General features: G+C 42.4%; 3 protein-coding genes across 3 annotated transcripts; all 3 read right to left on the bottom strand.

Moving 5' to 3' along the window:
- Positions 1-19,647: 19,647 nt before the first annotated feature.
- On the bottom strand, positions 19,648-23,565 carry LOC117452242 (olfactory receptor 51L1-like). Its single transcript, XM_034090749.1, has 2 exons — positions 23,300-23,565; positions 19,648-20,254 (listed from the first exon to the last, which is right to left on the bottom strand). The coding sequence occupies exons 1-2, from the start codon at positions 23,563-23,565 to the stop codon at positions 19,648-19,650; spliced, it is 873 nt and encodes a 290-aa protein (XP_033946640.1).
- A 6,949-nt stretch (positions 23,566-30,514) lies between these two features.
- Positions 30,515-50,539, bottom strand: LOC117452260 (zinc finger protein ZFP2-like). Its single transcript, XM_034090769.2, has 2 exons — positions 50,061-50,539; positions 30,515-32,532 (listed from the first exon to the last, which is right to left on the bottom strand). The coding sequence occupies exons 1-2, from the start codon at positions 50,308-50,310 to the stop codon at positions 31,151-31,153; spliced, it is 1,632 nt and encodes a 543-aa protein (XP_033946660.2). The 5' UTR covers positions 50,311-50,539; the 3' UTR covers positions 30,515-31,150.
- Positions 50,540-70,471: 19,932 nt separating this feature from the next.
- On the bottom strand, positions 70,472-71,545 carry LOC139434470 (general transcription factor II-I repeat domain-containing protein 2B-like; the record flags this gene model as incomplete). Its single annotated transcript, XM_071204309.1, has 1 exon — positions 70,472-71,545. A coding segment is annotated over one exon (1,074 nt), but the record flags the coding sequence as incomplete, so codon positions are not given.
- Positions 71,546-72,089: the final 544 nt, after the last annotated feature.

The following is a 72,089-nucleotide window of genomic DNA, read 5'->3' as shown; positions in this document are numbered from 1 at the left end:
GCTGGGGCCAGAACTGGGGCCGGGACCATGACTGCTGGGGCCAGAACTGGGGCTGAAACCATGGCTGCTGGGGCCTGTACTGGGGCTGGAACCATGGCTGCTGGGGGCTGAACTGGTTCTGGAACCATGGCCTTTTGGGCTTGTGCTGCTAACCTGGCCTTGCGACTCCTCTTAGGAGCCATTTGTAGGCTCCGTGGACCTCCAAAAGCCAGACGAGTACCAGCGAATGGCTCCTGGACTGTAGCAAACACTGGGTGAGAAGCAGGGGCTGACGCTAGACGGACCACACCGATGCGTGTGGTATCAAAAAGGGAATCTGGAGACCTGGGTCTATCAGGATCGGGAAAACAAACCGTGAGATAATCCAAAAGCCAGGCCGGTAAGAATTTAACCAAGTCTTGATTCCTCAGCGTAAGGTGGACTGCATCTGCCAGAGCAGCATCTCGCTGCTGAACCCTGACCGCTCCTATCTAGTGATGTTACGTATTGTCCTGAGGCTTCGGAGCGTGTGTCGGGTACTCCCTGAAGCTTTTTGTGAAGCTTGTGTAGAGGCTAAGCCAACGCTTTAAGCCTCTGAGGATCCGCTTGGTGGGTGTAATTGACGCACACAAGTTTGCTGCTGAATAAATGTTAGAAACCAAGTTTCCAGTTTGAAACAGTCCATTTATTTGCTTCTTTTCATGTTCACCACACGATATTACCGTTTACACCATACCGTTCCTTTGCTTGTAATCCCGTGTTTGTGTGTGTGCTCTCCGTGTGTGCTCTCCGTGTGTGTTCTCCGTGTGTGTGTGTGCTCTCCGTGTGTGATCAAAAACTGTATGGCCTTCCGGCGGAACCTCTCACCAACACACATAGGTTCCTACCTTTATACCCACAGTCAATTGGCTCCTACACACCAGCCCCTAATTGATAGTACATGAATCAATTGAAAACAATTAAGGAGCCAAATGTAAAAATCATATTTCAATACATAGAAATGCACATCCTACACTTCCTGTACTAAACATAGTTTAGGTCTTTTCACTTGACCAGCTTGTGCAGAGGGATTCAAATCCTTTCTTTTACGACACAACTCCAACAGAATTGTCTTCAGCCTGATAAACCAGGCCACCGACACTCTGAGCTTTTTCCAGTCTGAGAAGTAAGTCATGAGCTGGTCTGTTGCATCAAGTGATCCATTGACTGATATTAACCGAGGTATCTTTTCTGACTTCTGGGTCAACCAAATCCAATATGACATCACCGCCATAATATGTAGGCCATTCCTCTTCAGATTTGACAAGAAACGTGGGACCCTCAAGCCAACTGCGGCTCTTCAGAAAGTCAGGGATCTTCATTCCTCTGGATGCAGCATCAGCTGGGTTGTCTTTGGTTCCTACATGCTTCCATTGACATGGTCTTGAAACCTCTCTTATGGTTGTGATCCTATTTGCCACAAATGTGTGGAAACGCTTGTCCTCGTTGTTAATGTACTTCAGAACTGAAGTACTGTCTGTCCAAAACACAGACTCATCCAAATGAAGTTGAAGCTCTGATTTTAACATCATATCCACTCTGGCAGCCAGAACAGCAGCTGTTAGTTCCAGTCGTGGAATGGTCACCATTTTTATGGGTGTAACTCTAGCCTTTCCTAATAGGAAAGCAACATGAACATCACCTTTGCAGTTCATTGGCCTGATGTAAGTTACAGTCCCGTAGCCATTTTCACTGGCATCAGCAAAGTGATGTAGTTGAGAGTGTATGGGTTCACCGAAGTCCTTTGGCTTCATACACCTGTCCACTTTGAGTGATGCCAACAGCTTAATGTCCTCCAACCACCGTCTCCACTGGTGTACGATATCTGGTGGAATGGCATCATCCCATCCACAGCTTCTCCTGCAAAGCTCTTGTTGCATTATCTTGGCTGGCAAAGTGACTGGTGCCAAAATACCCAAAGGATCATACACCGAGCTTGTTGTGGATAGCAGGCCACGTCTGGTTAGAGCCTGCTGTTTCACTTCCATCTTGAATTTAAAGGAATCTGAGTCGACGCACCAGAGTAGTCCCAAAGCTCTCTCAAGAGGAAGATTGTCTCTATCCAGATCCAGGTCCTTTAGCTCTTTAGCCTTCTGCTCTTCCGAGATTGTCTCCAAAACTGCCCGACTATTGCTGATCCATTTTTCCAGCACAAAACCTCCTCTTTTACAGAGAGCATTAAGATCTTCAACCATTTGTATTGCTGCCTTCTCTGAGCCCAAACCCATCAAACAGTCGTCCACATAGAAATTTCGCTTAACTGCTTCAAAAGTCTCAGCAGAAAAGTCAGACTTGTTGTCGTCAGCAGTTTTCCTTAGCGCATAGCTAGCGCAACTGGGAGAAGAGACAGCCCCAAACAGATGCACCGTCATTCTGTATTCCTGGATCTCTCTGGTGAAGTCTCCCTCTGGCCACCAGAGAAAACGAAGGAAGTCTCGGTCTTCTTCTGTGACTTTGACCTGGTGAAACATAGCCTGTATGTCGCCCATGAATGCCACAGGTTCCTGCCTGAAACGAGTGAGAACTCCAAGCAGTGAACTGGTGAGATTGGGACCTTGATAAAGTACATTGTTTAATGATGTTCCTTTAAATGTGGCACCACAATCAAACACCACTCGGAGAGAACCTTTTCGTGGATGGTAAACACTGTGGTGTGGGATGTACCATAATTTTCCACTGCCACAGTGCTGCTGTGTTGGTACCTGTTCAGCATAACCCTTTTCAATCACTCCATTCAGAAATCTGGCATATTCCTTATGCAATATTGGGTTACTCACAAATCTTTTCCTCAATCCAAGTAGCCTTTGCTTTGCCACTGCAAAGTTGTTTGGAAGAAGGACGTCAGGTGTCTTAAGGGGCAACTTCAGGCTGTACCTGTTGTCCTGTAGTGTTGCAGATGTATTCATGATTTCCATAAATGTTTGGTCTTCCCTTGACATCTCTTTTTCCTCCGAGGGCTTTTCATTAAAGTCATGATTATACTGACTGCTAAGCATGAGCTCCAATTTGGAAATAGAAATCCTATTCACCACAACAGAAGCTTGCTCCATGTCAACAACGCTGCCATTGCTGCTTCCATGTAAAGGACCATTGATGGCCCATCCCAACACTGTTCTTATAGCGTATGGGCCATTTCCACAACTGTTGACAATTTCCCAAGGTTCCAATATCTTGGGAGCGTTGGTTCCAATCAACATGTCAACATTGGCATTTATGCTGGGGATATGAACTTTTGACAAATGATTCCACCTCTTCACATCTGCGGCTGTAGCAATGTGTTCTTTGGTTACTGGCATTTGCTTCTGTGTGAGGACTTCTGGAAGAGAATAAAAGTTATTTCCCTCAAGACCAGATACCTCCATCCCAAATAAGGAGTAAGCTGGAACGACCTTTTTCTGTCCCATAGTCTTCAAAAGAAAATTAGTTATTTTTCCTGTGATGTTTAATCTGTGCATGAGATCTTCTGAGCAGAATGTGGCTGTGCTTCCAGGATCTAAAAATGCATAGGTCTGTATAATCTCACTTCCCTTTGTGGACTTGACCTGCACTGGAATAATTGAAAGAATGCAGCCATCATTTCCGGCCCCTGTACGTCCACATGTCTGAGGGGGTGCTTGTGATTTAGCGGTTTGTCCCAATTCCACATTAGATGTATTTATGTGGAGCGCAGTAGGATGTTGCTTTTCACAAACCTCACAGATCAAGCGTTGTTTACAGTCCCGGTTTATGTGTCCAATACACAAGCACCCAAAGCAAATTCCTTTCTCCTTTAGAAATTGAATTTTGTCTCTGTGCTTCCTTTTGCTGAACTGCTTACATCTGTCCAAAACGTGAGTGTTGTGATCACAACAATGACACACCAAGCTCTCCTGTGGTTTTGAGTTATTTGTCGTTTTAATTCCGACCTCACTCATTGGGAATACTGTAGCGGCGAAACTACTTCCTTTCATTCTGTTCTTTGATTGTGGCTGAAACATGTTGGAAGATTTTATAGCAACTGATTTATGTCCTGAATCCTCGATGTCTCCAAAGATCGGATCAGAAAGGACTCGTACATGCCTCTCAATGAATTTGACCAAGTCAATGAAATGAGCTCTGTTGTTTGAGGCTTCCATGATGTTATGAGCTTTGTTTCTCCATTGTTCCCTTAGTTTGTATGGCAACTTGAAGACAACCATTTTCATATTGGAGGGCATATCCAACTCCTGCATGTACTGAAGTTCTTCCATCACATTACCACATCCACGCAGAAATAAAGCATAGGCTTGTAGTGCTTTAATGTCTTCTGCCTTTGTTATTGTTGGCCAAGCTAGAGCCTTTCCTATGTAAGCAGCAGCGATCTTGTACTCGTTCCCAAAATGTTCGTGCAAAAGACCCTTTGCCACAATGTAGCCACGTTCTGGAGCCATGTGCTGGCAGCTACGAACCAGTTCCTGTGGCTGTCCTTTTGTGAACTGTTCTAAATAGTACAAGCAGTCGGCTTTGCTGGCTTTGTTTTCCACTCCTTGTTCAAATGCTTTAATGAAAGCCTTGTACTGAAACAGGTCTCCATCAAAGATAGGAATGTCTCTTGCTGGTAGAGACAGTAAACGTTGCTGGTGAACCAGTGCAGCTGTTATTTCATTTTGCTTTTGCATTATCGTGAATAAACCTTCCGGTGGAATTAGATTGATTTGCTGATGGTGATTTTCCTGTTGACTTTCCCATGCTGTTGATTCACCAGTTATCAACCCATATGATGTTCCCAGATGTTGCTTTTGTACATACGCATCTTCCTTAAATGCAAACTGCCTTTCAGCTTGCTTTGGTCCCATGTCCATCTTTGTTGGTTTGCTGGAGGATATTTTCCATGATGTGGAATCATACTCCTTTGCCAGGGGGTTAAGTATGTTTAACGATGCCAGTTTCCTTTGTTCCTTTTCCAGGTATGAGTTCATTCCATTTGTTGGTGCAAGCGAGGAACGTCGTGAATGTGAACCCTGAAAAACTGCTAGCCTAGCAGTAGATACAGCTAGCTCAGTTTCCAAATCAAGCTTTTCCTTTTTCCGCTTTAATTGTAGCTCCTGTTCCTCCAGTGCATGCCTCTCAGTTAAGCCTGCCATGCGAGCAACAATTGCAGCCTTTTCTGCTGCTGCTATAATTTGTGCAGATGAAGTTGTACTTGACTTTGTACTGCTGTCACTTTTGTTTGAACATTTACCAACATTAGAAACACTGTCATCAGGATTGATATCATCATTATTATCACCAGTACCTTTGGTTTCACAAACCCACACCTTGATTTGGACAATAAATTCATCATTGAACATCATTTTGGCTTTAAACCATGTTTCATGTCTTTCTCTTTCATCATGTGGCAATAAACCCATTAAAGTGCCATGCATAGACCTGGCTTCAACACACAATTCAATATAACCATCAAGAGCATTTTGAACCTTAGCATGTTCAGCACTTAACATCAAATCTTTTATATTTATTCTTAATTTGCTAGCTTTATTTAGCTTAGCCTTTCTGCCATTTTGCAACCTCTCAAGTTTTTCCGCAAGTGCTTTGGCAGAGAGTTTAACTACCCGCTTAGTGCTTTGCGCATCACTACAGCTGGCCACGCTATCCAGCTGCTGGCATCGCGTAATCTGACGCGATGTCAGCTGCTGGTATGTCCGCAGAGCGCTCCTCCATATTTGAATGTCTTAAAGTCAAACGGATTGTCACAAATCAATCAGTACAATACAAGCGCTTATTGTTCATTCCCTTTCACAACCAATGCATTGGAATTACGCCCCTTATGTGTGCACAGAACTTAATTCCTATGGCCATTTAAACCGGTTGTAGCGCGCTACACATACCTCCTTAGATGAACGTAGTTCCGTGCCAAGCGGCGAAAAGCTTCCCGGCACCATTCAGCGCGTTGCTTCTGTCGCCTTCCTGTGCAGCAGATGAGCAAACGAGTTGTAGCCGTCCTCCTCTCGGCGTCAGGTGGCTGCTACCAGCTGAGCAGCCGGCGTGTTGTTTTCCTCCTCTCGGCGTCCGGTAGAAGGTGAGCAGCCGCTCTCAGCGTTCCATAAACGCAACGAAAAAATGTCCTCTTGTGTTACTCCAAAAAAGGCAAGTTTTTGACTATTTGTAGAGGCTAAGCCAACGCTTTAAGCCTCTGAGGATCCGCTTGGTGGGTGTAATTGACGCACACAAGTTTGCTGCTGAATAAATGTTAGAAACCAAGTTTCCAGTTTGAAACAGTCCATTTATTTGCTTCTTTTCATGTTCACCACACGATATTACCGTTTACACCATACCGTTCCTTTGCTTGTAATCCCGTGTTTGTGTGTGTGCTCTCCGTGTGTGATCAAAAACTGTATGGCCTTCCGGCGGAACCTCTCACCAACACACATAGGTTCCTACCTTTATACCCACAGTCAATTGGCTCCTACAGCTTGTATCGAGGCTTGTATCGTTTTGGGCCAGCGACGACACCGATGACAAACGAAGCCTCGCTGCCTGTCGATACCATGTGACTGCTTCAGGAAGCGATTCAGATCGGTTGAACCACAACGCTCATAATACCCATGGATGTATAATAACAACCATATTACCCCTCCTGTACCCGGGCCCGCTGGTGACAGGATGGAATTAAAAGAGCTCAGACCCTCACTTATATAGAGGTCGGAACATATCATAAGTATAAATAGATACAAGCATAAATAAATGTAGGAATAAAAACATGAATAAATATATTTCAGTGTTTTCGGTGAAATTCAGCATACGTGTGCTGGAAAGCAGTTGACTCATGACCGCAGGGTTCCTGGTTCAACGACTCGTCAATACGTCTTTTTTGTTGTTTATAAAAGCTACAGTTAAATTAGATAATGTAGTTAATAAATGTAGTCTTTGATATGGTTTAGCATACAAATCCCTCTTTGCAATGTGTACCAGCCTCCTTAGGCTTTTCAATCACAATCATTCAACTGGAATACAAACAATATTGTTAACATGAAAATATTTAATGTTCGTTGTTTAGAGGTATTCTAAGGCTTTACTCATTGGGAACTCGGTATGAGAGAGCACACTGTTGAGATGTCCAATCTGCCTTTTTTACACACTTTGATAGACAGGGGGGTTTGTGTTCAAATGAAGCCCATGATGAAGCCTCATGAGATGAACCCTTTTGCGAACCAATTGGCTGGAAAGCTTCAAAGCTTCATAAGGCTTCATCTCGCCATCACTACTCCTATCCATCGATGAGCGCAGTCAGACAAAGAAAAGGTATAATCCACTAGTTCCTGCTGGGCCCATATCGTTGGTCGGTTTGTAATGTTACGGTGTGTGAAGCAGGTAGGACCCAAATGCAGATTAACGTGAACATTCCTTTATTTCAAGGCTATACTAACAAAGACAGAACAGAACACTCACCGAGGACAAGCCAAATCACAAGACGAACCGACAAAGACAGACAGAAAAACCAGAACTTAAATACACACAAGACTAATCACACAAACAAGACACAGGTGAGGAGGGAGGAGAAAACACAGGGGCCACAGGTGAACACAATCGGGTAATCAGACACACCAGGGAAACTAACGACAGGGAACCACAGACAGATCTAAACAAGACAAAACACCAACACAGACAGATCTTAACAAGTATAGCTGGTTTACGCACAGCCCACTCTTTTTACGCAGCATAGCATAGCATAGCATAGCATAGCATGTCCCGCGGCGACAGGAGAGCAGAGAACGGTAGTGATGGCAAAATGAAGCTTTGAATGAAGCATCGAACCACTTGGACAATTGTGTCGGAAATAGGTTCATTTCTCGAAGCTTCAGTTACAGCGACCTCTCCTGGCGAAGTGCAAGGCTGCAGTGGGTTTAACGTATCTTTGCCTTGAAAAATATTCGATGCACACACACACTAAGACTGAATATCATGTTCTATTTGCAATTAAAGATTGATACTTGTGTGTATTGGGTTATTGAGAAGAGTGCTGGACATGTTTTTGGGAGGAGAGGGCCTTTTATCAGTTATTAAAGTTGAAAAGCAATGATTAAAATACATCCATTCCGGGCTTTGAACCAGCTGCGCGGAGGACATCGCCGCATTCGGGCCGCCGGCTCTACCCACTGGGCTATCTATTCCCTAAAATATTGAAGTTTTTTTATATTACTGATAATTGTCTTTTTGTTCACAACTTCTCCACATTTCGAAGTGTTTCCCGAGCCAGAACGACCTATCTTTCTTCCTGGCTTGCTCTATAATGATACTACAATTCAAATGCAATACCAACAACAACTCAACAGCAACAACGCAAACTACGACAACAACCCACACCTTGCGCATTGTTTAGAGCGGTCATAAAGTGTTGAAACTCAAATTTGAATCCGTTTCAACCTGTCACCTGTCAGAATCGAGACGAGGCAGTGCATTGAATGGACCGCGAACCAGTCAAGTGATTCATTCAGGAAATGAAGCAGTTGCTGCTTCGGACGTCACATCTCACGTGATTTGAAGCAAGCTTCGAAGCACTGCTTCTATGGAATAGGAAGTCCAGGTGTTACGTTCCCTATTACGCTAGGTGAAATAAAGGGAAGAAACACAACCAGATTGGTATAATAAGTGATTTATTTTAAGTAGCAGCGGTAAACAAAATGGAAGGCGTGCAGCCTGAACAAACAAAAGGGCCAAAAGGGCACAGGTTGACAAATAACCAAACAAAGGGAGGACTCTTAAAAAAGAGTCCGTGTACATACAAATAAATAACCCTCACACTAAATAAGGAACTAAACAGAACCTCACTTTAAAAGTGGTACAGACTAACACCGGGAATGTATACAAAACACACAGCTAAACTAAAGGCAACAGTCACAAAACCCTAAGCTACTCTAAACACTATATAAACTACTCCAACCTCTAACTAAGCTACTCTAGGCACTACTAACACCGAATATCACACTACCTGACACATACCACACAAGTTAACCACAGAACTAGAGTAAGTAGCGAGAGGTGTCTGTCCCACAATACAGAGCCTCCAGAGTGGTGATAGTCCGCAGCCTTTGTACTCCTCCCCAGCAGGTTTGCGCCGGCTGTGCGCTGCGATTGGACGACGTCAATCCAATCCCCATCTTCAGAGGCGGACCAGGGGATGGGCAGCTAATGATGTTGGGACAACCACACAGCTCATTTGCATAATCACACACAGGCACACAGCTGCAAACAATCCCAGCAGATTAAGGAGCAGACAAACAGCAACCGTAACACCAGGGTTGAAGCTCCGTTCGAAGCTTCAGTGTCAAACTGCCATCACTAGAGAACGGCAGATCGATCAGCGAAACAGCAGGATTTGTTTTCTTTGTCTTCATTGTAACAATGGCAGCCAGAAAGAAGACTTTTTTTGTCCGTAGAGGAGGCATTGGACATCGTATTTCAGGACTCTCCGTCGGAAGATAGTGATCTCGTCACGCATAAAGGGGACAGTAATGACTCTGATTATGAACCTCCGTCACCGGAAAGGTATGTAATCTCTCTGTTTGTATCTATTACTTATTTATTTGGTGTAAGAGTATTCATCTGTTTTTATCTTTTTGTTATTCATTTGGTGTAAGAGTGTATTCATCTATAGTAATTTCACACACGTGACAATAACACGACGGCATCCATCTTTTGATATAATGTTCTTTCACACACTCAACAACAAACAAAGAAGATGGATGCCGTTTCTTGTTCTTGTTGAAATAAACAAGACATATACATGTTGAATTTAACACGGTATTACATTTCATTTAGCTGACGCTTTTATCCAAAGCGACTTACAATTATTACTTATATTATATATATATATATATATATACACACATGCATACATAATATGTATATAGACAATATACATATATAAATATATGACAGACGGAATATTATTAAATATTGAAAAGATTATATGAACCCCGTCTCACATCATTTACACGGTATACATTTTGAGTGATGTAATGTTATTTCACACACTCAAACGTTATGTTCTGCTGTTCTTGTAGAGAAATTATTTCTGATTTGAGTTACATTTTTGAAAGTACAAGCCAGAGAATTAATATATTTGTTTTTTCCACATTTGTTTTCACAGTGAGGAAGGTGATGATGATATGGCTTCTGGATGCCCGAGTAGTATGGGGAAGATGCCACCAAGGTCAGGAGGTACTGCAGGAAGTGCTCTGATGCTGGCAACAGAAGGGTGAAGACACCTGTGTACTGCAGGAAGTGTCAGGTCCCTCTGTGCTTCACTACCAAAAATAACTGTTACAGGGCATGGCATGACTTACTGGAGTAGTACTGTAACATTCAGGGTTTGTATAAAGTTTTTCTTTTTACCCAAAAATGCTTGTTGTATAGTGTGTTGCTAATTTTTTTAAATAAATCTGCCGGAGTCAAATGTTTCCTAAGTTTCCTAATTTTTATTGTGCAAGTAACATTTTAACATGCATCTCATGCAAAGAGGGAACTTCCAACACACAACATCCAAAATCCATATTAAGGATTACGATGTACTGTCTTTGTCTGACACACACACACACACACACACACACACACACACACACACACACACACACACACACACACACACACACACACACACACACACACACACACACACACACACACACACACACACACACACACACACACACACACACACACACACACACACACACACACACACACACACACACACACACACACACACACACACACACACACACACACACACACAATTATAAAAAATTGTTTTAATGGAATGAATACCTATAGTGATAATTAAATGTTATACAATGATTTTTACAGTCTGGTACCTGAAAAAGGTTAAATGGCACTGATGGAACCAAATGTGCCCAAAGTTTATCCGCTTTGACTTTTTTTTGCTAAATCTCTCTAAAAAGGTAAATTCTCACTTGTTTTGCCTCAATCTTGATACAGGGTACTTATTATATTTTATACTTTGGATTCCTAAAGCTTTTAGGCTACTAACCCATCATTCAAGGGTGGTTTTCACTATAAGTAATGGGTTTTATTTGGGCGGAGACAAATATTTACACTTTTTGACTATGTTCTATCTGGATTTACTCTGACACTGAAACATCTTTATTGATTCTGACACTTCTACATCCAACTCACAGATGTGACCTTGCTTTGATGAGATAAATTATTCATATAACCCTTTTAGAAGTTAAGTTATAGTCCTTTGTTTTGGGCATATCATTTTCGAGCCTGAAACCTGAAAAACAGGCTTGGGGCTTAAGAGGATAAGTATAAACTACCAGGAAAAGTAAATACTCACGTAAACTACCTAAAAATGGTTCAGTAACTGAGTAAATGTACTTAGTTACTATTGTGACGGCCCCAGAGTATGTGGCCTGTGGTGTGCGTGTGTTGCAGGTCCTTTGATGGGGGTGGAGCTGAGGAGACAATCAGCATAACTGGGGACACCTGGCCGGAGCCCAGGTTCTACTTAAGCCCAGCTGCCCGGAGTCACGGGGCCTTCGCCACTCTCTTCAAGACTCCTGTGGAGAGACTCTCGCCGGGATCCTTTCCCCTCGCCCAGTCTCTCATCATTTGTGTTGTTTTTGGTGTTGCCACAATACATGTGCCGTGGTTTTTTGGAAACCCTTGAACGTCTCTCTCTCTCTTTCCGTTGTGGCCTACGAGCCGGTCATAACAGTATCCACCGCCACTTATTTAGGATATAGACAGCTTTTATGAAATTGTTCAGTAGGTGTCATGAAGTGGACCAACCCAGTCTCACGCCATTTCGTGTTCACCAACACGATTTTTAATCTATTGATTCGTGTTCACCAACACGATTTGCCCCTTTTTTTCGTGTTGCACAGCACGATTTTAAAAGCAATGTATTTCTACTGGTAATGTGTTTCGTGCCTGCAGGCTGCAGCACATCTTTTTCTCCGGTCGGGTCGTGGAAGACCGGAAGCTGTGTGGTTCATAAAAACATGTTCTTACTCAATATCAAGCCACAGTTATTGCTTTTATTTTAAATCGTATAATTTCGGACTTTTGTTGCCGTCTGTGAGGAAAATAAATGGGGCAGGATACTGAAATATTTTTTTCCTTCTAATTTGTTATTCTTTTCAAAATAACACACTGTTATTTACTCACCAATAACACTCAATTATCCTTGCTTTTATTTATTGGTTTAATTCCATAATCTCTGGCTTTTTTGGCGTCCGTCAGGAACTGAATTTCAAAATAAATATAACCGGAAACAGACGTAGGCATTTCGAGCGATTACCCAAGATCCTCAGCTATGGTTTTAAGCTCGCTGATTGGATGTGTTAGCCGCAATGCATGCTGGGATTTGGTGTTTATATTATATGAAATCCGGAAAACATTTTAAAAGAATAAAATAATACTTAATTCCGAGTGCTCTTGCTTTTCTCTTTGAAAGTCATCACATAACGGCATTGTAATACACGGTTCGGCTGCATTACATATTACAGATCTGCCGTAGTTCTTTATTTAGAGAGCCCTGATGAGAAGACCTTTGGAAAAACTGGAAGAAATGCCGCCGAAACTGAATACTTGACGTGGATCATAAATATATCAACAATTAAACACCATCTTCAATTTCTCTTCACACAATATGTCTCCTTGCAGTATCAACACTAATTCGGCTGACTTTTACATTTGATCTAATTCATAGATAGGTTATATTTACACCATAACGGTGCACAGCTGATATAAAAGGACTGTTGTTTTTAAAGATATTACTGATTTTCTTTGAATGTAAGAATGTAAATACTGAGTCTGAAATAGTATAGCAATATGCTGTAAAATGATGTGAAAGCACTGAAATGTCCTGTCCATCCACTTTGTTATGTTACAAGCTGGCTCTGCTTGTAACAAAAGGACAACAGTTCCACACAGGAGTTGACCAAAACAATAATTTACTTATCCCAACACCCCCCTCTTCCCACATTACAAATAACAAAAATAAAATGTTGAGTGTACCCAAAAGCCCCGGTGTTCTGCAGTTTGTGTGGGCCTGCTGTACTGTTGCACAGTTTATACTGTAGAAACTAAGTCCAGGACAAGGTGTTTGGAAGTTTTGGAAGATTCAGAGCTAACCACACTGAAGATTATGGAGGTATTGTGCAGTCTTTTCATATTTTTAAGCCTCAATTTGTCCTTCCCCCCCCCCCCCCCTCTAACATCACCAGAAGTCATAATTTAAAGGGTATTTTCTCAAAAAAATGTGACCCCCGGACCCCCCTAGTATTGTTTGGTCACCATTTCCACAGCCCCACCTAAAATATTTTCCACCAGCCGCCACTGCCCAACACACTAGTTTACAACTAACAATTCAACACACAGAGGAGCGCTGCCACAGCTGAGTTTCCATTCCCCATTCTGCAGCCCTCTTAAATACTGGAACCAGGTTCCACAGGTGGGTCCCATCACTCCTGATTACAAGGGAAAACCCAGGTTACAGCACCACATGGTGGACAACCACAGGGTTGTCAAAGTTAACACACAGCTGAGTTTCCATTCCCCATAACATTGAGTTAGGGGACAAGCCCTCAGCTGTGGGGCCCCAGCTATAAAGCTGTGATACTCCCTGGTGACCCGTTTTGCCCATGGAGGTTCGACACAGAAAGGGCAGATTATTTACTGAGGTCCCTGAACACGCTGCCGCGCGCTAACAAACAAGTACAATTTCCCCTTTACCACTACGGTAAAGCGCATTAAACTGAGTCTTTATTCAAGGCGCAGTGTGTTCCCTGACACAGTAATATGCCGGCCATAATGCCCCTGTACCCGCATAGCGCTTTGATAGCACTTCCTGCGGTTTATCTCTCTCATCTGCGCATGCCCACTAGCTACCTCCCTTACAGGAGATACAACCGGGGTAGCGAGTGGGGAATATGTACGGTCAACATTGTATGTGAGTGCAGAGTTGTGAAAAAAAATGACACTCAGACTTGGATACAGATCAACCTTAGGTTTATTCTGCCGGAACCGAAGGTGTCGGATAACAAGGCGTCCTCGTCGTCCTCCCCCTCCGCGAACGCGACCACTCGGTCCCTCGGGAGGGTAAACTCGAATGGCACCTCATCAAGATTGTCCATGTCGACCACCTCGAGGTCCGGATCCTCCACCTGTGGGCCGAGTTTCCTCCGGAAATGCTCGCCACGATGCCGGCGGTATAGATGCGGGATCGTGCGGCAAGCAATACAGGCCGGCGACTGGCCTAGGCCCCCCTCGGCATGGTTCGGCCCCAGGCACTGGAGACACTGGCGGTGCGGGTCAGCCCCCGCAATCAGGCCAGGGCATGTCGGGCAGTTTCGGTGCTCCAGGAGTGGTTCCATTTTCATTACTTTGCATGCACAGCTAGTGAAGGTTCCTTCTTTGAAATCCCAAAGATAAACTGGAAAACTCTTCTTTGTTAGCCAAATGCTCAGTGAATTGAAATGGATCAATCAATCAATGAATCAATGTTTATTTATATAGCCCAATATCACAAATGTTACATTGTAGTGTGTACAGAATATCAGTATGACAATACGACACCCTCTGTCCTTAGACCCTCACATCGTACAAGGAAAAACTTCCGGAGAAAACCCACAGTTTAAAGGGGAACATGGGAGAAACCTCAGGGAGAGCAACAGAGGAGGGATCCCTCTCCCAGGACGGACAGACGTGCAATAGATGCCGTGTGTAAATTGAAAAGATAACCCATTTGCAAGATAGGTAGTCCAAATGTTTGGAAATGCATTTGTGTATAATATAGGGGTGTAACGGTTCACAGAAGTCACGGTTCGGTTCGTACCTCGGTTTGGAGGTAAACAAAAAGTCCCAAATGCATAATTCCAGGTTTGTTGTTATTTATGTTTGAACAGTAGTGCAAGTTTCAGTTTAAAAATAAAGAACTCTGACATTTTGAATAATTAACTGTATTAAACAGTTAAAAACAAACCACAAACAGCACCACACAATCAGATGGCCATAGTATCTATAATGGCTGATGTCAAACAAAAAAGTTTCATCAAGCTGTAAAACTAAAAAGAATGTCTTGAAAATATGACATCATAAATAATAAGAAAGTGTTTCCAGAGCGCAAAGTCGTTGAAAAACATATGCCAAAAGCTTCCGTTATTTATTTTGGTCTCTCGGCTTTCATGTCTCTTGGCTTCTTAAAAACAGCGGGGATCAGCTGTTGAACTGCTGTTGTCTTGTGCCGACTCCGGTGATTGGCAAATCTGGGTGATGCCTTCTGATATGATTTAGCATGTTTGGCGTGTGCATTAGCATACCGCACCACTGTAGAACAACCGCGACACACCGTCCTCGTCCGATCCACCACTCGCACACTTAATCGTTATTGTAGTCCACAGGGAACCCGACATTTTCCCACACAGCTGATTTAAAAGAAGCAGGTGGGTTCTAGCTCCTGTGTGTTATCTAAAATCGCCATACTAACTTTTCTTCTTCTTGTATTTTGTTCGTTTTGTTGTTGTGTTTCTTCTTGTTCTTCATTTGTTGTTTAAGGGCGGCTGGCAAACAGCTTTTAGGCACAATAACGCCCCCTTGATTATATATAGTGTAGTGGATACTGCCATGAATGACAGACTTTTTTCCCACTCTTAAAAAAAAGGCGTATTCGTCGTGTGACTGCGTGTGCCGAACCGTGACGTCCGAACCGTGACGGTACGGGACGAATACGGATACCATTACACCCCTAGTATAATAGGAAGATGAATCCACGAGGATATCCATCCAGGACCTATGATCCAGGACCACAGCCACGACTCAAGATCCAGGGTTCGCGATGCAGGACACAGGACCGCAGGATCATCCATGACTCCGGATCCCAGCGTATATAGACACCAAAAAGAAAGACATTTGGGGAAGCTGGGTTAATGGGAACATGAGAGTACACGGGTATAGACAGAGAGAAGGAAGAAGTAAGATGTCCCCCGACAAACTAAGCCTATATCAGCAAAACTAGGGGCTGAATCTAATCAGCCCTAACTATAAGCTTTATCAAAAAGGAAGGTCTTAAGCGCACTCTTAAAAACGGATAGGGTGTCTGCCGCCCGAACACAAACTGGAAGCTGATGGATATTTGATTGTTAAAGGTTACAATGGAAAAAGTAAGCTGTACTGAGCTGTTATAGAGTGGTACAGGTATGATATATTTTTGGATGCCGACCAGGAAGGTAGAATCGCACAAGTTCGCTAGACTAAAGTACAATGGGATCTTCCATTGGCTTTTTGAGATATTGCAGAGACTACGCAGGTCATTCTGAATCCTCGAGGACGTGCCGGTAAAGAGTGTTGATGTGGTGAGGTGTGTGTGCAGGTCGCTGTCATATTCTGCCACTAAATCCAGCAACTCTATGTAATTCCCCTTGTTTGATGAAGTTACACTCTCATCGTGACCTCGGAACGGCAACTCCTGCTTGCCCAAGTACACCACACAATTTATGAGGTGTTTCAAAATTCCTCGGTTCCTCTTCACCTTTTCATTATGAGCGATGACATCCCGGCATTGTTGCTCATCCAGTTGGAGCTCTATCCTGGTGTCCCCAAATGTTTTAAAGCGAATAGTAGCTCTGAGGTGACCTGAAGCATTCTGATGGCAATGTGCTGATTTGGATAAACTTCCTAAATCAGAATATCCATCTCTGGCCCATGACCCACTGTCCGCTCCAAAAAGCAAGCAATCCCAGCAGTAAAGCTTTGGTTCCCTGGTTGATCCGGTCATCCAGTTGTATCTGGCGTAATTGTCGATATTAAAATGCCTCTCGAACTGTTTAAAAAAAAAAACTAAATTAAGCTGTGGTGTTGGTTGCCCTTTGGTAAATAACTCCAATTTATTTTATATGTAACTCATTCTTGAAAATGACTCGGTTGGTAGTTTTGCAACAATGTCATCACAATCACTGACATGAGCCATCGTGAATGAACGTATGCTAATTAGCTACTTCTGCCTAGCTTGACCCGTGTTATAACAAATACATAAACTTGGCAGCGCAGTGGGCGGAACTTGTCATAAAATCTGCGATAATAAAGCCCACCCATTTCGAGGGAAGATATGATTGGTCAATTGTACTGTCACTTGACATTACTCTCTCATTGGTTTTACTATAGCGGGCCCTCTGTGAATGTACAGCAGGACCACCAATCAGCTCCTGTCTTGTGACTCGCAGAGACGAGCTTCTTTTCATTCTTTCAGTCCAGGCTGCAGCAGGAGGACCGAGCCTGTTATGAAACTGCCGGTAGAGCCATCAGCCATGTTTTGCCAGGAGGCCAGTGCCCTGCTGCAACAAGCTCAGGAGGCCCGCCGTTGTGCTCGGGAGATCTCCCGTACCTTTGGCCGCCGCCGGGGTGGGCGTAGGACATCAACCGCTCAAGCTGTATACCCTAGGCAACCCCCTGAGGACCTGAGGGACTGACTACTTGGAAGACTCTAGGCAGAGCAGGCGAAGACAGGCAGGTTGGCGTGCTGGCAGGGCTCGGGGCCATGGTTCCCGGCAGCCGCAGCCTTCCTCCTGACGCCATGAAGGACCCAGCCTGCCCTCGCATCACCACAGCCCGTCGCATGGTTTGGACAGCTCTGAGCACGGACCACTGGGTGGTCTCAACCATGACCCAGGGTTACCGGCTTCAGTTTGCTCGAACTTCCCCCTATGACAAGATCAGCGGCGGTTTCGTCAGTGACGGACCCGTGGCACACAGAGGCGTTACGGGTGGAGGTTTCCACCCTCCTAGCGAAAGGTGCAGTCAGGGAGGTGTTGCCAGGGGATCGGCGGGCTGAGTTCTATTCCCACTATTTCCTCGTCCACAAAAAGGATGGGAGACTAAGACCAATCCTGGTCCTCACTGGCCTCAACCGGTTTCTCCGGCCCCTGAAGTTAAACATTTGACAATTCCCAGGGTGAGGCAGGCAATCCAGGCAGGCAATAGGTTTTCCACCATAGACCTCAGAGACGCCTACTTTCAGATTCCCATCTGGGAGGGTCACAGGCGGTTCCTACGGTTCTGCAAGGACAAGATCTTCGAATTCTGTGTCCTCCCCTTTGGGATCTCGCTGGCCCCTCGCACCTTCACCAGGTGCATGGACGCGGTCCTTGGGCCTGCGATGAGAAGGCTTCATCCGCTCCCTTTGGGGAGTTGGTTTTGCGTGCTAGCCAGCGGGAGATATTGTCTATGGTTTCCCAACATGTAACCCGGCTGTGAGTGGCCTGTGTGGGGGTGCCACTTGAACCTGTCAGTTGGCCTTGCGTCCAGCAGGCTAGCTTGAGCGGATCCTTAAACCCCTGTGATCACTGGCCTTAGCGTCTTGCGGGGCCAGTGAAGCTCTCGGTAGCGTCTTGCGCCTAAGCTTACAGAGGCCGAAGAGAGCGTCTGGCTGTCCTGCCTGCTCAGGGGTTTTGTAAATACTGTACATTTGTATATATTTCGTTTGTAGCACGGGCTTGGGCCCATAGGGTTGTGTATGTGGTTGGATCACTGGTGATGGTCATCTGCCAGCCAGAGGTGAGCTGTTGAAAAGTGCATTGTATCTGGAGTAGGCCAGCTGTTAGTGAAAATCCCTGAAAGTTGTCTTGTTAATCAAATTAATAAAACTGGGACAACAGAAGCAATTTCCATATGTAATTTCGTGGAAGGTAATATATTTTTGAAAATAAACATTTTGACCCAAGACCACAAGAAAAACTGTCAGTTTGGTTCTAAAAGTGAATGTCAGGTTTCAGGCCCGCTTTTTGTGATATTATATTTGGTTATTTAGTGTTTATTCTACTTCTATCATAGATACATTACAATTGTTAATGCAAACCACTTTCTTTTAAAAACAGAAAATTCACACTAAACCTGCATGGAAAGTGACCAATCTCACTAACATTTCACAAACATATTTCACCAAGGCAAACGTTTTGGACAAAAGACTGCCGATCTTTGTAATTTACTGTACGTATAACATTAAAGTTAAGGCAGGGGGCCAAACATAGAAAGCTTGATAGTTTATTAATTCCCATAATCCTCTGCTGCACTGATAATTAGCTAATGTTAGCATGCTTCAAGGTTAAACTAACATGTTCCAAATGGCCAACAATAGCATTTCATTTAAGTAAAGGTGAAAAAGCAGGGACTCACATGGCTGTAGACTGTTGTTTATTGAATATATTACATCATCATTACATTTTCATTAAAGTAACAAAAGGTGAATGCTTCACAACAAAATATTAAAACACAATAACAACAGTCAGTGGTGTAGCATCACAATGCCTAACATACAGTACACCTGCATTCCTGTCAAATCTACTTGTTATGAGGATATGTTAAAAAAATACATTTTAATATTGACCTTAAATATGCATGAAGAGGCAGCACATAATATGTGTTCTAACTTTAAATCTATTACATTTAACAGAATAGTAATATTTTAACATTTGAGGGAAAATCAAGCCAAGCATATACAATATTGTTGTTGTGCTTTATGTTGATCTCTATCTAATCATGTATCCCTTTAAATGATTATGATAGGAAACACAATCTAACATGGTTAACATATTCCTTTTATATTTCAGCAGCAGGACCCTTCTTCAGAAATCTTAACACGACTCCTTTGATTTAAGGCAGACCCAGGCCATACATTATAGGGTTATTGAGGGGGGGAATGATCAGATACGCTAAAGACAAAATAACTGCGATGCTTGGATTCAGTTGATCAGCCTCAAATCGAGTCAAAGACAGCTCGCAGAAGAGAGAGATGGAGTAGGTCATAAAGGACACGATGTGAGGCAGGCAGGTTTGTAACGCCTTTCCTCTGAATTCAGACGATCTCCTGCTGCAGACCAGCAGAATCCGTAGATATGTGTACAGGACGAAGAACATGGGGATGAAGATGCCGGTTACCGTGGCAAACTGACCAGCTATGTTGTTCGGAGTGGTGTCCACACAGGAGAGCTGCACCACAAGCCAGTTAGAGCAGAACATCCGGTTCAGTTTATTTCCACACAGCGGTAATTTAACAGTAAAATAGAGACCGAAGCCAACAGTAAACACTGGGTATAAAACAGCAATGAGCACAATAACCTGCACCCATTTGAAGGTCATTTTACTGTGGTAGTGTAAGGGCTGACAGATAGCAATGAACCTATCGTAGGCCAAGATGGTGAGGATGGTCAGCTCACAGGAAGCATAGGTGTAAATAACATACATCTGAATAAAGCATAATCAACCCAGTATCACGGCATTTCGTGTTCACCAACACGATTTTTAATCTATTGATTCATGTTCACCATCACGATTTGCCCCTTTTTTTCGTGTTGCGCAGCACGATTTTAAAAGCAATGTATTTCTACTGGTAACGTGTTTCGTGCCTGCAGGCTGCAGCACGTCTTTTTCTCCGGTCGGGTCGTGAAAGACCGGAAGCTGTGTGGTTCATAAAAACATGTTCTTACTCAATATCAAGCCACAGTTATTGCTTTTATTTTAAATCGTATAATTTCGGACTTTTGTTGCCGTCTGTGAGGAAAATAAATGGGGCTCAGAGCCTCAGGATACTGAAATCTGTATTTTTTAAATCTTTTTTTCCTTCTAATTTGTTATTCTTTTCAAAATAACACACTGTTATTTACTCACCAATAACACACAATTATCCTTGCTTTTATTTATTGGTTTAATTCCATAATCTCGGGCTTTTTTGGTGTTCGTCAGGAACTGAATTTCAAAATAAATATAACCGGAAACAGACGTAGGCATTTCGAGCGATTACCCAAGATCCTCAGCTATGGTTTTAAGCTCGCTGATTGGATGTGTTAGCCGCAATGCATGCTGGGATTTGGTGTTTATATTATATGAAATTCGGAAAACATTTAAAAAGAATAAAATAATACTTAATTCCGAGTGCTCTTGCTTTTTTCTTTGAAAGTCATCACATAACGGCATTGTAATACACGGTTCGGCTGCATTACATATTACAGATCTGCCGTAGTTCTTTATTTAGAGAGCCCTGATGAGAAGACCTTTGGAAAAACTGAAGAAATGCCTCCGAAACTGAATACTTGATGTGGATCATAAATATCTCAACAATTAAACAACATCTTCAATTTCTCTTCACACAATACGTCTCCTTGCAGTATCAACACTAATTCGACTGACTTTTACATTTGATCTAATTCATAGATAGGTTATATTTACACCATAACGGTGCACAGCTGATATAAAAGGACTGTAGTTTTTAAAGATATTACTGATTTTCTTTGAATGTAAATACTGAGTCTGAAATAGTATAGCAATATGCTGTAAAATGATGTGAAAGCATGCATAAAACTATACATCTTCAGATGTTGTACATACACACTAATAATACAAAGTTATTATGGCTGTGTGCACCTTGTGTGCACCTCCTAGTGGTTAAAGCACGTTATTGAATTATTGTTTGTATGTGTTATATTTGATTAAAAAAATATTAAGAGTACATACTTTCATAGGGGGAAAGTATAAATATAGAAATATAAAAATCAAGAAGATACTATAAGTGATCTCTACAATAAAACAGTTTAGTGCAGGATGTACAAAGATATTAATAGGAGGAGGTGCAAAACAGAAAAACTGATTAACCTTTATTTAAACATTAAATAACAGATTAAGGTCTTTGGGGATATCTATCTATAGATAAATATTAAGCCTGACAAAGTACTTAACGTCTAATATATTGCTTTCCTGCAATGTTAACTATGTTGAAGCACTTATTTTAACTGATATTATACACACTAATTATACTCTTATGTATGTAGATAGAATAAGAAATGTGCAGAATATGACAGTTTAATGGTGGAGGTACACACATATTGATAGATGTCTTGTAATGCACTGTTGAGGAACCTGTGACCCAAGTTTTTCATTCATTGCATAACTACACCGTGGTTGTGTATGATATGTCAATAAACCTTTGAAAATCTTGAAAGGGATGTGCAAAATAGCCATAATATACAGTCTTTAATGAACTATTAGAGAATAACGAGTAATGAATATACTTTATTACTTGTTTCCATTCATGTCAATTGCAGATACATGTTTAGTCTTCTCAAGCACCAACTATCAAATATCTCTCCTGATTGTTGGCACTTGACAATCACCTTACCTGAATTTTACTCAGGTGTAACTAAAGTCTGATTTAAGGGTTGTTTATATTTCACATCATTAATCAGAATCTGCAAAGTAACTCAAATAAATGCAGTGGAGTAAAAATACCAGGTTAACCTCTGAATTGTAGTGGAGTAGAATTACAAAGTAGCAATGAGCTGTCATGTGGGTATACGGCATTAATATAATGCTGCGCATTATGGACACAAGTGATTTTCACCCATTTATTAATTATATGTTTTACATTTGATAACACCAATGTGTTTAATACTGGCAACTTCTAATTGTGGGAAAACCAAAACGTTCAGTAGAGACGTCCCATAGAACATTTTGCGAAACACAATAGCCAGCATGTGTAGTTCTGGGAGGGTGTTCGATTCCAGTTTTGGATAGTCTGGCGTGGTTTCGTTCCATTTCACACAGCTGTTTGACGCTTTGCGTAACCTTACGGCCCGGGGACTGTAGTCCTAAACGATAGCTGGGGATTATGGGTAGTGTAGTGTCTTCGGCCATCCTAAACTCAGAAATGTTGACAGTCGCAATGATGCTCGAAATGTCCCTTACAGGCCTACGTCTCTTTCCGGTTATTTTTATTTTGAAATTCAGTTCCTGACGGACACCAAAAAAGCCCGAGATTATGGAATTAAACCAATAAATAAAAGCAAGGATAATTGTGTGTTATTGGTGAGTAAATAACAGTGTGTTATTTTGAAAAGAATAACAAATTAGAAGGAAAAAAAGATTTAAAAAATACAGATGTCAGTATCCTGAGGCTCTGAGCCCCATTTATTTTCCTCACAGACGGCAACAAAAGTCCGAAATTATACGATTTAAAATAAAAGCAATAATTGTGGCTTGATATTGAGTAAGAACATGTTTTTATGAACCACACAGCTTCCGGTCTCCCACGACCCGACCGGAGAAAAAGACGTGCTGCAGCCTGCAGGCACGAAACACGTTACCAGTAGAAATACATTGCTTTTAAAATCGTGCTGTGCAACACGAAAAAAAGGGGCAAATCGTGATGGTGAACACGAATCAATAGATTAAAAATCGTGTTGGTGAACACGAATCAATAGATTAAAAATCGTGTTGGTGAACACGAAATGCCGTGAGACTGGGTTGGCATAATGGACGTGAGACCAAATGAGAGTCAGAGACGATGTCCTGCAGGAACCTGGGGAAGAATCCAGCTGAGCCATACAGAGAGTTTACACACAGACAGCTGATGAAAATATACATGGGCTGATGCAGAGACTTCTGCAGGAACACTGCCAGAATAATGACCATGTTAGCAGAGACTATAGATGAACAGACACAAGATGAAGAGCAGGTATCAAAGTCTGCAAACAGAGTCAACTGAAAGTAGGGAGGGTTCAGGCTGCTGTTGCTCTTCATGTCTGCTCCAAAGAGAGGAACAATACAGGAACTGTTAATGAGATGTTGTTAGCTACATTACAGTTTGTTCAACTTTTAAAAGATGTTTGAATGGTAATATACACAGTTATAGATGTTAAGGACTAACGTTTATAATAAATACATTTGTATTGATTTTAAGATATTTTCATAGTTCATACAATCATACGTAGGCCTATTGGGATCATTGGTATTAATGTGGACCGGAGGGAGAGGGTGACGAGCATAAGTTTCACTTTCCTTTTTTATTTCAATTCCAACTTTGGTCATGAAGAATATGTTTCTCTGTTGTCCACGTTCATAAAGCAAAGCAACAGCATCAGAGCACGGTGCAGAGTCTCTAGATGAGTTTACAGCAGTCCCTCGTTCTTATTAAACATCCATGTTGTAGTCCGCTATAGAAAACTGTAGTTTCCATGGTTTCCCCACAGCAGCAGACGCACATTCATGACGTCCGCTGGCGCATCATAAACACGTCGGATAGTGAAAGTGCATTCGGATTCTCTAAAGTACCGCAGTCTCTTCTCCTAAGTCCTTTTGAATTCTCCTGTATATCCCTTAACCCCGTGACATTTCACTCAGAGGTCAAGGAATAGGAGATAGGGTTAGAATCTAGGAGCTGATTTTTGGATTATCGGAACGCAACCCAGGTCTTTCTTCATGCCCCGCCCCTCCGTGCTGTCCCCTCAGAGGAAGTGGGAAAACGGGATAAGACCTCTGGACGCCACGCTGTCTCAATGATCCACACTGTTAATATTTCAATCAGGAGAGACAGTTTTGATGTAAGAGTACATATTTATTGCCAGAAATACACATGAATGTAATGGAGTTTTGGCGATTAGGCCCCTTTGTGCAGGAATATCATTCGGGAAGGGAGAACCGATCCGATGAAATCCCCAAAAGAATGAAATATTATGAAATGAGATGCAGTGGGTTTCTTACCTTACGAGCTAGCTGCGGTGATCTATGGATATAATGAGAATTATACGGGGACAGAGAAGACATGTTATTGACTAGCGCAGGACTAAGAGTGGGATAATGCATGGATGGACACGTCCTGGCTCACACGAGCCGGAGACCCTTCCGGTCAAACATGAAATAAAATGCGTGGATGTCGTATCCTGGCTCACGCGAGCCGGAGACCCTTCCGGTCAGAAGATGGTTGACATGGAACGTGACCTGAAATGAAACATGTGACACACGACATGACCTGCAAGAGTAAACGTGCCTGTGATCTTTATATTGAATGATACACTTAGATTTCAGATAGAAACATGACAATGATATGTGAGCTGATATGCTAATGACACCACCACCAGTTACATGCATATTTACCATGGTTAAGCTTGAGAGATCTTGGTTTGCCGCACAAGCCGATGTCCGGGCGAAGAGGGAGATGTAGGCAATGTAATGCACGTGAGCTGTTGGCTTGAGTACGGTGATGCATGGATATCATAACCCGGCTTATCGGCAAGCCATGTGAGCATGAAGGTGAGAATATGAATGAAGTGCGGGATGCACAGCATAAAATGACATACGCTTAGGTAAATGCTGAAACGTGACCCATGAACAGGTCTAGCTTAATTAGCAGTTTAGTTATGAGTCTGAAAAGAGAACGATGGAGGGACGCTAGTGTTAGATCTGACGAGTATGATAATGAATGTGTAAGCGATACTGGAAATCTGAGCGTGCCGCTATGGCGGATGATCTTGAGCAGGGAAGTGTCGCTACTGTAAGTGAGTGGGCTCGAGCCTGCGACTCGCTTACCCTGCGAGATTTCCCCCAAAACAAAGAATGTGCAGTGCACGTCCTTAAGGTTTTTTTTTTTTTTTATATCCATGAGTGATATGATAGTAGTGCTGCGCTGAATGTGGGCATGCACTTACTTTACATGATGTGGCGAGTCTAAACTGGGAAACAAGCAAGGGTTGGACAGGAATGAGCAGGGAGAGAGAAGGAAAATAGGATAGGGTGAGCTGCCGCCCCCTGTGATACTGACTATTGCATGGAGCAATACTTCTGACGCGCAGGCAGTCTGCAAGATTATTATAATTTCTTTTTTTGAAAAATATTTTTATTATATATATATATTATTTTCTTTTGTTTTCGTATGTGGGAGAAGTGAGGACCAACCTATACCTTACCTATATTTACCCTGAACCTTGGAACTAAAGATAGCAATAACATGTCGGAAATTCTCGTGAATTTGTTGCAAACTGCCTTCTTGCCGGCCTGCACTTGACGCCTTGTTGTTACGTAGAGGTGAGGCGCATGAGAAGCAGGAGATGAGGTGAAGCTTCGCATGCGAGGATGTAGGGCCCGTTCAGCGTGAAGGCTGGAAGCATTGAGCGGCACTGATGCCGGTGGTGTCCTTTCGAGAGACCGGCTGAAGGCCAATTCATGCAATTGTTTGCATGAAGTGCCAGGATGCAGGGTGTTGATCGAGCCATTACCCGGGGGCGGCTCCTTCCTGTATTGGTGAGCGTTAGAGCGAGCCGAGGAGGTTTCATGGGGCCCGGCTTCCTTTTTTCCTCCCGCGTCCGGATCTGCGAGGTTGCCAGCTGGAGCCGCTGGCTCGAGCTGGGGAACGCCGCTTGTAGCTTGATCCGCGAGCTTGCAGAGCTGGTGAAGAGATAGGCATGGAGCTGGAGTAATGCCCATTGCCCTGCTGCTGCAGTTGGGAAAGGAGGAGATCTGCTTGAGGAAGTCGATGCGATCGAAAGCAGCGTGTCGGGCCCGGATCAAAATCCTGCTGGAAGCTAGTCGTAGTCTGAATACTCTGAATCGTACATCTTGAGAATTTAAGAGGTTAGTTTGACAATTTCCGTCTGTGTGTTGCGCCGATTCACCTGGAATGAGAGCTGTCAGAGGGGAGAGCAGATTTAAAAGGTTTAGCGGAGCGCTATGATAGGCTTGTGAGAATAGAGCGAAGTGATTAGTTAAGCTGGGGAGTGACGCCCCCGATCACTTATTGAGAGGAGAGAGAGTAGTAACATGGAAATAGTGAATGAATGAGTAAAGAAGGTCTTCCTGGTTGAACTTGCGCTGAGCTTCATGAGAGGAACATAAATGTTTTAGGAAATGAAAAATATGAAGTTAACAAATAAAACACAGCTCAGTCATGGATGGTAGGTTTTCCTACAAAGTTAACTCAGCTACCATTGATTTTCATATCAAATGAGCGTGTCAATAAAAATAAGTTATCATGGCTTATACTTGCATATCTAAACAGAATCATGAAAGCATGTTGGTAGAGTCAGGCACATGAGTCCGTTTCAGTGTGTGCGTCGGGCTGCAGTGGAATAGTCCATTTAGCTTAGGAACCTTCCTAACCGAGTGAAATGACCCGGAAGTCCCTCAGTGGCAGCCATGATAAGTGCCGTTCGAATTCTCTAGAATGATAGGAAAGGAGGTTTCAAACTTCCTTTATAACCTCCTTTAGCTTAGGAACCACTGGACCTCCCTCACCGAAAGGAGAGGAGAAAATGCTGCCCCACAATGCCTTGCAGCCGCAGCATTTGCCGTCACACAACAGTCGGCCGTTCACGGAAACAAACGATTATGACGGAGAAGTTATATCATGAACGTTAAGGTGCTTATTAAGCATTTTAAAACATATGTGGTAACTTGCCAAAGTGCTTTGTTTTGAACGTTCATCAGTACTATAATCAAAAAGAGAAATATGAACATTAGTTTTTACTGAAATTATCAAATAAAGTCAACATTGTACAGTCTTTACTGAGCTGTGTGGGGTTTGTATAGAACACTGTAGTTTCCATAGTTTTACCACAGCAGCAGACGCACACAATGAAGTCCGCTGGCGCATCATAAACACGTCTGATAGTGAAAGTGCAGTCGGATTCTCTAAAGTACCGCAGTCTCTTCTCCTAAATCCTTTTGAATTCTCCTATCCACTATCCCTTAACCCCGTGACGTTTCACTCAGAGGTCAAGGAATAGACGATAGGGTTAGAACTTAGGAGCTGATTTTTGGACTATTCGTCTGCAGCCCCGGTGTCTGAACGCTCACTCACTGCTAGCTATGTAGCTAACTATTAGGTTACTTAGCTTGCATTGTTATGGATCTTTATGAAACAAAACTAATCCCATAATTTTCACCTCTTTTAATACTTTATGCCTCATTCTGAAAGAAAGAAGTGAAATGTGCCAACGTGACGGCCGTCTTGGTGTGTGGTGCGAAACAGAGAGGTAGTTCATTGAGCGGTTTCACACAAAGTGTTACTTCACAGTTTTACGACACATTTTTATTTTTTTTACTTGCAAAATTATCTTTTAAATTGACAAACATCATATGTGTAATTCGTGGCACAATTCAAATGGGATCGAAAGATAATCTTTCTCTCCCCATTTACTTCAATACATACTTTTCCCGAAATAAGGTCCCATGGAGCTCAACCGGAAAGGGAGGGACTTCCTGTATTCCGTTTAGGGCTGCACTATATTGTTAAAATCTGACATTGCAATATTTTTTTCCCCTGCGATATGAAAAAATACAGGAATTGAAGAAAAGACCGTTTTTTTTTGTCTGCAAACTATCCTTTCTTGAACTTTAATGCTATACAATTGGTATTTTTTTAACGATATTTAACCGGATGAAGGATTTTAGTCACGGACTTCTGGATCTTAAGTTATCAGAGCAACAAGCTGAGCTAGCTCGGTTATCCTGCTGTGATCTGATCAAGAATGATTGGTGGTTTGCTGTGCATGCCGAACCGGCATGTCACTCACTCAAGTACCTCTGACATGAGAGCCGCACAAGTTTTCCTTTTGTAGCAAGCAGCAAAATAATTGTAATATGATGTGTACTTATCGCACGTCCTAAAAAATAAATAAAATAAAAAACGTCCTGCATGCGCATAATGGGATTATCCTCACGACACATCGTGCAGCCCTACTTCCCTTACAGTTACAGAAGCAAAAACAATCAGATAACAGGTACATTTATGTAAAACAGGGCTCATTAACAGGACAGCAATGATACAAAACATTTAGAAATAAAGAACAATACATCCTACAAGTCATCCTATATCTCTATATGGAAACTTGGAGCCCTCAATCCAAAAATAAAATGGTTCATCAACAGTCAGTTGTTAACGTATACATCAGAAAATCAGTATGACAAAAACATTAAACATATTGTCCACTTATGTTGATAAAGATGGAGTTCACTTAAAGAGCAACTTGCAGGTTAGAGACACCAATGAATAAATGTGTAGGAAAATGATGTATACACTAGATTTTACAAAAAATATACATAAATATACACTACAGTCGTTAGTCGATGGCGTCGTTTTTGTAAGACATTTTTACTTCCACATAAAAAAAGCCTCCCCATGTGACCTCCCGCGTGTGACGTCACATGGGGAGAGCGGCCGGTCTAACGTAGTAATAAACATGGATCACAATGCTAGTTTTTACACAGAAGAGGTTGAAAATAAATATTCAAATGCATATGACGGACCACAACCATATAATTATGAGCCTACTAGGCGGCCAAGAGACCAGGAGCAGCCAAGGATTAGAAGGAATAACGGCCATCGGAGAGAAATGGAGCTGTGGTGTGAGGAGAACCAGTGGAGAACAGAGCAGCTGTCTTGGTGAGTGACCGGCGTTAGCTACAGTTAATGTTAGCTAATGTCGGTCACATCGCAACATTGTAAAGTTAGCTATCATATATCAGGCTATAACTAAAGTAGTATTGATAATATAGTAACGTTACTGGCAGGACTGTTGATACTGATCCATAACAGAAACTAATGCGCAAGTATCAGCCGTATCTCGCATTTGTTACGGTATCTGAGAGGACACGAACGCAGGACACGGCAGAGTGTTCAAAAAGGGTTTATTAGTGGACGAGGTGCGGGGAGTAGAATCCGGCTGGAATGGCGAGGACGTGGTGGCTGGTGACAGCAACACGGCGGTCGGAGAATGATACTGGAGCACAAGAAGAAAACATGTTAGATGCTAAAACATCCAGGTATGAGAAAATAGCTATAATGCTAAGTAGCCTTGAAGTTAGACCACTGTGGTTTTTCAACGATCTGGCGGAGAAAGGTTGTGGAGCCTCCGTTTGTAAATGGCTTGATGAAAAGCAGGTGTGTAGTCGCAGAGGGTGCACAACTGATTGCAGCAGGTGAGTGGAGGTTGAGCCGGGAGCGACAGCCACCATGCCCACACAAACAACACAGACACAAACACACACAAAGCAGACGGCTGGAGGAGTACAGCCACCATAGCGTTACCTAATGCAACTCCACACTACGTCTTACGGTGCTGTGTACCGGAGGGGAGAGAGAGAAGAGTGAAGGGGTGGAGAGAGATGTAATACGGTTTCCTGATAAACGTTTTGTTTGATAGGCTTCAGCTGTGGAGAGTATGTGCTGCAGGGAGGTGGATGCACCTCGCACAACGCACCCAGGAACGAAAGCTAGCTCCGGTCCTTTTCCTGTTAGGGAAACTGTGGACTCGATGTCCAGACAGGTAATCATGGTGAGCTGGAGTTTGTGCAGGTTGCACAAACTCCAGCTCACCATGATTACAAATGGTGAAATCAGAGGTCAAGTTAACCGAATATTTTCCGTCTATGACGGATTTTTTTTAACAATAACAGACAAATCTGAAAGCAGTCCGTCATTTTGACAGATTAGAACAAACTCGGAACAGCGCCAAAGTTTCCCCGCAGCGAGGCTCCGGTGTTATGCCGTGTTATGCATGCCCTCCAAAAAGGAAATCATACTGTTTCCAAACCTAACTGTGCCGTACAAATCATTGAAATGTCTGAGTTTTGGCTTTACGCTGTGCACGCTCCCGCGAGGTGCAGCAGCCATGCATAACACGGCGCATGTGAACTGTCCCCCCCCCCCCCCCGTTGACAGTTCACGAGCATGCTTTCCCCCCCCCCCCCCGCCAGAGTTGTGTAAAGGCCGATGGGTAATTCTGGATTTTGACAAAAGTTTTACAATCTTGTCCGTCAAAATGACGGGCAGCGAAAAAGTCTAGCGCAACCTCTGGGTGAAATGCAATGTCAAATTACCGAAAAAATACCAGCTCACTAAATCACAACCGTTCAAACCAACTACAAAATACTACCGCGGATTGGGCAGAGAATGAGTCCGAGAAAGTTGCTCCCCCATGTGACGTAATATGACGCGTTTGACATATGACGTTAAAAAAAAAGCAGTTTTTAGTAGCAGAGCTCAAAAAGGTTCCTTTCCCTCTGAATTCCAGCCCTTATGTCTTGTAAAACATATCAAATCCTGCATTCACTTTTTTTTTTAATTGCAATTTTCAGGCAAGGTTAAGCATAAATCTAGTAAAAAAAAAGGTGGGATAGGTAATGTTGGAGAAACCAGCTCGCTTTTTGTCAAAGCACTTAAGATATTCATTGCTATCGGGATGTTAAGAGCATTCCATGGAATATAACAAAAAGAGTATCTCGAGCCGGTTTCTCAAACTTACCTACCCCACCTTTAAGTATTTTATGAATGTTGTGCGACAATGTTAATCCAGTCAGACCGATTTTTCTCATGTGTGAACTGTCTTAAGACTTATTCATTGTCCTCTCCATCAGCTTCTGTTTCCATGTGTTCAGCTGAGCTGCTGATTGGAGGCTCTGCCTCTCTGTTATCCTCAGTTTGAATGTCATTAAGCTGTGAGGACTGATGACCAACACACTTGTGTCTTTTGAAATAACCATGCCATTTAAATCTTTTGTCACAAACATTGCAGCTGTATATTTCCTCTCCTGTGTGGACTCTCATGTGTGTCTTTAAACCTCTACTCTGTGAAAAAGCTTTCTTACAGACTGAGCATCTGTATGGTTTATCTCCTGTGTGGATTCTCATGTGTTTTTTTAAACTTTGACTCAAAGTAAAAGATTTGGTACAAACTAAGCAGCTAAAGGGTTTCTCTCCTGTGTGGATTCTCATGTGTTTTTTTAAACTTTGACTCACTGCAAAATATTTGGTACAAAATGAGCAGCTAAAGGGTTTCTCTCCTGTGTGGATTTTCGCGTGTTCCTTTAAAGTTCCACTCTGTGAAAAAGATTTCTTACAGACTGAGCATCTGTATGGTTTCTCTCCTGTGTGGATTCTCATGTGTTTTTTTAAACTTTGACTAAATGCAAAAGATTTGGTACAAAATGAGCAGCTAAAGGGTTTATCTCCTGTGTGTATTTTTGTGTGTTCCTTTAAACTTCCACTCTGTGAAAAAGATTTCTTACAGACTGAGCATCTGTATGGTTTCTCTCCTGTGTGGATTCTCATGTGTTTTTTTAAAGTTTGACTCAATGCAAAATATTTGGTACAAACTGAGCAGCTAAAGGGTTTCTCTCCTGTGTGGATTTTCATGTGTCGATTTATATCTCTTCTATATGTAAAAGATTTCGTACACACGGAGCAGCCAAATTGTTTCTTTACAGCACTACAGCTTGAATCACTGACAGATTCTTGTCTATTTTTCAGTGATTTTGAGGCTGAAGCAGGTTCTCTGGTCTCCTTCCAATCAGCACTGTGTTCAGTGTTAGGTTCAGAAGAGTCTCCATTGTGAGGTTCAGAAGAGTCTCCAGTGTCGTCCTCAGTCTTTGGTTGTAAACTGCTCTCTGGATCTGAGTTCCTGGCTGGTTCTGGTCCTCGACAGTCATCTCCATCAGCTTCTGTTTCCATGTGTTCAGTTTGTCTTTGATGAGGCGGTGAGGACTGACGTTTCTCTTCATCATCTTCACTCTTCACAGGGTCAGGAGTGAAAGTGGACTTGGTGATATCAGCCTTCTCTCCCTCCTGAAGCTGCTCTCCCTCCTGACTGATCCTGAGTTCCTCCTGTTCCTGCTTAATGTATGGGGGGGACTCTGGATCCTCCTGGTCCAGACGGGTGCTCCACTCCTGCTGGTCAGGGAGAAGCTCTTCTTTAACCAACACCAGCAGCTGGACGTCTGCAGGAAACAGGAAGCACACAGTCAGAAAAAACTGCTAAGTGTTAGCATTTCAAAATCTGATCACCATTCAAATGTGAGATATTTTGCAGACCTAATTAAAGCCTTTGTTTTTATACTTTTATTCATTTATCTTTCTTAGTCCCACCTATTGTGTATTTGTGTTGTCTAAATTCATCTTCTGTAGCCCAGCCAGCCCCTTTCCACTTCCAGTTCAGCACTAGCTGCAATGTAAACAAGGAATTGTATTTGGCATCGTTCACAGATACACTACGCCTATAGAATGAAAATACTCTGTTACGAATGAAAATCTTGCATTCAAACCTTATTTAAGTAAAAGTTTGCAAGTATTAACAGAAAAATGTACAGCACCTTCTTATGTAAAAGTATTGATACAATAATATTTTCGCGGGGGCAAAACGCAACATCTTGCGAGAAACAGCGTCTGAGGGCTTCTTAACAATTAAAGGTCCCATGTCATGCTTTTCCGGTTATTACCCGTCCCCTTGTGTGTTATGTAGCTTTTTATGCATGTGAACGGTCTGCAGTTACAAACCCTCAAGTACACCCTGTAGCGAGTACAACTCTAACGCAGAAAAGGCCTGTCTATGCTGCCCCAGAACGCCTCGTTGGAGATTTATCTTTTCCTTCCTGATACTAAGTGACGTAACGACGACCCAAATGGACCCATTGGTCCAAATGGACTAATCCGCGGAGCTGTTACGTTAAGTCCGCGGATTGGTCCAAATTGACCAATCCGCAGACTTCCTCACGCACTCAATCTCTTCTCAGCTGCAGCTCCGCAGACTTCTCAGCCTGAGACGGCGGGACACGGTGAGGCTGTGAGTCTGTATGTGAGCAGCAGCGAGCCTCGCAACGTCTTGCAAGACGGCACCCTGACCCCACGCAGCATTCTCATCTGTTTGTCATTACTGCCGTCATTTTCTGGTTGCTAACCAATGCCATTGTAACACATAATCACTGATGTTCCGCTGTAACGGTGGTGGACTCATCAGAACAGAGTGGGTGAGCTGACCAATCAGAGCACAGTGGGCTCACAGGGAGGTGGGCGGGCAGGAGCTCCAACAAGCCGTGTAGGACAGAGTGAATACACATACTATACAGAGATGATGTATGAGATACCAATGTGAGTTTGGAAAATTGCACAATGTAAATCTATTTTAGTAGACCTCAACAATGGAATTATGATCAGTAGAAATGGCCATGACATGGGACCTTTAACAAACTATGAATGTGTCACACCCACTTAACGGGAAGAAACTCAGCTATCAGACAATATTAATAATTTCTAGCTAAACGAAACACAAAAAAGGTACAAAGGCTCTGAATTAGCCCTGAGCGAAAAAATGCTATTGCGCTTAGCAAAGAACTCACGGTAAAATACCCTTATTACTTATCGGATCTGAACAAACAAGATATCAGCAAGCAAGCTGAGATTCCACAGATTCTAGAAATATAAGTATCATCACTGAGCGATCAAAACTCGTGCCAGGGTAAGCAAACCCAGACATCACACCACGTAGCTTTACGGAGCAAACACAGGAAATATGTCTTACCTTTTGCTGTTTCTGATCAAAAGTTGTGTTCAATGGCATTACATGATAAAAACGCTGCTGAAGGTTAATCCAATGTGTCTGTGTTACTCTGAAATGATTACTAATAATCCATCACTATATTTTTGTCCATAATGGAGTTTTCACATTAGCTGCTACGAGAGTGTATGAAAGCTTCCGGTTTTGGGCATTCTGGCTATGCATCACTCATTCACCAATGAGTAATGTTTAGATGGATTTTAGGAACTTCCCCTCGATTTCGTTGGCTCTAAAAGGCCCGGACACACCAAGCTGACACCAAAGAACTGACACAGACGGACCCGACTGTTGCGTCGCGTCGCCTCTCTGCATCTTGGCCATGTATCGCACTGGAACACACCGCAAAGACTTCAGCCGACGGCCTAGAGGCATGTACGAACTGCGCATTCGTGAGTGGCAATAACTCTCCTTACCAGCAGGCGGCGGTAGTGTGTATTCGTCATTCAAAAGAGGCAACAACCGTAAGACAGACTGCGTGATAACCGAGAGAAGAAGAACAGACTGCGTGATATAAACAAACAGCAAATAGCGTGTGCGTTCCATTTTCACTCTACAACGAGAAGCTCATGGGGCTTTCCCGAACCTCTGTCGAGTGCTGGAGTTAAATGAAATCTCAGATTTGCCTTCTTAATAGTTTGTTTGGGTCCCTCACTCCGTTTCGATTCTCATGCACTGATTCGCTAGCTGAACAGCCCATCAGAGTGATTTATTTTACCGACAGCCTTTGGCCGAAGCAAAGTGTTATAGCCAGTATTTTCATTTTATAAGAAAGGCCACTTAATTGTGACGTCTGTAGTCAACGCACTATAAAGGACTAGAATTCCCACGGCACCTGCGCTAAAGCCACAGTGATGGGCAAGCTGTTTGAGAGACGCCTTCGAGGAACAGTTTTTAACCCTACACGTACACATCTTACAAGTACCCTTTAAGTTATGAAGTTATATAAGGATTTTTAAGAAAGAAAGAATACCCAAGTATTTATTTTATTTTTTACTTATTTATTTGAATATTGTAAAGGCTTAATTTCTTTGCTGCATGTGCAAAAGTTTGTTCTTTTACTTTGAGCAAACACATCGAAACATCATCTAAACCAGGGGTCGGCAACCTCTTTGATATGAAGTGCCATTTAAAAAACTTTTTTTTATCAGCGTGCCAACGATCGGGAATTATCAACGGGGGGGGGGGGTTGAGGAGCTTGATGCTCGTCAACTATCAGAAGGAGGGCGGGGGAGCCACGCTGCGGGGAAGCAGTGTGTGGACCTGTCAGCGCAACTTACATGATGCCGAATTTAACAAACACATTTAAATAATTGGCTTGAACAGCATAATAAGAAGGACGATCGTCCGTTCTGTGATTCTCCAGAACACACATGTTATGATAGGGTCATGCAGAGTGAGATGAGATCACTGTCCCTTTAAGAGAGAGAGAGAGGGGTGTGGCTTGTGCATGTGTGTTTGTGGATAGTAGACAGTGAGAGAACCTATGGAGAGAACGTGTGTATGTTTCTGGAAGTGAAACGAGGAAGCAGAAAAACAGAGGTCTGTGATCTATTTTGTGAAACAGAAGAACAGCTAAATAAATGCAACGGCCTCCCAAGAAGAGCTCGCCTCTCTCCAGTCATTTAAGCTAAAGTGGATTATTGAACCTGAAGCTTGTTGCTTCTGCCCTCGTCGACTACGGTCTGGGAGCCGACAGGAAAGTTCAACACACAGGTGGCCAGTCCGCCCCTTTGTAGCATATTATTTCAATGAGAGATGCGCAGATCGCCACTGGGCTTTCAACTAAATACACAGCCACGCAAAAACGTATGGGTAAGCCTACTGCAATTAGTTAAGTGCTTTCCTCCGTGGTGAAACGATCAGCACTGCACCACGGAGGAAAGCGGCAGAAAGTCACCTGGAGTTAAAGAGAGCGGGGCTGCCTTGCGTGCATGGCTTCCTTCTGCAGGTAACAGGGAGACGCGCTCTGGCGGCGGTCTCGTTCAGGATCCGAAAATACAATTTAAATATTTTTGCACACTTATTCCTAGTTTGCCACTGGCTACGGTGCCGCGTGCCAGGGATTGCCGACCCCTGATCTAAACCATCGGAGGCCAAGCAACTCTTCAAACTGTGAGTAATTTAAAGGAAAGAAACGAGTTAGAACTGTCTGTTTAAGGTGTCTTGTGGCTTGATGGAAAGACAAGGAAGGAAGCCACGACATTGTTAAAAACTCTGGTGATGGACAAATCCGTGTGGAATGAAATGGTTGCCACCATATTATAGAATTAATTAAATACTCTTGGAAATGAATGAATATTTTATAAAAGTGTGGAACGTAACTCAAGGAGCGTATCTTGAAAAGTGCTTTAATAAGTTTGTCTATCTGACTTAATGCCGCGGATCCAAGCCGCACAATAACAAAGCGCAACATTAACATAAGAACAGCTATTTACACGTGGATGATAAACGACAATAAAGCATAAAAATGGCTGAAAAGGAAAATGTGAAAACGAATGAAACTCCTATGGACCCAAACGTGAAGTATCTGTGGAAAATGCTGACGTCAGACCAAAAAGAACAATAAGACCAACAGAAAAGGCTTTAGAAGCTAAGCTGGTGCAGGTAATGATTGATTGTGGGAATATCATTGAGATGCAAAGTTGTCGTGGGGTTTTTAAAATACTTTCCAAAGAGTTTTCAAACTCACATCATTCAATGCAAGAAATGCTGTCAGAGCAAGAACAAGAAAGTGATCATGTTGACTGGTACCTGCCAACAATTGCAATGAGTTTCAAGATGTGATGAAGAAATGGTTAGCTAGAGCTGCCTCCTTTGAGAATGTGCCTCCTTCTGACCATGGCTCATATATTGCATATAGTCCACATAAAGCAATATCAGTGGGCATGATGAGCAAAAAAGGTAAAAGCTATAAAATCTATAATAAATCTTCAACATCTTCATCAGTAAGAAGAAAGGCAGAGGCAGAGAGAGCTGCACTCATACAGATGTAGCACTCCAGATCAGACTCAAATGGGTGTGTCCCAGTCAAAAGCCCAGCGGATGCCAGTGGCTGGGGTGTTGCTAAATTGCTAGAGGGCGTTGCCCAATTTCCCCATTTGTTCAATTACAGGATTTAACCATGAGATGGCGCTTCATTCACAAAATACACAATGGGTGTTGTAGAAACATCAATATTTTAGATCAAATAAAGTATATAGTTTGCTTTATGCAGTATATTTCTTGTAATATTGTACAGTAGATTGAAGTAAATCAACTTATACATTAAGATAAGATAAGATGGACCTTTATTAATCCCGTGAGGAAATTCAGTAGTTCAAACAGCAACAGGGTGAGAGTGAAAAACAGGACAGCACAGATTCACACAGATTAATAAAATCAAAAATAAGATGAGCGATACAAATAATAATAATGAGAAACTATGAAATAAGAAATGAATAAAACTCAAATATAATTATCATATCATATATTATAATGTATTGTATTATTAAGTAATATCATACATTAACCCCATTATAGCAGATGCCACATTGAATGGATGAACACATGTATGCATCAATAATTACAACAGAGTATTTCTAAATACAAGTTGTAAAAATACTTATATGTATTTAATATTAACTCTTTTGAGTCGACCGTCACGCCGGCGTGATCAGATCACATGACCTGTTCAAGCCGGTGCCGCATAAAAACAACAGTCCGGACAACATTGCCGTGTGTTTCTGTCGAAAGTACTGGCTTGAAACTATATCCCAGTCTTTGTTTCATGCAAAAAGACCCAGTAAACACGGAGATACGATGATATAAAGTTAATACATTTCAAAAGTATGAAATATGGAAGCACATATTTGAATATCTTCGCCGTATTTGATCATTTTACGAAACGGAAAATACTGGAAACTGTAGATCCTGCTCAACAGGATGTATATGTGTATTTCTGTCGAAAGTACTGGCTTGAAACTATATGCCAGTCTTTGTTTCATGCAAAAATACCCAATAAACACGGACATACGATGATATAATCTTAATACAGATATATTTCAGAAGTATGAATAATGGAAGCACATATTTTAATATCTTCGCCGTATTTTATCATTTTACGAAACGGAAAATACTGGAAACTGTAGATTCTGCTCAACAGGATGTATTTACCAGGGAGGGGGTGAGGTAATCAGGTAAACGGAGTGATACGAAACGAGACGAAAATAGACGAAGAGGGACGGTGGGAACCGAAGAGAGACGGCGGGAAATGGAGAGAGACGAAGATATACGAAGACAGGCGGCGGGAGACGAAGAGAGACGAAGAGAGATGGCGGGAGACTGCGATTGAAGTAAAGTGACAGACAAACATTGAGAATTTAGATATAGTTAGATAGATTTAGAGTTTTGAAGATTCAACTATGATGAAGAGAACTCTGAACGTGAGTCAAGCGTTAAGCTTGTTTTTTGACCTGGAGGAGGAGGAATCTGTGATGTTGCCCTCTGTGTCGTAGTTGACAGAAACCGCTTTGAAGCTTGGCACAGATAAAGACAGAACAAACTGATTTTTGCACATAATGTGTATATATATATATATATATTTGTATTATATTTATAATAACACTTTTGCCTTATCAGAATGAAATCCCATGCTACCTCAATCAAACCTTAACATTACAATACAATACAACACAACTTTATTTATAAAGCACTTTAAACCTCCAGACCAAAGTGCTGTACAGGCAAATAGATAAAACACAGCTCAGCTCACACACCATAAAACAAGTACAAGTAAAAACAAAAAACAATTTAAAAATGCAAAAAAGCAACACTCTAAAAGATGTTGAAACGCCAAATGTTAAAACGCTAAGGAGAAGAGGTGGGTTTTAAGAAGCGATTTAAAAGCAGGCAGTGTGGAGGCCTGTCTGATCTCCAGGGGCAGAGCATTCCACAGTTTGGGAGCCGCTACAGAGAACCAACGGTCCCCTCTGAGCTTTGACCTGGTTTTAGGAACATTCAGGAGCAGTTGGTCCGCTGACCTGAGAGGGCGGTTCGGCGTGTAGTGCTGTAGCAGCTCAGCAAGGTATGGTGGGGTCATGCCATTTAGGGATTTAAAAGTAAATAAAATAATTTTAAAATGGATCCTAAAATAAATTGGCAGCCAGTGGAGAGAAGCTAAAACAGGGGAAATGTGGTCAAACTTCCGTGTGCCAGTTAAGAGCCTATCACTATTATCATAGTGACATCCCATGTATATATTTCCAGCTTTTAAATGGTTTCGTTGTGTATGTTTGTGTTACCTATATGAAAAATAATATCATTTTCAAAATCAGTTTTTTTTGTGATTTTGGGTCCAAAATGTTCATATAGTAGAAGATCACTGCTCTAAACAAAGTCAAAAATCCTACATCCATACGAAATAAATATAATTAATTATGATGAATACGTTAAGTCTTGTTCATTGTTTTTCACTTTTCATATTATCATATCTCAATGCACACATTCATATATTGTCACTCACACATTCATGCATTTTGTTCTCATATTCATATAATGTAATGCTCATATTTATACATTTTGCTCTCATGCGAAATCTACTAAAACAAAGTATGTCATGGTGGTCAGCTGTTAAACACAAAAGTGTATCTTAAGGGCTGTAAATATAATAAGCCTGTTGTCAATTTTAGACACAGGCTTATTATATTTACAGCCCTTAATAACATTCATTTTCTAGACTCAATGTGTGTCTTGGCCATTTTCTTTGTTCCAAGCAAACGAGTGCTTTTTGTTTTGAAATCACTTCCGCGAGTTTCGCGGCCCCCCCCCCCTCGCTCCACTGACCATTAGACCATTTAGTAAGGTAAAAAGCAAAAGGGCAAAAACGCCTCTCAGACGCTCTTCCGTTTACTTTTTTAATAAAGAAAAACAAATGGTCCATAGATACACGGACTCATATAGCCTATATGTATACTGTAAGGAGAATGTATGTGTGTGAGAGGACCAGTATGAATTACGGCATAGAAATATGCAAAGAAAACCTACAGAGTGTGGGGGGGGGGGCTGTGGAATGTGACCCTTCCTCCACACATTCCGATGGCCAATTCGTTTTAAACACAGGACAGCATAGGCAACATGGGGGGTGGGGGCTTGTGAGCGGTCTGGTCAATGTTTGTAAACACAATCCCCAGGATGTGTCCTAATCAAACCAAAAGAGAAAATGCAGATATCATTCTCTCTCTCGACTCGCTGGTATCTCGAGCTGAGTGCTCATTGGTGTTCATACTGCTCAGGCTGGGCTGCTGTGTATATCTAGTGTATTCATACTGTACCCCACCCTGTTTATTCATCATTCAACCATTTACACCTTCCTTTTTTCCCGTCAAGAGGTTGAAAAAGATTGAGTCCTATGTTTCCAATTGGTTCCCAAATCTGAACATTGACCAGTGGCATAAGATCAGGAGCCGGGTAAATGAGAGAGAGCCCCCGAAAAACAGATCCCAAAATAGCGTCCTGGTTTCCGCAGCAGATAGGCCTACAATATACGGTGTCTGTTATGTCAGTTATTTTAAATAAAACGTTGAAAACTGAACTTGAAAATTGTTTCCTCTTTTTATTTTATTTATCATTTTCGGGACGGGGAGACGTGGAGAGACATGTGTGATTAAAAATTAATTTGCAGAAATTTAAAGTAATCTAACTAAGTTCTATTCATATTCTTGACGGGAAGAGCCGTGTAAATGGGTGGCCATATGCATTTGAAAAGCAATATAAATCACACAGTTATTATACAATAGGCTATAAAAGCACCATCGATAACCATTACCTTTATCCAATTCAAACTTTGGACGGGAAAAAAGGAAGGTGTACATGGTTGGGCTGTACTGTAGGCCTACTGTATACATACAAAGGCCATTCAAGCTAGAGTTCTTTTGGAAATGTTCACATCAGGCCAGAGTCCTGCATCGGGTGACCCGCAAAAAAGGTGATTCGCGGGTGGTATTTTTTCAAACGCTTTTTTCCGGGTTCAGTTCTGGGTAAAACAAAGATGATGCGGGTCGGGTCGCGGGTATTGCATAATAAATATATTAAAATAATAATAATTTAGTTTAATGTTTAAATCCTCAGACTTCTCCCCCGCGGGACTGTGCATAATCATAACCTCTGCATCGCATCAATCTGCTGCTGTGCGCGCCACATTCGAAATGGCTGAAGTGAAGCTCTCTAGTGGAGAATACAGCATTTTCAATAACACTTCCTCAAGAGCGAAATCCAACGTCTGGGAGGCTTTTGGTGTCATCCTAGATGGAGAAAATAACCAACATCCCACGCTTTTTGAGACAAATATGCAACTGCATGTGTTAATAATTGCACGTTTTCACTACTCATATATATAGGCTAGGCTATGCGGGTTCGGGTCGGGTTACGGATCTTGTGCCGACGGGTCGGGTCGCGGAACTAATTGGCAATATGTGCGGGTTGCGGGGCGGGTTCGGGTCTTGAAAATCAGACCCGTGCAGGACTCTGCATCAGGCACCTTCAAGTTAAACAATACTACAGTAAACAATCAACACAGTAGGCCTAAATTATGCGGATTAAACCACATTTATTTCGTTAAAAATAAACGAAATATGATTTTGTTTGAATGATTAAATGTCATCAGGCACCTTCAAGTTAAACAATCAGGTGCACACTTTAATGTGCCGCCGCCTCCGGACTCGGCTTGACTCGGTTTAAAGAATGCACAAATGTGTTTAATCGTTTATGTCAGATATGTACTAAGTATAAATATATTTGTTCCTGCTCAAGATTAGATTCAACTTTATTGTTATTGCACATATTGCAGGTAGGCCTACTGAGACAACGAAATGCAGTTTAGCTTCTAACCAGGTGCAACAAGCAGCGAAAAGTAATGTGCACAATACTACAGTACACAATTAACACAGTAAATTATGTGGATTAAACCACATTTATCTCGTTAAAAAGAAACGAAATATGATTTAGTTTGAATGATTAAATGTAGGGTGAATGTGGGAAATTTTTGCATTTCAGACTTCGGGAATATATTGCGATATGAAGCCGATACAATAAATCAAAATCCAGTAGGCCTACCATTCTGAAATCCCCAGTAATATTAGACACTAATAATACAGTAAACTATTAACACTGTACATATTATTGTTTGCCCGTGGGATTAGGATGATCGGTAGTGAGAGCCGCTGCATTTTCCTCCGGTCGGATGTGATATAAAAACAAAGCGATTATTTTTGTTGTTGTAAACTCACGTAGATTAAATTTAGTGCATTCATTTCAACTCGCGAACATATGATAGAAGGCCTACATTAAATGATTGTGAGGATGATGATTGAAAATCGTTTGTTTGAGTCTGGATGCATTTCCTGATCTAAAAACATAGCGATGGTTTTGTACTTACGCCAACGTGAATTAAACATTATTTTGTTAAATAAAAACATGGTGATGTTTAGTAAATGATTACATGTCTCTTATTTAGCATAGAATATGATCCTAGCTTCTGAGGATGATGACTCTGATCCTGACCCTCTTGTGGGAGAGGAGCAGTGTGACATTGATGATTTCCAGGATGAAGAGAACCGAGGAAAACCTGTAGAGGAGGATAATAAAAAGAGTTTCATAGACTCCAATTCAATGAACTCAAGTCATGCAGCCCCTAGTGGTCATGTCCAAGTATTACAACCAAGGCCCACAACAAGGACAGCAGCATCAGCACAGCAGCATCACTCCATCCAGGTCAGACAAAGCTCTCGGACAGAAAGCAATTACTTTATTCAAGTAATGCAGCGACAAAGCTAAATCCCTGAAATGCTAATGAAGGAGCAATGCTTAACATTACTCCCATCCAGAGAAATACCCATCTTTAAAGGAGATCCATTACAGTACCTTTCATTCATCAAAATGTTCGAAAAATACAATAGAAGATAAAACTGACAATTACAAAGACAGGCTGTTCTTTCTAGAGCAGTATACAGAAGGCCAAGCTAAAGACTTGGTCACAAGTTGCCAATACATGGATTCTAAAAAGGGCTTTTTGGAAGCAAAAGACTGCTCCAAGAGAACTATGGACATCAACTCCTAATCGCAGCAGCTTGTTTGGACAAAATGTTGAACTGGAATGCCATCAAGAGTGAAGATAGAAAAGCACTGCATTATTATGCTATCTTTCTTCGTGGATGTTGCAACACAATGGATGAGTTTTTGGATTAAATGAATAGCACATCAAACATGAGAAATGTGATCATGAAACTCCCATTTAAATGTAGGGAACAGTGGAGAACAACTGCATATATGCTTACTATGAACACAATAAGACAAGAGCAAAGTTTCCAATATTGGTCGACTTCATTGAAAAGCATGCACGCATTGTATCAGACCCCATGTTTGGAGACATACAGGATGTCATGACAAAAAGGGATATTAAAGTGTACAAATCACCCAGCAATAAGCCTGCTCATGGTTATAAGGGAAGTAGTTTTGTTACTGTGACAAGCCCAGGAGTCAGTGAGGAGCAAAAACCTTTCCAAAACATCAAATCAGACCATAAAGGCATTACTGTTCAGAGGCGATGTGTATGTTGTGCAGGAGAACACACCTCTGAAACATGTAAGATGAACAAAAGATGTCACAATGATTGACTGCTTAACCGGTTAAGCCCCAAGGTCCCCGCCGGCAGGTACTTTAGTTTTTTTTTTTCACGACACTGTGTCTCAGGGGATCTTAATATTTAATAACTATTAATGTGTTATTCCAGATTAACGGGAATAATCTCAGCTAATTGACGATACATACCATTTTTACCAAAACAAAACACAAGTCTCATTAGAAGCATCTAAATGACCCGAGCGAAAAAATGCTAACCTATTACTGCACCGATAATCACTCCTAGCTCCCTTATTACTTATCCTAGATGCACATCCAAAACATACACTGAACAAAAATATAAACGCAACACTTTTGTTTTTGCTCCCATTTTTCATGAGATGAACTCAAAGATCTAAAACATTTTCTATATACACAAAATAACCATTTCTCTCAAATATTGTTCACAAATCTGAAACAATCTGTGATAGTGAGCACTTCTCCTTTGCCGAGATAATCCATCCCACCTCACAGGTGTGGCATATCAAGATGCTGATTAGACAGCATGATTATTGCACAGGTGTGCCTTAGGCTGGCCACCATAAAAGGCATATGTACTACAGCGTCTCCAGCGCTTTCGAGAGGCAATGGCCGGCCGTGGCCCAACCTCTCATTCCCCTGATAGGTGGAGAATTGACCACTAAGCGGAGCACTCCTTTTGTGACGTAGAAAGACTTCAAATATGCATCAGTCTGTATCAGATCCGTTACAGCCCCTTTTTTAGAGATTTGTGTATAGAGGAAAAGAGAGAGGGTTGTGTTTTCTGACACTTGGTGAGTTCCCTGACACACCAGGGACACATATTCATGTATAAAAGATGTACAAGAGTGCCTTTTGCATGATAGGTCACCTTTAAGTTGCACGTGCATTGGTGTGATTACGGAGCCAGAAAGCGATGCACGTTTACTCGCGTGCGTGGTGCGGCGTGTGTTTGTTTTTAAAAAATGGTGAAGCAAATTAAGATGTTTGACTGTGGGGTAAAAGGTTAGGCCAACACCTCAACTTCTCAAACGAATGTTCAAAGTGATTGAACTGATAAAGCGCAAGGTGAACCCGAACGAAAGCAAAGAGGAAATGTGTAAAGTCTTAGGAGGCGAAATATGTACATTCTGCTCCGTTGTCCATTCACTTCCGGTAAAAGTTCCTTCAAAATAAGAGTCCCGATACTACCAAAATAAAAGTGCTAAAGAAACTTTACCATAGGAAAATATTGGCATAAAAATATAATCACTTCTATAAAAAGGTAACACATTTTAAATATAGTTACACATATTAAAGGTAATTTACAGCATTCATAATTAATATCTAATTCTTAACTGTGAATGCTTTTCATTTATTTAACATTAGAAATGTATTAGTCTGGCCAATGACAGACTTCAATCCTGAAGGGCCAATGGATCTATGGTGGGGGTCAGCACTAGTGTTGCACGGTGTACCGATACTTGAAAGGTACCGCGATACCCTGCCGTTAAAAACGTTACGATTCCTCCGTTTCATTAGTATCGGTACTTTAAGAATGACGGGGAAACGTACTCCGGTGAGAAAGCGCTGTTTTAATAAGAGCTGTGTGTGTTCAGCACTCTGCTTCCACTCCCTGCACTGCAGCCATGCCTGCAGTCCCTCCCCTCTCTCATGCACGCGCTAGCTGCCAGAACATGTGAGAAAACTAGAAGCATGGCTGCAAGTGGGAGTGCAACTGCTGCTGTGCCTCGGCTTGTTGAAAAAGAGACACCAGAAGCTAAATTTGGAAGTATTTTAGCTATATCTCTGATAGTGAGGTCAAGCCTACGGACACCACGAGGCCTGTCTGTCAGACATGTTTTAGATCCCTGCAAACCAAGGGAGCCAACACATCAAACTTGTCTAAGCGCCTCGCCGACCGGCATCCAGAGCTGTTTAAAGAATTTAAAGACAGGTTAGCGAATGTGATCGATAACATAATTACATCATGCTCAGCCCATGCCCTCACATCTAAGTCAAACAAGTGTAATTTATTTTGTGACAAACGAACGTTTTCGTAGTTTGACGAGGCAATTAATGGCAATGATAACTGTCTAATATGGCTATCTTTTTAGCTAACTTACCAATGTGGCTAATCTGCAATGTACATTTTGTCAATAATTATTTATATTACTGTAATATTACATGTTAATAAAATATAAAGTTAACTATCAAAGAAATCACATAAACTCAAGTATAAAGAAGAGACCATGTTTTTTTAAAAACACAATTTTATTGATCATGAAAATAAAATAAAAGTATCGAAAAAGAATCGGAATCGCAATTCTTGACTTGGTATCGGTATCGAAACCAAAATGTTAGTATCATGACAACACTAGTCAGCACAAAGGTCAAGAAACCCCACATTTGAAAGGGAGACAACGGATGACAAAACTAGCGACTTGCTCAATTCATTTGTGGATCTGTGAAGAACATGACAACAGCTGCACTACTGGTATTTTGTATACCAGCAATTGAGGGTGGACAAGTTTACTACCACTTAAGTTTCAAATAATTGCGTTAATTACTTATTGTAAAGCATTTGAACATTCTTGTATGTCACATGTTCATTATTAAGTTGATGTATAACCGTATAGTATCTTAATTGTTTAAAATATAAGGTGTCTAAAAATGGCAACCGTAATTTCAGTTTTGACAACCAAAAGCTGATGCCTGGTTGCCAGCCTGGCAACCACCTTTAAAAGTTAGCATTGAGCCCTGCAGAGAGATGGCAAATCAGCCTAACTGACCCCATTTTTTATTTGTTTTGCTAAACCTCTCTAAAAAAGGTCAAATGTCACTTGTTTTACATCAATCTTGATACAGGGTACTTATCATATGTTACAGTTTGGATTCCTAAAATGTACCCCTTTTAGAAATGAAGATATAGGCATTTGTTCTGGGAATGTCATTTTCGAGCCTGAGACCTGAAAAACAGGCTCAGGGCTTAACAGGTTAACAGCAAGGGGTGTTATGGCGCATTTCCATTGCAGGGCCTCGCTCGGCTTAGTAAGGTATAGTTAGGCCTTATTAGGCCTTGTTAGGACTGGCTCACTTTATGCTGCATTTCCATTACAGTTTAGTAACTGGGGCAGTAACTATAGTAACGCAGTGTAGGCGGAGCCGTGACGTCATCTTCAATGCGTAGTGGAAATGAGCCATTATAGTCTGTGTTTTTGTGTGTGGGGGGGGGGGGGGGGGTCTACTAGGGACTGTGCTGGTTGTATAGTCTGACCGCTGCAGGAAGGAAGGAAGGACCTGCAGTATATCTCTGTGAGACAGCGGGGGTGCAGCAGCAGCCTGTCGCTGAAGGAGCTGCACAGTGAGGACAGGGTGTCCTGGAGGGGCTGGCCTTCCCCAGTAGGCCACAGCATAGAAAATGGCTGATGCCACAACAGAGTCATAACATGTCTGAAAGAGTTCCCCCTGCACCCCGAAAGACCTAAGTCTCCTCAGCAGAAAGAGTCTGCTCTGTCCCTTCTTGTACAGAGCAGCAGAATGAATTAACTCGGAGGCTAACTTGTTTTCTATAACAAATAGGGATGGGTACCGAGCCCCGGTATTAAACGGGCCCCGGGACTGAATTATTAAAGACCGTGGTACCGTTAAGCTGCGACGTTATCGGTCTTTTTATCGGTATTGGAGACATTTAAAAAATATATGTCATATGTATTATGCTACACAAACATTATATTGCAGTTTTATTTTCACCAACTTATATATTTCCAATACGCAATAAGACTACAAAATGCGTCTATATGTATTTTCGATCTTTCCAATCCAGACGAGATCTCTCTCTCCCCTGTCCGTGTGTTAGGGGGCGGGGCAGTTTATACACACGCAGCTGCTACATGTATGCAACACATACACAAGGCAGAGATGGTGGAGAGAACTAAGCGCTTCAAGGTGTGGTTAAACTTTACCCGTCTTGAGGTGGACAATGATCGTTGCCAAAAGTGCAATAAGAGTTTAGCATTTAAGGACGGTAACACGAGCAATTTATCTAAACATCTTGTAAAAGTGCACCACATTCAGACGGAGAAATGCACCGTTTTCGACTGTCTTTCTGGTAGCTCTGTAGCCCCATCCACGAGTAACGTGTTCACGTCAGGTATGCCTTAATCTTCCTCCAGAAGAACCATTAGGCCTTTTGCAGCATACCTGTATACCGTCTGTGTTGCTTTGTAAAAAACTGTATTTTTGCAGTAAATACTTGTTTTTTTAGAGTTCTGTAAATTCACACCATTTACAATTTGTTTAGTTAATTACCTTTTTTTTCTCAAAGGAACCGATAAGAGTATCGTTAAAGGACCGGATCGATAAGCGGTATCGATAAAAGTAGTAGTACCGTTCAAACCTTAACGATACCCATCCATATTAACAAACTAAATAAAACGTTAATAACCTGGCAGTGGTAAATAGCTTTGGTTTTATATTTGATTACATTAATGTTTTTTGAGATTTACAAGAACTATTTTAAATGCTGCTCTGTAAAGGGAATAGGCCTACTACTGTTAAAAATAACCCTATTTGTTTAAAATAAAAGTAAGCAAAACACTACTTTTGAATTCATTATTGAATTGTGTGCATAACAATGCAATTAATCGCAGAAAATCATTTGATTAATCATGATTAAAATGTTTAATCGTTGCCCAGCAAAAATAAACAGTCAGAAGTGTTACCAGAGACTTTTAACGTGTTACCAAAGAGTTTAAAGCAGGGCTGTCCAAATGTTTTTCACCGAGGGCCACATACAGAAAAACATACGAAGGGGGGTCATAGAGGTGAGGTATATCGCCTCATCAGTTAAGTTATAAGTTAGCAACATGTAGGTAAATTAGGCTCGATACATGAATATGCTTTAAGAAAAAAACCACCTACATCACAGATCTCTATAGGCCCTGTCACACTGTCCCGAAATTGACACCCGATGGACACACGATAAAGGAAATGTTCAAATTCGGCTCTGATCGTAGCAACATCGGGCCATTCGTGAGGGCATCTAAGCCATCGTATGACCGCCGGTGGAGTTTCTCAGGCTCCGGCAGCAACTTCATGAGCGGCAACTTCGTTAGGCACTCGTGAGGGCATCTTGTCAAATCGTGTCATCTTCGTGTTATCATCGGTGCATTCACCCTCACTCTGATCGGGGCGAATGCCCGATGGCACCGATGATAACAAGATGCCCTCACGATGGCCTTACGAAGGGCAAAATTGACACACGAATTCAACACGAAAATGAACCTTCGCAAGGTCCTTCGGCAATTTTTTGGCATGCCAAAGATTTTGCCACCGCTCACGAAGTTGCTGCCGGAGCCTGAGAGACTCCACCGGCGGTCATACGATGGCTTAAGATGCCCTCACGAATGGCCCGATGTTGCTACGATCACAGCCGAATTTGAACATTTCCTTTATCGTGTGTCCATCGGGTTGTTTTATTGCACAACAAAATCATGTAAACATATTATGTAAATAACCCAATTTGTGTTACTGTGAAACTAAAAAGGATATAATATATTATTTTGAAGGAGAGTTGACAGGAAGTTGTTGTTGCTATGGAAACAACATTACGGAGAAAACGTAATATTTTCTACATATAAAGACGGAGAAAGTAAAGAACAAAGTCTGAAAATATCAGTACAGTATCATAGTACTGTAACATAATTGTTTGTTGTACTTTCATTGCAGTTGTATGTCTTAAATGTAATGTAAATGTTGCCTTCGTGTGTGGTTCGAATATGGAATTGTGAATTTCGCACGAAGATGGCCCCCATCTTCGTGCGAAATTCACAATTCCATATTCGTGTGTCCATCGGGTGTCAACTTCGGGACAGTGTGACAGGGCCTTATAGGGTTTCATTTATCTTGTTGGCAGCTCATCCCTTAACACAGAAGTCTCAGAGTGATTATAATAAGATTACATATGAAGGGTCTATTTCAAGCTTGTTATGTAAATAAGTTATTAGGCTTTTTTGTATCAACTAACATTTGTTAGAAAATGTTAACATGAATTGACTGCATTTATTTTAAAAGTGGGCTTATCAACACATGAATACTACTGTGTAATATATCTGTAGGCCTACATATATATTTAAGAAGTACAATATAAGAAAAGCAAAAGTTTCATTTGTGGGCAATATTTCATTATACTTTTTGAATTAGCTGAGGGCTAATTCAAAATGGCCATCGGGCCGCATTTGGCCCCCGGTCCGTATGCTGGACACCCCTGCTTTAAAGTGTTAATTCAGAGTAAAGGGAACAGACCTGCTCTGTGTATCCGAAGCTGAGGCTGTAAAACAGCGTCCAGTAGTTTTTGGAGTCTCTCGTTCTCCTCTTTGGAAAGAGACAGCTCCTCCTCGAGCTCTGCTATCGTTTGTTCAAACAGAGCAAATATCTCTTCAGCAGCAGCAGTGAGTCGCTGCTTCTTCAACGACAGTAGCATTTGGACTTTACTCATGTTTACTAGATCACCTGTTCCCGCAAACTCCGTTAACCACACCGTTTCTCTCTTCATCAAACCCTCAATCTGAGTAGTGTTGCTAACGTGTTTCCAGATAGCATGCTAAGCTAGCTCCTATAGCCCGAGGTAAACGCTCCAGAAAAAAGAGCACAGAGTCTATTCGGAGGTTTATCCAGACACACAGATGATGGATCAGTAGTGCTGGAGCTCACACACACTTTCTCAGGAACACAGAGAGAGAACCGTAGCTACGAGACTCCTCGATCCAGATTAGGAAGAGCTTATTCTTCTTCTCTCGGTTTTTGGAGGATTGCAAACAGCTTTTAGTTGCATACCGCCACCTACTGTACTGTACATGAGTGTGTGTTATCATGTTATTCCATCCATCTCTAATAAAACAAAATAACGAAAAATAAAATAAGAAACCATAAATAAAACAAAACAAAACAATCATCATTGATGCATTCATGTGTTTATCACATTTAAATGCTGGATTTATTTGTATCGTGTTGATCATTTCTATACACGGTGGTATTACTATTTTTATTTAAGTTAAAGTGCTGAATACTTTGTCCTTAAGTCGTCAAATGATACTTATATTTGTAAAAGTAACTGAAAAACTTAATATTCTGAAAAATGTATGTTATACTTTAAAATCATAAGTCTTAATCCATTAATGCTCAAATGGGGCCTCTGATAAATACGAAGCAAGTTTACCTTTATATAGCCTACTGCAGGGTAGCTTGTACATTTCCCATAGGGGCCAATAATGCTCTATAATTATACATGAACAATTATTTGATTATAAGTAGGCCTATAAACTACCAGTAAAAGTAAATACTCAAGTAAATTACCTAAAAATTGTTCAGTAACTGAGTAAATGTAGCTACTTAGTTACTATTGTGACGGCCCCATAGCCTGTGGCCTGTTATGGCGCATTTCCACTACACGGCCTCGCTCGGTATGGCTAGGCCTCGTTAGGCCTTGTTAGGACAGGCTCACTTTATGGCGCATTTCCATTACAGTTTAGGAACCGGGGCAGTAACTATAGTAACGCAGTGTAGGCGGAGCCGTGACGTCATCTTCAATGCGAAACACAAAACCAACATCAGCCGTTAGCTGTTAGCACTCAGAGCTCACAGCTCCTCATATCTGTTCAGAAACTAGACAGAAGTGAAACAAGTCCAAACCACAGACTGTCTGTGTCATGGAGAATACAGTCGCAGGTTTATTTATGTCTGTATAGCCAATCTCCATTCAGAAAACACGCATTTTAAAAGGTTTTTCGCCTGCCATCTATGGGCTCAGAACAGTCTCATAATACACACATGCACACAGAAGGATTCAAACTTGTATTTCATGATCCGCAAAAGGATTCACACTTGTATTTCCGGATCCTCACTTGTGTTTTTCAATGCACACACAAATGTGCACACACAAACTCAAGAAAGCATACCCTTGTGGGGGCGCGCTCATGTGATTGGCTTAGCATGAAGGGGACATCTGATTGGCTATAGATAGAAAAAAGTACAAGTACGAATCGGGTGACCGTCAGGGCGGGGAGTCTCAAAAAACCCACACACGAATGCACAGCGATCCATGCAGAGAAAGCGGTTTGTGTTTCCAGGTTCAGTGGTTTTAAACGGAAAATAAATATGTGAGGATCAAAAATACATCATTATGTAAAACTTTTTTCTGTATTTGGATTGTATTTGCATGTATATGAAATGGAATGTGTGTGTGTGTGTGTGTGTGTGTGTGTGTGTGTGTGTGTGTGTGTGTGTGTGTGTGTGTGTGTGTGTGTGTGTGTGTGTGTGTGTGTGTGTGTGTGTGTGTGTGTGTGTGTGTGTGTGTGTGTGTGTGTGTGTGTGTGTGTGTGTGGTCTTTTCCCTCTGTGCCGCTGCTTGGCACCGGGCCAGTGCACCAATTGTGCGCACCAGCTATTTAAGCTGAGGTGCCAAACTGGGTCCCTCCCATTTCCGCTTCTCCTGTAGTGGCTGCAGCTTGGCGGAGTAACGCAGATTGTTTGGCGTGACAGCATTCATGTCCTACTCTCTACCAGACAGGTAAAGCACTGTGCAGTCATTTATTCATGGTTACAAGATGCACACGGCTGACACTTTCCCATTTTAGCGCAGCTGACGTCCGGGGGCGTTACGGACCGTCCACACAGCGGCGTGCGTTGACGCTTGGCGGTGGGCGTGTCTGAAGCTTGGGGAGTCAATGTGACCAACAACCAATCACATGAATCTCCCGCCCCCGACATAGCAAAAAAGGAAAAGCCCGGTTTTTCTCCACTATTGCCAAAATGGATGCCGGTTTTGTAGCAAGGGTAGCACGGGCAAGTGTAGTAGCAAGGGTGGCTTTAGTGTATGCAATGTCTCGCAGGAGGCCATGTAGTGTGCGTCGCTGTTGGGTACATCCGATACTCATAAAACGTCTGCAACGGGGGGAATACCACGTTCTGGTCCAAGAGCTCCGCCTGGATGGTGTACTGTTTCAGCAGTACTTCAGGATGAGCAAAGATGTGTTCGACGAGTTGCTCGGAAAAGTGGGTCCACTGATTTCAAAGGCAGACACCCATGCGTTTGTCAATCGGACCCGCCGAGCGACTCGCCATTTGCCTACGGTACGTTTTGTGTATTTCTACTTCTGTAACCTGACTCTGTATATAAAGAGAGAGAATGCATGCCATGGATGAATGAAGTCTGTGATTTAGTTCAGATGAATGACATTAATTAAGATAGCTAGGTAAATACAGTATTGCTCCCCTGTGTACATGGCGTGTGTGTATGTGTGTGTGTGTGTGTGTGTGTGTGTGTGTGTGTGTGTGTGTGTGTGTGTGTGTGTGTGTGTGTGTGTGTTTCTGTGGTCTGTGTGTGTTGGGGGGTGGTCTGGGGCAACACACTCTCACTCCCTAAGCGTCCAATAGCGACGGTTGGTCAGTGTCCGTGGCGTCCAATTGTGACGCTCCTAGGCTCCTTCAGCGTCATAAAGGGACGCAAATAGCTTTCAACTGATTGCAATGTATTCCCATCTGCGTCGGGATTTGACGCTCATGGAAGCACGGCATTCGTTTATGTCGGCTGCCCTTAAAGGTAATGTGAGCGTCCATTCCCAGGAGTAAAGGATGGAAGAAGACACTACACTACCCAGAATCCCCAGCTATCGTTTGGACTACACCATGTGCTCTGTTTGACAAACCCCGTGATAGTCCTCAAGCTCTGTGATTGGAGAGTGTGCTCCGAGGGTTAAGCCGATTCTCGAACAGCACTTGAAATGGGATGGAACCACGGCAGACTGTCCAAAACTGGATTTGAACGGGTCCACCGCGTCCCCCCTCCCCCACCCCGTCCCCAGAACTACACATGCTGGCTATTCTGTTTCGCAACATGTTCTCTATGGCACGTCTCAACTGGGAGTTGTAGTTTTAAAAGACGTTTTCGTATTTCCCATAATAAGAAGTTGCCAGTATTAAACTGTGTACATCCCTGGAGGTTTAGGGGACAGGAAACACTCACATTTAAAACATATAATTAATAAATGGTGCCCATTATGGGCAGTATTAATATATATACCCACATGCCAGCTAAGGTCAGAAGAGCTTTATTTAACAGCTGGTCTTATGTGTGTGACCCCTGTGATAACATTACATTACATTAATTGATAAGCCTGAAACATGCACTTGTCAAGGTTCAGAGGCACATTGTGCAAATATGGCAGTAGCCATCGATCAGCTTAAGATAAGATATACTTTATTGATCCAAAGTTGGAACATTTGCGTTACATCAGCATGTGTAACAGTTAAATCTGTAGTGGTGTTTATTTGAAAATCATTTAGTATAATCACATAAATTCTGTGTTTTATATTCAACAATTCTGTGTTCTTTATTTATTGATTGTTCAATACCTGACAAGGCCGGAGATGAAATATCTGCATACATCATAAGAGTATAATACATTATGTATAATATCAGTTAAAATAAGTGCTTCAACATAGTTAACATTGCTGGAGGTATGCACACATATTGATAGATGTCTTGTAATGCACTATTGAGGAACCTGCAACCCAAGTTTTTCATTCAGTGCAGACTACTTGTGTAGTCCTGTATGATATGTCAATAAACCTTAGAAAATCTTGAAATCTTGAAAGGGATGTACAAAATAGTCATTACATACAGTCTTTAATTAACAATTAGTAGAGAATAACGAGTAATGAATATACTTTATAGGGATCGTATTAATATCTAATAATAAAAATATTGAAATTCAATAACATGCTTTAACCACCAGGTGTCCCTTTTTATCAGCTGTGCACCTTTATGGTGTAAATACAGCCTATCTACCAATTGGATCAAATATAAAAGTGAGCCGAATTAGTGTTGATACTGCAAGGAGACGTATTGTGTGAAAAGAAATGTAAGATGTTGTTTAATGGCTGATATATTTATGATCCACGTCACGTTTTCAGTTCCTCATGTTTGTCTTCTCATCAGGGCTCTATAAATACAGAACTACAGCAGATATGTAATATGTAATGCAGCCGAACCGTGTATTACAATGCCGTTATGTGATGACTTTCAAAGAGAAAAGAAAGCACACTCGGAATAAGGTATTATTATTATTTTGGTCTGTTTCCGGTATTTGTTAATGACGATGTGCTCTGAGATGTGAGCCTGGAATTGCACAGGGGGGAAATAACGTATCTTTAGATGCGGATTTTGTTAAACTAATATGTTTAGGCTGTGGACCAACACTATACATTGACGGGGAAGGGGGTAGCAATAAAGATAACACCATTAAACAGTTACACAACATAACAGAAATAATATCGATAGCAGCGTCCCTAGCAACCACCTTGGTAACAATGAAAACGTCGCAATTTCCTGAAGTAATCTTCGTAATAACTAGCAAACTAAAGATCATGTACATCCACTGCACACATAATCTGAAATAACAACTCATATTTCTCGCATCAAATGACATCAAAACGCATTTTAATGGCCAAACTAACTTTAAAATAGGCATTTTACACCGAGAATAAAACGAATTTCGGCCATGTTTTCTTTTTCTGCAGGGAGAAATTTGAAGATCACGTGACATAGACGCCAGCCATCGGAATGAATGGTGAAAAAAACGGGGTTTGTCAAACAGAGCACATGGTGTAGGCCAAATGATAGCTGGGGATTCTGGGTAGTGCAGTGTCTTCTGCCATCCTTTACTCAGAAAACATATTTGTTTCTCCGAATCGAAGGGGAAAAATACAAAAGCATTGCACACAATTTAAACCAATCAATGTTGTGTAATTAACAAGGATAATCTGGTGTTTTTTAGTTGATGAGTAGTGCAGATATCACTGTAAAATCAATCGACAGTAAGAGGAGTACTTACTTCCAGGTGTAAAATTCTCCGTTATCCAATGGGAATGGATGCTCACATTGCCTTTAAGGGCAGCCGGCAAGAACGAATGCCGTGCTTCCATGAGCGTCAAATCCCGACGCAGATGGGAATACATTGCAATCAGTTGAAAGCTATTTGCGTCCCTTTATGACGCTGAAGGAGCCTAGGAGCGTCACAATTGGACGCCACGGACACTGACCAAACGTCGCTATTGGACGCTTCGGGAGTGAGAGTGTGTTGTCTGGGGGGTCTGTGTGTGTGTGTGTGTGTGTGTGTGCGTGTCTGTGGTCTGTGTGGGGTCTGTGCGAGTGTGTCTGTGTGTGTGTCTGTGGTCTGTGTGTGTTGGGGGGTGGTTTGGGGGGGTCTGTGTGTGTGGGGGGTCTGTGTGTCTGTGGTATGTATGTGTGTGTGTGTGTGTGTGTGTGTGTGTGTGTGTGTGTGTGTGTGTGTGTGTGTGTGTGTGTGTGTGTGTGTGTGTGTGTGTGTGTGTGTGTGTGTCTCCCTCCCAGGTCGGCCTATGTTGACGTTATGTCAGGTCCCCTGTGTCGGCTTTTTCCAACGCAAGGGGGGGGGGGGGCCTTAGCGTCCATTTTCAACGCAAGGGGAGTGCCCTTAGCGTCCATTTTCAGCTTTCCGGGATGTCCATATGCTTCTATGGACGCTCATGGAAGCACGGCATTCGTTTGTGTCGACTGCCCTTAAAGGCAATGTGAGCGTCTATTCTCATTGGATAACGGAGAATTGTACACCCGGAAGTAAGTATTCCCCTTACTGTCGATTGATTTTACAGTGATATCTGCACTACTCATCGACTAATAAACACCAGATTATCCTTGTTAAGGACACAACATTGATTGGTTTAAATGATGTGCAATGCCATTTTGTGATTTAAAAACTAGCAGTAGTAATTTCAAATCAATTCTTGGGTCGACTGGAAGCCAGTGTAAAGATCTCAGAACAGGAGTGATGTGATCCACTTTTCTAGTGTTAGTGAGGACTCGAGCAGCAGCGTTCTGAATCAGCTGCAGCTTTCTGATAGATTTTTTAGTGAGACCTGTGAATACACTATTTTTGTTTGTTCAATTGGAGAAAGTTCTGAGTCATCCAGTCAGTGATGTGCTCAATGCACTTGCTCAGTGTTCTAATCGGAGAATAGTCTCCTGGTGTAATTTTAAAATAAATCTGGGTGTCGTCTGCATAGATGTGATAGCTAAGATCGCTCTTTTTAATAATTTCAGCCAGCATATACAAATTAAAAAGTTGGAGATTTCTCATTTTCCATTGTTTACTTCCTGGGTACGTGTGAATACCCAGAGCATAGATATATATATAAACACTAGATTGCTCAAGGGGGAGTCGCCAGCGTAGCTCACCGGCGGCCATCTTGCCACAGTCAACAACTACTGCTACAGCTGTTGTAAGGTGAGTGATCTGAACAAAAATACTCTTCACTCACTGAAGTCTTCACTGATTTACAAACGGTTTGATTTATTATAAACGTTATTAGCATGGCTATGATACAGGAGACAACAAGACATTAAAAAAAGAAAAGTTAATGATTATAATTATAAGTATGCTACATCTTTGATGTTTATAACAAATCGTTTGAAAATTGGTTGAAAATTGAGCAAGCTACGGTTATTTAAATAGTGCACCATAGACATAATGTTATGAATGAGCGAGCTGCCTGTGGCAAGATGGCCGCCATGTGGCAACGTCGGTCTCCATTGGCCAGCAGCGCGGGTGAGTCATCTAGTGTGTAGAGTATTCGCATTCGGTCTCTTTGGTCCTTCTGCAGGCACCGTATCGGATGTAGGGATCGACAGGAGGGATTCGAGTAGTGTTGTGATAACTGCAATGTGGATGTAATGTTGCTCCGTCACTATTAAGGTTATTAAACCAAGTTCTATGATAAACATGACTCGTTTATGAGAACATCAAACATGGTGTCAGAAGTCAAGTCTCCGGAGTTTTTTTCGGCAAATTTTCACGTCTGGGTGACGTTTGCGAGGACAACTAAGCCTGCTCCACCACGACGCATGCAGCTAAGCTAACATGGCAGATGGATTCCGGAGACCCGACCCACTCGTCTTTGACGGTAACATCGCAGAGAACTGGCGAGTGTTCGAACAGGAATATGACATTTTCATCGCGGCGGCACACTATGACAAGCCAGCACGCACACGAGCATACATTCCCCTCAATATAATATTAATAATAATAATAATAATGCATTTTATTTATATAGCGCTTTTCACAACTCAAATACGCTTTACAGTGTGAGGGAGGGTAGACAAATAAGGACAGACAAACAAGTAAGTATAGTAAAATAAAAAATAAATAAAAAGGCAGTCAAGAGGAAGTTGATTGAGAGGGGGGGGGCTTATGGGTAGACAGAGTTGAAAAGATGTGTTTTGAGGTGGGACTGATAGCGGGACCAGCGGCCATCGAGCGTGAGAGGTCTTTTGTCTATGCTGCTGAAGTGAGGGGTCCTGGCGAGGATGCGCCCGTCATCACTCATGCAGAGTCTAAAGAAGACCCGGAGTGTCTGAAAAGACAATTTAGGGAGATGTGCAACCCTCAAACAGATGTCACTATGGAAAGACACAAGATCAATACAAGGAATCAACAAGTTTGTGAGTCAATTGAATCGTATGTCAGTGCTTTAAGGATCAAGGCAAAGAGCTGCACAATCTCTATGAAGAACTAATCAGAGATAGACTGGTCTGTGGTATCAGTAATGACAGCTTAAGGAAAGTGCTCCTGAGACACTGTGATTTACAGGGCACTGAGATTTGTGACAAACTGTAAAGCATTAACCCATCACTGTACCCTGTATGCAAGGGCTGGTTTGCTTTCACTAACTGTACGGAGGCTCAGTCACTGGTACTTTTTTATATACAAAGCCATGTTAGGGAAACTTCCATCCTATATCTGCTCCCTGATCTCACGGAGAATTGTAAGTGGCTACTGCCTGAGATCGAATGCTGTGGTTTTATTAAATGTGCCAACTGCTAGGACTGTCTTAGGGAAGACAGCTTTTAGATGTGCAGCTCCTCTGTCTTGGAATAGTCTGCAAATTAAATGGAAACTGAACAATCTGGTGCCACTAAATGTTTTTAAAGCTCGGTTGGATGCTACTCAATCGGAAGCTATTGGTACCTGTTTATGTGGATAATTTTGTAAATGATGCTGTATGATGTCCTTTTGTTGTTCTGTTTATGCTTTTATGTTTCATGTGGAACTACTTGAACAGGTCTCCCTTGGAAAAGAGATCAATGATCTCAATGGGATTTTATCTGTATAAATAAAGGTTTGAAATGAAATGTAACACTAATCAAGGCTGTAACATATGGCAGATCCATGAGATGACTGAAGAGCACAATAAAACGCTAGCTATGCCACAGCACTCTACCACAAATGTGGATTCAGTTCAGACTTACCAGAGAGGAACATGAAAATACGACAACAAAAGGAAACCTCAGGCAAAGGGAGTTAGCTCTATTTCCAACTGCTACAGATGTAGCGCTTCGTTTCAGACGCCTACCCGGGCGGGTCCGTGATCGGCACGGGGTGGGCCCCTGCTGAAAAGGAAAACCCCCCCGCAGGACTTGAAACGCCCCCTTGATAAATACATTTAATTATAATGAAACCAGCAGCAATGGATCATGGATCCACCAGGGGGAGCCGTGAAAAGCTGCCACACTGGAACTCATGTGAAATAAACAGCTGATCTACAGGGATCTGATATAGCGGATATTTGTTAAGATCCATATATGTCACGGATAGGATCACATTCTGTGCTTAAGTAAGAGACATGTAATCATTTACTAAACATCACGATGTTTTTATTTAACAAAATAATGTTTAATTCACGTTGGCGTAAGTACAAAACCATCGCTATGTTTTTAGATCAGGAAATGCATCCAGGGTCAAACAAACGATGTTCGATCGTGATCCTCGCGATCATTTAATGTATCATATTTCGCGAGTTGAAATGAATGCACTACATTTAATCCACGTGAGTTTACAACAACGACAATAATCGCTTTGTTTTTATATCACATCCGACGCAGCGGCTCTGTACCGATCATCCTAATCCCACGGGCAAACAATAATATGTACAGTGCTAATAGTTTACTGTAGTATTAGTGTCTAATATTACTGCTATAATAATCACACATTGAGTTGTTGAAATCAGACCGTCGTTTTTTTTAAACGCTCTGAATGAAACGGCAGCTCTCAGGTGATCAGCTGTGTGTTTACACAATAAAATATGCATAGTAATTTAATACCTTCCAACACACATTGTAAGAACAGTTCTGTTTCATATGAGTGTTGAGAGCCGTATCCACAAATCTCCTAATTTTGCCCTCAGTGCACCAGATTGATGCATTTAACTTCAATTTAAATAAAAACATCTTCTGTTGTAACAACAATAACATTATAAATAGTAACATAGCATGGTATTGCACATTTACTGTAGCTTTGAGTGTTACTGGCCTGAGATTTTTTTTATTACATGAATGAAGGTGACTGAGGCTTTTTAATATAGACTTTTCAGTGTCCCACATTTTGCACAGAACTGTCCCACATTAGGAAAACAGATTGTCTGAGACAACTTGGCACTAAGAGTACTAATATGTCTACCATTTCTTGTATGAGTTTAATATCTGCATGTTCTCTTTTGGTTTGATTAGAACACATCCTGGGGATTTCAGAATGTTACTGGATTTTGATTTATTGTATCGGCTTCATGTCGCAATATATTCCCGAAGTCTGAAATGCAAAAATGTTCCACATTAGGGCAATTCACCCTGCATTTAATCATTTTGTTTATTTTTAACGAAATAAATGTGGTTTAATCCATCATGAAATTAATGTAGGCTATTTACTTAGTAGGCCTACATATCTGACATGAACGATTAAACACGTTTGTGCATTCTTTATGAATGCAAACAGAGTCATTTCGTTTATTTTTAACGAAATAAATGTGATTTAATCCACATAATTTACTGTGTTAATTGTTTACTTAGTATTGTTTAACTTGAATGTTCTTCACTTTTTAAATGCCTCTGTGATGTGCTGCTACCCATTTCCCCTCGGGGACTAATAAACGAATACTATGACATTAACGATTAAACACATTTGTGCATTCTTTATGAATGCAAACCGAGTCAAGCCGACTCTAATAAACGAATACTATATATTGAACGTCTATTGAATGGCCTTTGTATGTATACAGTATAGCCCAACCATTTACACCTTCCTTTTTTCCCGTCAAGAGTTTGAATTGGAGAAAGGTAATCGGTGGTGCTTTTATAGCCTATTGCATAATAACTGTGTGATTTATATTGCTTTTCAAATGCATATGGCCACCCATTTACACGGCTCTTCCCGTCAAGAATATGAATAGAACTTAGTTAGATCACTTTACATTTCTGCGAATGAATTTTTAATCACACACGTCTCCCCATCCCGAAAATAAAAAGAGGAAACAATTTTCAAGTTCAGTTTTCACCATTTTATTTAAAAATAACTGACATACAGTAACAGACACGTGCTGTAGGCCTATCTGCTGCGGAAACCAGGACGAGCGATTTCGGGATCTGTTTTTCTGGGCTCCTCAGTCTCTCGTTTACCCGGCTCCTGATCTTATGCCACTGGTCAATGTTCAGATTTGGGAACCGATTGGAAACATAAGACTCAATCTGTTGCTTCACATTGAGGGGAAGAGGCATTTTCCCATTGGTCCCAGTCCAGTTGGTTATTTTCACCATTCTCCCATATGTTACAAATGGCGTTATGGCCATGAACATATTAGCAGCATAGATCTCAGGGCGATGCTGTCCCTTAAAAAAGCTGTCCTGGTAAAAACTTTCCTCTCGTTCTGAGGAAACAGCCCTGGTGGGTTCATCAGGAGTGACCGCCGATACTGAGACAACGAAATGCAGTTTAGCTTCTAACCAGGAGCAACAAGCAGTAAAGTGAAAAGTAATGTTCACAATCTACAGAATAAAATATATAATTAATTGAATGATGAATAAACAGTGGGGTATGAATACACTAGATATCAGCCTGTGAGCAGTATGAACAGTGTGTATGAATATGCTAAGATATATAAAGTATGAAAACGGTAGGACCATACCGTTCTCCAGCCCCAACCCCCCCATGTTTCATATGTATGTTGGGGACCCTTTGTTTAAAACTAATTGGCCATCGGAATGTGTGGAGTCACATTCCACAGCTCTCCCCCCTCCTGTGATCCCCCGCACACAGAGAAAGAAATATCAAACATTTAATAAAAGTGAAAAACAATGAACAAGACTTAACGTATTCATCATAATTAATTATATTTATTTCGTTTGGATGTAGGTGATCTTCTACTATATGAACATTTTGGACCCAAAATCACAACATATATGTAAAAACAGATTTTGAAAATGATTTTATTTTTCACAACACAAACATACACAACGAAACCATTTAAAAGCTGGAAATATATACATGGGATGTGACTATGATAATGTGAAAGTTTGATTGAGGTAGCATGGGATTTCATTCTGATAAGGCAAAAGTGTTATTATAAATATAATACAAATATATATATATATACACATTATGTACAAAAATCTGTTTTTTGTGTCTTTATCTGTGCCACGCTTCAAAGCGGTTTCTGTCAACTATACGACACAGAGGGCAACATCACAGATTCCTCCTCCTCCATGTCAAAAAACAAGCTTAAAGCTTGACTCACGTTCAGAGTTCTCTTCATCATAGTTGAGTCTTCAAAACTCTAAATATATCTAACTATATCTACATTTTCAATGTTTGTTTGTCACTTTACTTCAATCGCAGTCTCCCGCAGCCTCTCTTCGTCTCCCGCAGCCTGTCTTCGTATATCTTCGCCTCTCTCCATTTCCCGCCGTCTCTCTTCGGTTCCCGCCGTCCCTCTTCGTCTCTTTTCGTCTCGTTTCGTATCACTCCGTTTACCTGATTACCTCACCCCTTCCTGGTAAATACATCCTGTTGAGCAGAATCTACAGTTTCCAGTATTTTCCGTTTCGTAAAATGATAAAATACGGCGAAAATATTAAAATATGTGCTTCCATTATTCATACTTCTGAAATATATCTGTATTAACTTTATATCATCGTATGTCCGTGTTTATTGGGTATTTTTGCATGAAACAAAGACTGGCATATAGTTTCGAGCCAGTACTTTCGACAGAAATACACATATACATCCTGTTGAGCAGGATCTACAGTTTCCAGTATTTTCCGTTTCGTAAAATGATCAAATATGGCGAAGATATTCAAATATGTGCTTCCATATTTCATACTTTTGATATGTATTAACTTTATATCATCGTATCTCCGTGTTTACTGGGTCTTTTTGCATGAAACAAAGACTGGGATATAGTTTCAAGCCAGCACTTTCGACAGAAACACACGGCAATGTTGTCCGGACTGTTGTTTTTATGCGGCACCGGCTTGAACAGGTCATGTGATCTGATCACGCCGGCGTGACGGTCGACTCCAAAGGGTTAATATTAAATACATATAAGTATTTTTACAACTTGTATTTAGAAATACTCTGTTGTAATTATTGATGCATACATGTGTTCATCCATTCAATGTGGCATCTGCTATAATGGGGTTAATGTATGATATTACTTAATAATACAATACATTATGATATATGATATGATAATTACATTTTAGTTTTATTCATTTCTTATTTCATAGTTTCTCATTATTATTATTATTTTTTATCGCTCATCTTATTTTTGATTTTATTAATCTGTGTGAATCTGTGCTGTCCTGTTTTTCACTCTCACCCTGTTGCTGTTTGAACTACTGAATTTCCCCACGGGATTAATAAAGGTCCATCTTATCTTATCTTAATGTATAAGTTGATTTACTTCAATCTACTGTACAATATTACAGGAAATATACTGCATAAAGCAAACTATATACTTTATTTGATCTAAAATATTGATGTTTCTACAACACCCATTGTGTATTTTGTGAATGAAGCGCCATCTCATGGTTAAATCCTGTAATTGAACAAATGGGGAAATTGGGCAACGCCCTCTAGCAATTTGGCAACACCCCCAGCCCCTGGCATCCGCTGGGCTTTTGACTGGGACACACCCTTTTGAGTCTGATCTGGAGTGCTACATCTGTACAACTGTGGAGGTAGTCATGCAGCAAAGAGGGACAACTGTCCAGCTAATGGTCAACAGTGTCATACCTGCAAAAAGTGGAATCATTTCGAGAAGTGTTGCAAGTCCATACAACAAACATATAACAAGCAAGGGCCCAGGAGGATAGGTCATCAACTAGAACCTGATCAAGCTGATACAACTACAGATGAAACATTCTATGTTGACGGCGTAACACTGCAAGTAAGTGTTGATGCAACTGATGCACAGATAGAAAACAATGACGAGGCTTTTGTCACTGTGCACATCAATGACAATGTAGTCGAGATGAAAGTAGACACTGGTGCGAAGTGCAATGTTCTGTCAAAAATGTCATTCAATGTGATAAAAGGAGATGAACAAATACAGAAGTGTTTTAAATCCACTAATCTTGTTCCATTTTGCTAGAGAGAAACCAGGTTTGGTGAAATTCTTACCTGGCTGGATTTCAAAGATCATCCCGGTGTGTGATTCCCGGCCTGCTAGCTCCCTGGCTCCCAATTCCCAACCTGGTACCATACGCCTCGGTGGGTTCCGTCCGGCCGATTTCCAGCACCTCGTCTCCTGTTGGCTCTCCAGCCAACGCCAGCTCCCCGAGTCCTGTCGGCGTACCGGCCGACTCCAGCACCTCGTCTCCTGCTGGCTCCCCGGCCGACGCCAGCTCTCCGAGTCTTGTCGGCGTACCGGCCGACTCCAGCACCTCGTCTCCTGCTGGCTCCCCGGCCGACGCCAGCTCCCCGTGTCCTGTCGGCGTACCAACCGACACAAGTTCCTTCTCAAGACCCCTCTCAAGTCCCCTCTCAACTTCCTACCCGAGTCCCCTCTCAAGTTTCCTCTCAGGTCCCCTTTCGAGTCTCTTCTCGAGTCTCCTCTCAAGTTCCCTCTCAAGTCTCCTCTCGAGTTCCCTCTCTGGTCCCCTCTCGAGTCTCTTCTCGAGTCCCCTCACGAGTCCCCTCTCGGGTCCCCTCTCAAGACACTTCTCAAGTCCCCTCTCAAGACACTTCTCAGGTCCCATCTCGAGTCTCTTCTCAAGTTCCCTCTCAAGTCCACTCTCAGGTCCCATCTCCAGTCTCTTCTCAAGTTCCCTTTCAAGTCCCCTCTCAGGTCCCATCTCGAGTCCTCTCTCAAGTCCCCTCTCAAGTTCCCTCTCGAGTTCCTTCTCCGGTCCCCTCTCAGGTCTCTTCTCGAGTCCCCTCTCGAGTCCCCTCTCAAGTCTCCTCTCGAGTTCCCTCTCAAGTCATCTCTCGAGTCCCCTCTCAAGTTTCCTCTCAGGTCCCCTTTCGAGTCTCTTCTCGAGTCTCCTCTCAAGTTCCCTCTCAAGTCTCCTCTCGAGTTCCCTCTCTGGTCCCCTCTCGAGTCTCTTCTCGAGTCCCCTCACGAGTCCCCTCTCGGGTCCCCTCTCAAGACACTTCTCAAGTCCCCTCTCAAGACACTTCTCAGGTCCCATCTCGAGTCTCTTCTCAAGTTCCCTCTCAAGTCCACTCTCAGGTCCCATCTCCAGTCTCTTCTCAAGTTCCCTTTCAAGTCCCCTCTCAGGTCCCATCTCGAGTCCTCTCTCAAGTCCCCTCTCAAGTTCCCTCTCGAGTTCCTTCTCCGGTCCCCTCTCAGGTCTCTTCTCGAGTCCCCTCTCGAGTCCCCTCTCAAGTCTCCTCTCGAGTTCCCTCTCAAGTCATCTCTCGAGTTCCCTCTCAAGTCACCGCTCGAGTTACCTCTCAAGTTCCCTATCGAGTCACCTCTCAAGTCACCTCTCAAGTTCCCTCTCGAGTCCCCTCTCGAGTCTCCTCTCGAGTTCCCTCTCGAGTCACTTCTAGAGTTCCCTCTCGAGTTCCCTCTCAAGTCCCCTCTCGAGTCTCCTCTCGAGTTCCCTCTCAAGCCCTCTCTCTCGAGTCCCCTCTCGAGTCCCCTATCGAGTCCCCTCTCAAGTCACCTCTCGAGTTCCCTCTCAAGTCACCTCTCGAGTCTCCGATCAAGTTCCCTCTCGAGATTCCTCTCAAGTCACCTCTCAAGTCAACTCTCAAGTGTCCTCTCAAGTTCCCTCTCAAGCCCTCTCTCAAGTTCCCACTCAAGTCCCTACTCAAGTGTCGTTGGAGGGTCCGCTGGGGGTCCTGTCAACCCTATGTCCTGTGCCGTTGGAGGTCCCGCCGACTACTCTTCCGCTGGGGGTCCTGCCAACCCTATGTCCTGTGCCGTTGGAGGTCCCGCCGACTACTCTTCCGCTGGGGGTCCTGCCAACTCCATGTCCTGTGCCGTTGGAGGTTCCGCCGACTGCTCTCCTGCCGGGGGTCCTGCCGGGCCTGTGTCCTCTTCCGTGTGGAATCTTGCTGACACCTGTCCCACCGGCTCCGGATCCTGTCCGGTCTACACCGGCTCCTGCCCGGCCTCCGGAGCTGTCCGGTCTTTGCTCTCGAGCCCGGTCCCCTGAGTTCGCCCACTGTGGTCTTCGCCCCTCCTTGAACTCTGCCTTGCCCCCGGGCCGTCCGCCCGAGACCCCCTCCTCGAACTCTGCCTTGCCCCCGGGCCGTCCGCCCGAGACCCCCTCCTCGAACTCTGCCTTGCCCCCGGGCCCTCCGCCCCAGACCCCCTCTTCGAACTCTGCCTTGCCCTGGGCTGTCAGCCAAGGCTCTTCCTCCGGACCCCCTCCACCCACCCTGCTGGACATTGTTGGATTTTTGTTTTGGTGTTTAGGGACGTCTAGAATCCGTCCCTTGAGGAGGGGGTTCTGTCACGATTATCATGTCATGTCACATTTCTATGTCTAGGTTTGGGTGTTTTTGCTGTTCTCTCTGTCATATTTTCCTCCTGGGTTATTGTCTGGTCCTTTTCCCTGTGTTTTTCCTCCTGTCGTTAGTTTCCCTGGTGTGTCTAGTTATCTGATTGTGTTCACCTGTGGCCCTTGTGTTTCTCCTCCCCTGCCCGGCTGTTTCTCGTCTTGTGATTACCCCTCCCTGTCACAATCTTAAGGAGAACCCAAATGCAGCACTCGAGAAACCAAGGAGAATTGGTAATATACTTTATTGGAGATTCCACTGGATCGGAGGAATACCAACCGGGCAGTTTAACGCACCGGAGGACAGCGGGCAGAAGGTGAGTCAGGGACAGGCAGAGGGTCAGGGAGTGAGCGAGGCGGTCAGCGTGGATACAGGCAGGGTCGGATAACAAGCCAGGCAGGATAGTCGAGGGACAGGCAGGATCAGGAAACAGGCAGAGCAGGCAGGTCGGGGACAGGCAGGGTCGGAACCGGGTAGGCAATCTAGTTTTGAACGCGGGAGAGACAAGCATGAGGCAAAGTACAATCTGGCAAAGTGTGTGTGTCAGGTGCGGGTTTAAATACTGGCAGAAGCTAATGGGTGCAGAAGAGAAAGAGAGTGAGTTAACGAGTGGGTGTGGAAAACAGGTGATACAGGTGAATGGAAAACTACTGGTGAAGAGCAGACTATGACACTCCCTGTATTTAGTCTTGTCTCTTCCTGTGTTCAGTATTGGTGCTTCTTTTGTTTGTGACCTAGTTCACTGTAGAGTGTTTTGTCTGTCCAAGTATAATTAAGTCCTTGAAATAAAGGTGTTATCAAGTGCTATCTGCGTTTGGGTCCTACCTGCTTCACTCTGCATATCAAAACCTATTTAAACAGACCACCAGCCCCTCGTCACCATACTAAAAAAGCCCATACACACAGCACCTGCAAGACTACAAAGAATGATGCTACGACTACAAAAGTACGACATCACACTTGTGTACAAATGCGGAAAGCAAATGTTCCTGGCTGACACTTTGCCGTGAGCTCCCCGCAGCTCCACAGTTCAGCAAGCTGAAGAAGAGGACAACTTTGACGTAATGACTGTTTACTACATATCTTCTTCTCGCTTAGAAGAGTTAGAGAGGCACACCGCTGAAGACATGACTCTGCAAACACTCAGCACCACTATCAGACACGGGTGGCCCGCTAAACAGCATAATCTTCCACATGCCATTAGACCGTATTTTCCTTTCAGAGACGAACTGATTGTTGAAAATGGAGTCATAATGAAGGGTCACAAAGCAGTTATTCCTCTGTCACTACAGAAAGAATACATCAGCATCATGCACAGAGGACATCCTGGCGAAGAAGCTACAAAGCGGAGAGCACGTGGCATGACAACATTCACGCAGAAATACAGTCATGCTCAGTGTGTAACAGCACAAAACCACACCAGCAGAAAGAACCACTCCATCTGCATCCAGTTCCAGACCTGCCGTGGTCAACTGTAGCAACTGACATCTTTGAGTGGCACAATCAGCAATATTTGAAATGTATATTCAGGTATGAGATAGACATGCTTCGTGATATCACTGCAACAACAGTCATTGCAAAGCTGAAAAGACATTTCTCAGTTCATGGAGCACCTCACACCCTCATGTCAGACAATGGGAGGCAGTTTACTAGCCAGCGCTTTAAAGACTTTGCTTCACAGTGGGACTTCACTCATATTACCAGCAGCCCTGAGTATCCTCAGTCCAACGGGCTAGCTGAACGGGCTGTGTGCAGTGCTAAGCAGCTCATGGAGAAATCTCATAGAGATGGAACTGATGTTTTTCTTAACCTATTAAACATAAGGAATGTACCACGTGACGCAATATTAGGATCTCCTGCACAGAGACTGATGTGGAGACAAACACGTACAACACTCCCAGTCTCGGTGAAGCTGCTTGAGCCAGACATGTGTCATCCACAAGAGGTAAAAGCCCAGCTTCTAAACAAGAGGTTGAATAAAAAACAGTGCTACTGTATGATAGGTCAAGCCGACCACTACAACCTTTGATGGAAGGACAGGTTGTTAGGATGCAGACCCCACAAGGTTACAACAGGACTGGAATGATTCAACAGATTTGCAAGGAACCCCGGTCATTTGTAGTCCACTCGGACGGGAAGCTGTACAGAAGGAATCGTAGGCACATTCTGCCTGTAGCTGAGCCTGTCCCGTCACACACCTCCACAAGTGACACTGATCATCAGGACACAGGACTTGAGTTTACAGATTGTAACACGCACACACAGGAATCACTGAACAGTGAACACATGAGGGCTGATGTTCCCACAGCTAAACTGCTGTCAGCCACTCCTGAGAGTGTCTACAGGACACGCTCAGGCCGTGCTATCAAGCCTAATCCCAAATACAGAGACTGAAGGACGTAGGGTCCGTGACGTCACCCATAGGATTCTGTAGAGTTGCCGTGAAGCCCTTAGTAGGCGGAGTCGGCCACTAACGGCTCAACAGTGATGTCAGAGTTCAACTCCAGCCTGCTCCAAATAAGGGCAAAGAGGCGGAGCCGAGGCGGGACCTGCTGCCACCGAACTGGAAGTTCCAGAGCTAGCTGAAGCTACCAAGCTAAGCTAACATGTTCCCCATCTGCACGCTGCCGTCGCATTTTACGTTTCTAAGGAAAGCGGACATGAAACTATTCAGCAAAACTATAAATAATAATAATAATTGAGTTTTTAGCATAAACTTCATAATCTTAAAACCCCTTAAAGTTTGTATGGAATTGTGCTAAATTCAACACTGGAATCAAGCAAATATTAATATGTTTGCATGACATTAGTTATTTATATTTTGATATCACTTAACTATACGTTTAATATATTTAAGTCAAGCTAAGGTACATGTGATGGTAGCTAGTTAGTGCACTTACCTGTGAGGCCTCCTCCAAACAGCATAATAACCAGACTGTATCATTAAAACTAAGTACCAGTTCTAGATCCTTGACTTTAGACGAACAATTCAAAAGACACAATGTATTTAAAGACTCCTTTGCACTCCTTTTGTCCATTATTCTTACTGAAAATGTTAGATTACACATCTGACTGAAGATTGGCCCCATTTATTTGTGACGTTGCAAACTCTGCGGTACAAGGCACAAGTGATGTGAAGCTCATAAAGCGAGGCAAATAGAAATAATCAGCTGATGGAGTGTAGATGTGGAAATAGCTGCATTCGATCAACTGACTGTGTTTTCACAATAAAAGTAGTTTATTAGTGAATGTCCTGTACTGGTCTTAAAATCTCATAACATCAGCTTTTAATGTTCCTCTTGGACAGGGGTGGGCAATTATTTTTCCTAGGGGGCCAAATGAGCAACTGAAAATATTTTGGAGGGCCGGGCCAAAATGCCGAACTCAATTATGCATAATATACATTTTATTTCTATATAAAAAGCAGTAAATGGCATTGTTTTGACCGCTGGTTAGAGTGTATGTTATTATTTGGCAATTAAAAGGTGAGGTTAGCTTTCAAAAATATCATTTATTCAAATAGAATTTCCAAAATGATAAACATTTTCAGTCACATTAATAAATAAGGGCATTTTGAGTTTCATATACTATTGAAACAAGGATTTTCTTAGCTTTCTAAAGACATCACATCATCTTTGTAGCCAAAATAAACAAGACATATCACTGAACTGTGTAACTGTGTAAAGAAAAGTGTCCCAGTTTTGTAGCCTTTTTGACTTTACATGCCTATATTAAACATTTAATGTTTTCAGAACTGCGCAAAAAAAAAAAAAAGATCAAGTGTCCCATTTCACTTGTTATATTTCCACATTTTAGTGTTCTTCAGTTCTTTTTTTTTCATTCAGTGTGAGAAATCCAGTCTCTGTTGAGCTTTAATAAGTCCATCAAAGTCAGGTTGAATGTCTGAGGTGGAGATGCGAAGCACAGCTGACAGATGTTCATCAGTGAGAGAGGATCTGTACCTGGATTTGGTAAACTTCATGACTGAGAATGTCTGTTCACATGTATAGGTGGATCCAAAGAGAACCAACATCTTCTGAGCATGTCTCCTCATGTTTGGAAAGTTCTCCTCCTTGAGAGCAGAGTAGAACTCTAGCAGTGATGCTGACTTAAAGTGCTCTTTCAGTAGTGAATCAGACTGCAAGTCAATGAGTTCAAGCTGAACCTCAGTGGGTGCACGATCAACACTGCAGGTAAAGGGAGAGGAAACCAGCTGCATTTCATCCTCAACCTTTTTGAAATCTTGAAAACGCCTTGAAAATTCATCACGCAGTGCTCCTAACATGGATGAGTACCTGTGCCGGTGATCAGCTGATGGTTTGACTTCTTTCAGGGTTTTCATGTGTTCGAGATTGTTGCTGCCTAGTTGCCTTGAAATTAATTGCAACGTTGTCATGAAGGCTTTCACATGGCTCTGCATTTCATGAGCAAAAAGGCCCTTGCCCTGCAGTTGTGTGTTCAGTGCATTCATCATTGCAGTCACATCAACAGCAAATGTTAAATCTGCCATCCAGTCCTTATCAGACAGCTCTGGGATGGTTTTGCCTTTCATCTCACAAAACTCTTTTATCTCTGATTTCAGAACCCAAAACCTTTTTAGCACTTTGCCCAGGCTGAGCCATCTGACAGCTGTGTGGTACCTGACATCACCATGTTCGCTCTCTTGCTCCTCCAATAGTGAAACAAACTGCCTGTGCTTTAATGCTCGCGCTCTGATGAAATTAACTGTTGTAGTAACAACATCAACCACATGGCTACATTTTAGCACTGACTTGTACAACGCTTGCTGATGAATAATACAATGTATAAACACCAATTTCTGCTCTGCGTTGAGTTCACTCACTTTATCTTGCATTCTTTTCAAAAGCCCAACATTTTTCCCTGTCAAATTCGGACATCGTTTACCTCGGTGAACAGATCACTCCCCGTTGTGGTTCCTTTCATTGGCCGCATTGCTGCCAGCTCCTCCGTAAGCTTGAAGTCGGGCGTTATCCCCCGGAGAAATATGAGCAGCTGGGCTGTGTCACAGCTCTCATCCAAAACCAAAGAAAAAAAGTGGAAGCTTCCCACTTCACTTTGCAGCTGAAACTCCAGATTCTCTGCGATGTCCTCCACCCTTCTCGTCACGGTGCGGCGGGACAGCGGGATGTTTTCAAACGCTTCTTTTTTCTCTGGCCATAGCAGTGCTGCAGACTCGACCATGCACTCTTTTCTGCATGCAGCTTTGTAAAACAGCCTTGTTGTTTTTCTAGCTTTGCTAGTAAATCCGTTGATGTCCGCGCTCGTTCGGCATCAGTCAAGTTTTTGTATTTCGCGGCATGTTTCGTCTAGTAATGCCGTTTCAAATTGTACTCTTTAAACACGGCGACATGCTCCCCACAAACCAAACACACAGGTTTACCCTTGACTTCAGTAAAGAAAAAATTAGTAGTCCATATTTGTTTGAAAGTTCTGCTTTC

This window comes from Pseudochaenichthys georgianus, chromosome 9, assembly GCF_902827115.2.
Source record: "Pseudochaenichthys georgianus chromosome 9, fPseGeo1.2, whole genome shotgun sequence".
In the NCBI taxonomy this organism is placed as follows: Eukaryota; Metazoa; Chordata; class Actinopteri; order Perciformes; family Channichthyidae; genus Pseudochaenichthys; species Pseudochaenichthys georgianus.
Note: the sequence above shows the minus strand (reverse complement) of the source record. Positions and strands in the feature narration are given on the sequence as shown.

Excerpts from the sequence above, each read along its gene's own strand:
- LOC117452242 (XM_034090749.1), bottom strand. The coding sequence starts at position 23,565 with ATGAAGAGCAACAGCAGCCTGAACCCTCCCTACTTTCAGTTGACTCTG. Across the intron at positions 20,255-23,299 it reads TCTCATTTGGTCTCACGTCC|ATTATGCTTTATTCAGATGT; the intron begins ATTATGCCAACC and ends GATACTGGGTTG.
- LOC117452260 (XM_034090769.2), bottom strand. The coding sequence starts at position 50,310 with ATGAAGAGAGAAACGGTGTGGTTAACGGAGTTTGCGGGAACAGGTGAT. Across the intron at positions 32,533-50,060 it reads GCTTCGGATACACAGAGCAG|ACGTCCAGCTGCTGGTGTTG; the intron begins GTCTGTTCCCTT and ends TGTTTCCTGCAG.